The sequence below is a fragment of the Carcharodon carcharias genome, chromosome 18, assembly GCF_017639515.1.
Source record: "Carcharodon carcharias isolate sCarCar2 chromosome 18, sCarCar2.pri, whole genome shotgun sequence".
Classification (NCBI taxonomy): domain Eukaryota; kingdom Metazoa; phylum Chordata; class Chondrichthyes; order Lamniformes; family Lamnidae; genus Carcharodon; species Carcharodon carcharias.
The window spans coordinates 31,106,893-31,178,981 of NC_054484.1; the positions used below are offsets into that span (position 1 = coordinate 31,106,893).

The 72,089-nt window shown below is 45.0% G+C and overlaps 1 long non-coding RNA gene across 1 annotated transcript; it reads right to left on the reverse strand.

Moving 5' to 3' along the window:
• Positions 1-23,449: 23,449 nt before the first annotated feature.
• Positions 23,450-27,527, reverse strand: LOC121290343. The gene is made up of 3 exons (XR_005945774.1): positions 27,472-27,527; positions 24,778-24,823; positions 23,450-23,749 (listed from the first exon to the last, which is right to left on the reverse strand). It is a non-coding gene; the product is annotated as an uncharacterized LOC121290343 (long non-coding RNA).
• Positions 27,528-72,089: the final 44,562 nt, after the last annotated feature.

The window sequence follows — 72,089 nt, forward strand, 5'->3', positions numbered from 1 at the left end:
TTTCACATGACACACTAAACGATCTCTGAGCATATCGTTCAGAGTTGTATTGAACTCACAATATTCTATTAGCTGCTTCAAATTTGCCATGTAGCATGCAATTGTCTCACCTGGGGATCTATTTCATGAATTAAACATGAACCTCTGCATCATGACTGAGATTGGGTTGAAAGTGACCCTTCATGAGGTCCACAAATTCATCAAAATTCTTTGAATCTGGGGCACCGGTGCTGTCAAACTTCGAATCAAACTGTAGGTTTTGCTCCCACAAGTACTCACGAGGATCGCTCGTCTCTTCTCTTCCCTTGTAATCACATTCACTTGAAAAAAGAACGTGAGGTGGTCTATGCATTGGGACCAATCGTCTGTGGCTGGCTCAAGAGGATTAATTCTCCCAAACTGGCATTTTGAGAGGGGATAACTTCTTGAATTCTAATGAAACTTGCTACTTACGATCACTGGGTGAGATACAGTGCCGATTTATTTTTAACTTGATTTCTTCTGTTCAATCCTGTTTTATCCTTGTCGCAGGGTGGCTGAGTTGTACTATTAGTAATAGAGTTGAACTGCAGACACTTCTTGGGTGGAAACATTAAGTTTATTTACAATATACTCAGTAGCAACTACATGTTCTTTCAACTCCAACTCTACGCACTCTGCTGAGGTAGCCCACGCTACTCTCCTATTGGTTACTACTGATCATATGATCTTTCCTAACAAGTATTATTCTTAAAGGTACATTACACACTAAATAAAACCATAATTACTAAAGCTGTGTATTATGCAAACTTGCAATGGGCCAAAGACCATCACTTTCAGTTCTGATAAGTGCCCACTGTCCCTCAAATTACCCTGGAGAGGTAAAGTATCCCAAAAATTTGAATAACATGTTAAGCTGCTTCAGGCTAATGTTATGCAGTGTCCACGTGAGTGGCAATTTCCACTAATATGATGCTGCCATCAGTCCAAAATGGCATTCTGCCTACCAGACAATTGAGCAACATTGTGTATGAATTTTGATGCCAGGTATGTAGGCTGTCGATTCCATCAGCCAATTATTGGAATGAAATGTTCCTTTGGCTGTTTGTAATAGGCAGATTACACACCGTACTCAACCAGTCCATGCTCATGAACTCAAAACAACCACCTACTGTTAGATGTGACCCCACAATTGGACAGCATTTGATGGAGACAGGATCAAATATGCACAAACGTGAGTTCAAAAATGCTTAAAACAGCAAATGAAAGACTTGAATTTATCTAGTGTTTTACCATCTTTTTCCTCAAATATCTCAAACCACTCAAACAAGAAATATTTTCTATGTTACTCTCAATTCCATTCCGCAATTACTACAGCTCTCTGGCAAAGGCTCAAGTTCAGGTAAAGTGCCTGATGTGCCATGGAGTGTGGACCTGTTGGAGACAGAGGGGAGAAAATATTGAACATAAGGTGTGTGTCTGTGTGAAAGGAGGAAGAAACAAACTATGTACACAATATTCCTGAAAGTCATTGTTATTAATGATGCTTATAAATGTGCTATGATTTCCCAGACATTATAATTGTGAAAACATGAGGATATGGTTTGAGAATGACAAACTTGCAAATGCACATTGCAACAATATCTTTTTTGTCTATGCCACTTCAAAGGGAACACAATTATTGAACATCATGTCATATCTCCAGCTGCCAACTTGCAATCTTTCCTTTTGACACTTTGTCATTCAGAAACTTAGAAAACGGAGGACATTCCAAAGTTTCTCGATGCTTTGCAACTGTTAACTTCATTTTATCTTTAAAGTATAATGAGCGCAGTTTTGCATCTTAGTTTTGCCAATGAATGCATTTAACTTTAATGATCAATAGCGTCCACATTTGCAGCTGCCTGCCACAACCACAGGATGTGCTTTCGGCAGATTGATATTATTAATCAGCTTTGTCAGATGCTGCATGCTGCTGCTGATAGTTTCTATGTCATAATTCACACCTTTTAAATAGATGTTTAATGGCTGTTCGTGCTTGGAAGGAAGGGCAAAAAGTCCAACTTCAATGCACATATTTCAAAGTAGTTTGATATATTGGAGATTACCATTTTTGGTAAGATGATATGACAGGTGCCAAAGTATTGATTTTCCTGATCGGAAAGTTTTTAACTGCTCTTGTACGTAAATTCTATTAATTGTGACTTCTTAGGTTTGTCTTTTTTTTAAAATTTGACCTAGCGCACAATAAGTATGAGATAAAGACAGAAAATGCTGGAGATACTCAGCTCTTGCAGCATCTGTGGAGAGAGAAACAGAGTTCACTTTTCTCGTCAATGACCTTCCAAAGGAACTGGAAGAAGTTAGAGATGTAACAGGTTTCAAGAAAGTACAGAGGCTGGAAGGGGGGACGGGAGGAAAGAACAAAAGGATAGGCTTGTGATAGGGTCGAGAGCCACAGAGATTAAATGACAAAAATGATGGTGTAATTAAGGTACAAGGGGGTAGTAATGGGACAAGTAAAGAAACAAAGAAACAAAAATAGGCTTTTTTATTGTATAATTCCTTGCATTGCCACTTTCAAATTTTAGGGCATGAAATTGACTGGCTGCTGTAATAGATGGTTCATGTGAAATTTTGTGGCACTTTGAAAAAAGTCTTCAGTTGCAAAACAAGACAGAGGCAACTAAAGGAGGAATCAATTTCAGCAAGGGGCAGTGAAGAAAAGCACTGGCAATTAACCTACAGACATGCCTGGATGAAATGTAGCAAAGGGGAATGAAAGAGACTGCTGGATGCTCATGGGAGGAAACCTCTAAAGAACGTGCAGGGCATGCGGAGGGAAACGGAAGCAGCACTAAGTGACGACTAAACTGAAGACCCATACTAGGAAGGGTTCAATAACCTGATGAGGATAGACAAGGTAAGAGACTAGCCATATGTCCTTTTCTTCGCTGGGCACCGTGGGCTCTAGAAAATTGTTTACCTGCTAAAGTCATTAGTTGCTCAAGTCGTTGTTCATACTGCACTATGGTTAAGAAGTTCACTAATTCTGTACTTTCCAATATGTATTTCCATCACGCCTGAATGGGATGACTTGTGTGCAGATGTTTTAATCTCCTTCCTGCACTTTAACAGGGTGATACCAACTCTTTTATGACATCACCTGGGAGACACCCCACAAATGCTATCTTCCAAGTAAAGCACTTACTTCTTTTAAGGCAGAAACATGTGCACAATATCTATGAAAGGTAGAAACCAGAGGAATAATTCCTGACATTAAAGAGCTTACCTCCCCCTATAAGGTGCAGGCCATAGAACTTGTGGGTAGGCACTCAAGCAGCAGGAATTGTTGAGATCAATGGGCTTATTAGCACTGGCTAGACAGTTGCCATGGCATTCCTGTAAATCAGTCTGGCGCCTGAGACCTAAAAATGAGTGAGGACCGGTCACTTAGTATTCAAGGATTCAAGATAAGGAAGGAGAAAAGGAAGGTGGAGTGGCAGCACCGATTAGGAAAGACATTATAGTGTTGGAAAGAGGGAGTATACTTAAGGGGGCAAGGAGAGAATCCATTTGGCTAGAGTTGAGAAGCAAAAAGGGTATGATGTTACTGGGGGTATTCTATAGACCTCCAAATTGCGAGAGTGAGGGATGGAGCAAGGAGAAAATCTGCAGGGAATCACAGATGTGCAAGAACTATAGAGTGGTGATATTGGGGAACTTTAATTATCTAGATATCAATTGGAATGGTGTTAATGTAATGGGTGGGAAGTGGAAAGGATTTCTGAAATGTGTTCAGGAGAACTTGATCAGTATGTTCTCAGCCAAAATAGAAAGGGGACATTGCTGGATCTAGTACTAGAGAATGAGGCGGGCCAAGAGGACACTCCAAATGGTAAAGATAGGTTGAGAAGAACAAGGAGGGCAAGTTTACCTTTGTCACAGTCACATAAAATGTCATTTGTGACTTTGATAAGAGCTGTTTCGGTTCTACGACAGGAGCAGAATTTGGATCCAAAAATGGAGTTTTGAGATAGATGGGTATGGATTTGGGAGGTGAGAGCATGTTCATTGACTTTGGATGGGAAAGGGAAGTTGGAGGTGGAGCAGTAAGTTGCAAGGAAAGAGTCAAGAGCTACTTTTTTGAGGAGAGGCAAAGATGGCAGAATTGATGGAGAGGGGGACAGCACCTGAGGAAAGAGAACTGTTAAAAATATCAGCTAACATGGGAGCCAGGAACAGAAGTTGGGTGGTCAACGTTTTCGTTGGGATAGGGTTTTGGGAGAAGAAGGTGAGTTTCATAGATAAGTGGAGGCATGGACAGAGATAGTATAGAAATGAATAAAAAAAGCATGTTCAGGGCTATGGAAGAAGGGATACTAGAGGAAGTTTAGCCTGGTGGGCTATTGAAGGCGAGGGATGCAACAGAGGCAGCTGATGAAATTATCTCAATCTTAGTGACAATGAAGTTCATGATCTCCTCACACTTGCTGTTGGAGAGGTGGAAGTGAAGATAGGGGAGAGGGGTTTAAAGAGATGGTTTGCAGTAGGGAAAAGAAACCAGGGATTATCTTTGCATTCCAGGATGATTGTGGAACCGTGAGCAGTTTTGGCAGACAAGAACAGGACCCGATAGTGCTTTGTGTGGTCTAGGCCGATTGGGCAGGTAAATACCAAAACAATTGTGCATCATAGCCGTGCAAGTCAGTATCCCTTGGAGATGAGGGCCATCCCAGGACATGATCAAAATGAGCTGGGTAATGGTTTTAATGGGGACTAATGATAGCTGCAGAAATATTCAGGTGAATCGAGGATTTTGAAAGCACAGTTGTTAATGAATTGGGAGGGACATTTTCCAGGCTAATGTTTCTGGTCGTGACAGGCAGGTGGATGCCAGAAACACACCACAAGTTATGCTTTAATTCACCATTCTAATGAAATACCCCTCCATTGATCCTACAAGTCCAACAGGGTAAGTCTATAGATTACCGTTGCGTTTGATTACAAACCACAGATAATAAACTCAGGTATTTTGGGACCTATTTATTTATTTTCCAGGAACCAAAAACCACTTTTCATTATCTCTAATATTCATCATATATGCTGTATTTTAAAATCCTGCCTGATTTTGTTAATTAATTTGATTAATGGTCTTTGCCTATTAAACTTTTAGCTTGTGTGATAATCAGAAGTGCATGTTAGAGTATGAAGCTACAATTAAACCAATAGCCATATCATGGTTGAAATAGCTGTCAATCCTAGGTCCATGCATTCTCCAGCAACAGCAAGTGAATAGTCCCAAATTGCTGTGACTGGAGTTAAAGTTGTCAGTCCCAAAAGCAACAGAGCATGAATTCTAATGTCCTTTTGACACCCACTTGGACACCTCTTAATTAAAGGTGAAAATCCATCTGGTTTAAATATTGCAATGAAATGTGAGATTAGCACTTAAATATTTCGAGAAAAACCATAGAACCATAGAAAAGGTACGGCGCAGAGAAGGGCCATTCAGCCCATTGTATTTGCACCAGACAAAACGAGAGAAAATAAACTAACCGCTCACTTTCCAGCTGTCTGTAGCCTTGCAGGTTATAGCATTTCAGGTGCAGATCCAGGTATCTTTTAAATGAGTTGAGTATTTCAGCCACCAATTTAGACAGTGAACTCTTCAGATGCCCACCATCCACTGGGTGAAAAAGTTTTTCCCCTAATCCTTGTACCAATCACCTTAAATCTATGCCCCATGGTAAGCGACCCCTCAGCTGGGGGAGACAGGACTTTCCTGTCAATCCTATCTAGGATCCTCAGTTTTGTACACCTCAATTAGGTCACCCCTCAACCTCCTCTGTTCTAAGGAAAACAACCCTAGCCTATCCAATCTTTCCTCGTAGCTGCAATTTTCCAGCCCCAGAAACATTCTTGGAAATCTCCTCTGTACTCTCTCCAGAGCAGAAAGTGGGACATTTTTAAGACTGCCTCCTAAAAAGAGGGGGAGAAAGATGCAACACTAGAAAAATACTGGAGGGATTGGAGAAAGCCTGTGGCTATCAGGTTATTTTATAAGAGGGCTGATTGCTTGAAGTATGCCAACACTCTTCTGCCTCATTTGGGGCCAGGCTAGATACACTTGGGAGACCCCGATTAAGCCCTTCAATTGAACAGGATGTCAATCTCGTCGGACATTCAGATTATTAAGCATTCAGGAGGCTTTAGTCGTGAATGTTGATGGTGAAGACACCATCCTATCATTTCCACCTTCTTTCTGACTCAATGCTCTTCTATAGTGAAGATTCAACTTCTGCTCATCCAAACTTCTTGAATCATCAGGGTAACGATCCTTCCAATTACAAGTCCCATGCCATCTTTTTGTTCCCCTCTCCTGCTTTCCTGATGCACATCAGACTCTGAGGAAATTCAGGCTCACTGTCTCCTTAACTTGGAAAACAATTAAGCAACAAAAAAGGGAAGGGAACCAGGGAAACTGAATAACTGGCACCTTACAGCCAGATGGCAACAGGTATGCAAGATAACTTTGAAAATAGTTCCAACGCTGAAACCGCAGTATGCAAAAAACTGCAGCCTTAACCTTCATATACAGTGTGATAGAAGGATTGCTAAAGAACCACAAGTTTTTAGAATAATGTTAGAATGCAAATGATTGTTATTTCCTGGAATAATGATTGAACAAAAAAATGACAACAGTTTAACTATCTCACCTATGTCGTTATCTAACTGATAATCATTACAATGGTGTTATGCTATTACTAGTCCACGATGCAAAATCTTTATGAATCCTCCTACACTAATGTACACTAATTTTTTTTATTCATTCATGGGATGTGGGCTTCGCTGGCTGGACCAGCATTTATTGCCCATCCCTAGTTGCCCTTGAAAAGGTGGTGGTGAGCTGCCTTCTTGAACCACTGAAGTCCATGTGATGCGGGTACACCCTCGGTGCTGTTAGGAAGGGAGTTCCAGGATTTTGACCCAGCGACAGTGAAGGAACAGCAATATATTTCCAAGTCAGGATGGTGAGTGACTTGGAGGGCAACTTCCAGGTGGTGGTGTTCTCATCTATCTGTCCTTCTAGATGGTACTGGTCGTGAGTTTGGAAGGTGCCATCGAAGGAGCCTTGGCGAATTCCTGCAGTGCATCTTGTAGATGATACACACTGCTGCTAATGTGCGTCAGTATGAAAGAAATTAATGTTTGTGGATGTGGTGCTAATCAAGTGGACAGTGTCAAGCTTCTTGAGTGTTGTGGGAGCTGCACTCATCCAGGCAAGTGGAGAGTATTTCATAACACTCCTGACTTGTGCCTTGTAGATAGTGGACAAGCTTTGGGGAGTTAGGAGGTGAGTTACTCGTTGCAGGATTCTTAGACTCTGACCTGCTCTTGTAGCCATTGTATTTATATGGCTACTCCAGTTCAGTTTCTGGTCAATGGTAACCCCTAGGATGTTGATAGTGGGGGATTCAGTGAACATCAAGGGGCAATGGTTGGATTCTCTGTTGTTGGAGATGGTCATTGCCTGGCACTTGTGTGGCACAAATTTTACTTGCCATATGTCAGCTCAAGCTTGTATGTTGTCCAGGTCTTGGACATGGACTACTTCAGTATCCGAGGAGTCGCGAATGGTACTGAACATGGTGCAGTAATCAGCGAACATCTGCACTTCTGACCTTATGATGGAAGGAAGGTCATTGATGAAGCAGCTGAAGATGTTTGGACTGAGGACACTATCCAGAGGAACTACTGCAGTGATGTCCTGGAGCTGAGATGACTGACCTCCAACAACCACAACCATCTTCCTTTGTGCTAGGTATGACTCCAGCCAGTGGAGAGTTCTTCTCCCTGATTCCCACTGACTCCAGTTTTGCTAGGGTTCCATGATGCCACACTGTGTCAAATGCTGCCTTGATGCCAAGGGCAGTCACTCTCACCTCACATTGGGAGTTTAGCTCTTTTGTCCATGTTTGAACAACACTGTCAGGAGCAGAGTGGTCCTGGTGGAACTCAAACTGGGTATCAGTGAGCAGTTTATTGCTAAGCAAATGCTGCTTGATAGCATGGTTGATGACCCCTTCCGTTACTTTACTGATGATCGAGAGTAGACCGATGGGGCGGTAATTGGCTGGTTTGGATTTGTCCTGCTTTTTGTGTAGAGGACGTACCAGGGCAATTTTCCACATAGCTGGGTAGATGCCAGTGTTATTGCTGTACTGGAACAGATTGGCTAGGGGCACGGCAAGTTCTGGAGCACAAGTCTTCAGTACTATTGCTGGAATATTGTCAGGGCCCATAGTCTTTGCAGTATCCAGAACCTTCAGCCGTTCTTGATATCACGTGGAGTGAATTGAATTGGCTGAAGACTGGCATCTGTGATGCTGGGGACCTCCGGAGAAGCTGGAGGAATGTTTGTAGTGGAGTTCCCCGGGAGTTGGTATTGGGGCCCTTGCTTTTCCTGATATATATTAATGATCTAGATCTTGGTGTGCAGGGGCCAATTTCAAAGTTTGCTGATGATGCGAACTTGGAAGTGTTGTGAACTGCGAGGAAGATGGTGTGGAACTTCAAAAGGGCATAGACAAGTTATGGAGTGGGCAGATTGGTGGCAGATGAAGTTCAATGTGGAGAAGTGTGAGGTCATGCATTTTGGTCAGAAAAATGTGGACAGACAATATAAAGAATGAAATTTTTAAGGGGTTGCAGGAGCAGAAAGACCTAGGTGTATATGTGCATCAATCATTGAATGTGGCAGGACAGGTGGAGAGAGCAGTTGATAAAACATATAGTATCCTGGGCTTTATTAATAGGGGCATGAAGTAAAAGAGCAAGGAGATTATGCTCAATTTGTATACGACACTCGTTAGACCTCAGCTGGAGTATTGTGTACAGTTCTGGGCACGACGTTATAGGAAGGAAGTGAACATATTAGAGAGAGTGCAGAAGAGGTTTACAAGAATGGTTCCAGGGATAAGAAACTTCAATTATGAAGATAGATTGGAGAGGTGGGACTGTTCTCTTTGGAGAGAAGAAGGTTAAGAGGAGATTTGATAGAGATGTTCAAAATCATGAGGGGGCTGGACAGAGTAAATAGGGAGAAGTTGTTCCCTCTCGTAAAAAGATCAAGGACGAGAGGGCACAGATTTAAAGTGATTTGCAAAAGAAGCAAGTGTGACGTGAGAAAAAACTTTTTCACAGAATGAGTGGTTTGGGTCTGGAATGCGCTGCCTGGAAGTGTGGTGAAGGCAGGTTCAATTGAGGCATTCAAGAGGGTATTGGATGATTATTTGAATAGAAAGAATGTGCAGGGGTACAGGGAAAAGATTGGGCAATGGCACTAGGCCATAATGTTCATTTGGAGAGCCGGTGCAGACATGATGGGCTGAATAGCCTCCTTCTGTGCCGTTAAAAAAATTCTGTGAGGCTGCGATGGATCATTCACTCGGCACTTCTGGCTGAAGATTGTTGCGAATGCTTCAGCCTTACCCTTTGCACTGCTGTGCTGGGCTCCTCCATCATTGAGGATGGGGATATTTGTGGATCCTCCTCCTCCAGTGAGTTGTTTAATTGTTCACCAACATTCATGACTGGATGTGGCAGGACTGCAGAACTTAGGCATTTCTGTCTGCGGGAGTATAACTCCAGTTGGTCCAGGCTGAAGGGTACTTTCTCTCTAGCCTAGGAAGCAAAAGTCTATGCACTTTTAGTTTGAACCTTACTATTTTGTTGTCCACAAAAGACAATAGGTGAGGGATGGAATGTCTCCACTTGTTTCCATTAGTCTTATATGTAGATCCAGTACAATCTGGCCAGAAATGGCCAAACCAGCACAGAAGATTATGGAATTTAAAATGCGGGTGAGTTATTTCAAAACCACTTATGCTTATGGTTCCTATCATCTTTTATGCTCAAGATATAATACACTAGAATCAGACCCCAGCTTCAACATTGACTGCGTCTCCAGATTAAAATTAGAAATTTCTGCTGATTGGCTTGGGTTTTTCATGTTGTGCTTATTTGCTTTAGCACATAGGCACTAGAAGTCACATTTTGGAGCTTTTCCACATCAAAAAATATTACATTTACTAGGAAACAGACACAAATGAAACTATTAAATATGTGTGCTAAACTAGAGACCTGCAGGCTTAGCACGCATTTGTTGATTAGACACAATTTTCATGGGACAGTATATGTGGGCTCCTCGCACCTACTTCCACTAAAGATTTGCAGTGCTCTGCCTGGGATACAGCGGTACATTTCAGGGTGGCTCAGTGACCAAGGGAGAGGATGCACAGGTTCTTGGAGGCAGCACTGGATGTCCTATATCCACACTGGGGCAGGACACCTCCCCACTCTCCTGTCTCTGTCCTGGTGTAGCTGGTGCTGCTCTGTCTGGCCTCATGTTCTCCTTTCATTCCTCATCTAGACCAAAGGTGAGCCTTATGGCAAGATGCTCATTATTGCTTTTTTTCCTGGTGATTCCTGTAAGGTGGAGTAGTACAACATTTACTCTTTTTAAGTGAAATCTTCAGCAAATATCTGGAATAAATTTTGTTAGGGTTTTGACAAAATGTTCCATAAAGCCTTATGGTGTGTTTCAGAGGGTCCACTTCACAGCTCCAGTAGCAATGAGCACAAAACGGTGAGAATCCTTTTAAGTAGAGTTTGAAATCAACATAAATGCTGTATTTACTCCCAAACAGTTAGCTGATGTTAGGAGAGGGCGTTGTTGAAGTCTAGTCACCAAAATTGCATGCAACCTCTTTAATGAGCGTTAATAGGCAATTTAAGTGCCAATCAACTGTATAGTGAGCTCTGGGCAGCTGTTCCTAGCACTGGATTTATGGCTGATTCAACATTGCAGCCGAGGATCCCAGCTTGGCCACCTCAGAGGTTCTTAAGCACTATAAGTATTCAACGGAAATCACCCCCGAGGGATCTGCTGTCCCAACACGTAGCATGCTAACAAAAAATAGGTGGACCAAAACTTGTGTCACAAAGCTTGTTCAGCCTCTAAGTTAGCCAATAAGAAAAGGAGGTTAAAATGAAGTATGAGAGTTCCAAGAAACTATCCAAAGCACACGTGAAACTTATAGTTTGTATGTTTAGGCGCCACCCAGTAACCCTAGATGCCCTACTTATCCAGCTGAGAAATAGTGCCAACGTACCAAAAGTGCCATACACATCACAGATCACAAATTATAATGAAGTTCGCATCTATTTTTGGTTGGCATTGCCTGCACTTGGGTTAAACCTGATCACAAATGCACATCATTTCCATTGTGTGTAGAGATCGAGCAGAACTGATTTCCACCTATACTCCCATTTCACTATGTCCTGATTTTGCTCATTCAGGGTTATGATGAAGCTGAGAATCACAATGTATAGATCCAATGCACCAACAGCACCCCACAAAGCAGAGCTAAAAGAAAACATTCGCCATAGACTTAGTGCTTTACTTTGGAAATATTTCTCTTTCTAATGATACATCATTTTATTTGCCTATATGTTAATCTCCAGCTAATGGCTAGGAGGTTTCAAACGTGATCTGCAGTCAGTCGCTCTACAATCTTCCTCCTTGGTGAAACTTCACTTCCCATTATAAGATCACTGAGTTAGCAATCTTGTGTGACTCAGTGCAAAAGCTTGCTAATAATCTAAATGCTACAATCTCAAAAAATTGATTAATTTTATGCAATGCCATCACCGTTAAGGTTGCTCCTCTTCAAGAACAGTTGCATCACTGAATTGATCACATCAGCTCTCCCTCACCCTATAACTATCAACCATCAGTACCACAAATAATGATTTGAAGCGCTTGCAAACAGCCAGAATATTTTCCATATGCTGCATGATGCATTTTCACATATTAAAATGTGACTAGTATACGGTCCATGTAAATGTCAGAGAAACAGTAGCAGAGCAAACCCACTCAACAGCTTTCAATTACACGTAACACACCTTACCGCATTTTTGCTTTTGAACAGGATAGTTTAAAATCTTCAATAATTTTTAGATGATAGGGTGATTTTTTTTTTGCTTATCAATTGAAAGAATTTGTGCTCTTCTGCAATGGAGTGCAAACTTCAACCGATGCTTTGATGTAAGAGTGCAGCTTTGTTAGTAATGTGTTTGTCACATTAGCACTTAGATATGAATGTGAAGAAGTCAATAAACTTAAAATTTATTTAAATGAGCACAGAACTTTCACTCCAATGTTTCATAAGCAGCAATCATCATTGGATTGCTGCTCCACTCGAGGATTGCCATGCCTAGACGCTACTTCACATTTCTTGCTGGGTATTCTTAGCCTAACTTCTCTGAGAATGCGGAGATCTCCATTGGATAGCTCCGTCGCAGCGCTGTACCATTGGTGGGAGGATGACAAGACACACCCCCTTTTTGCAACACTAATTTAAATGTTCAGCGTGAATGTTAGTGGATGGGCGAATGGATGAATGTTCGTGAGTAGGTCAGTGGATGAATGAGTGAATGGGTAAGGTGGTTCTGTTATCATGGATTTGTCTGGGGATTCGTTAGCTTCTAATTCTGAAAGAAATCTTGCTAGGGGCAATGGCCTTCATTCAAAAAACATTTATTTACATGCTAACTATTTACAAAGTCAAATAAGACTAACATATAGCTGAAGCTGTCCTCTGAGATGCTACCCAGACATCCTCTCTCAGTGAGTGGCATCACTGTGATATTGCTTCTATTCACATGCTCAGTATGCTCTTATTAGAGTTAACCCTTTACTCTACAGTGGCATAGGCAGGTGAGTGAAGTAAGTGGGTGGGTAGATGAGGTAAGTGGGTAGAGTGGCAGGTTGTTGAGGTAATAGGCAGGTAAGGTAAAAGGTGGGTAGGGTGGCAGGTGGGTGAGGTGTTATGTAGGTAGGATGTCAGGTGGGCAGGGTGGTAGGTAGCTAGAGTGGCAGGTGGGTGAGGTGGTAGGTGGATTGGGGGCATGTGGGTAGGGTGGCAGATAGATGAGCTGGTCGGTGAGTCAGGGGGTAGTCTGTTCAGGTCTGGAGGGCTAGTTAGATCAGGGACTAGTCAGGTTGGGTCGGTAGGGTAGTCAACTGGTGGGGGGATAGTCGGGTTGAGTCGGGTCAGGAGGTGGTCAGGAATGTAGTCAGGGGTCGGGGGTAGTGCGTGGGGGTCGAAAGGGCAGTCAGAGGGTCAGAAAGAATGATTGGGTGGTCAGTTATGTAATTATCCAAAAATTAGACCGGGACTTTTCTGCCTAATATTTGCTGGGTAACTATTCAGACAAGTCCCATGGAGCTGTCCGAAATCTCTGACTCTAACTCAGAGTCTGAGACATTCACAGAGGGTCCCGGGACGGAGGGAAATTGCCTGTTGGAAGTTCAAACTGCCCGGGAAATTCCCCTCAAGATCAGTGTGTTTGGAATTCTGTGGGGTCCTGCCATGCATCTTGTTCACACGTCCAGTCTCCGACAGTCCAAAGAATGGAATACCTGAACAATTGGCTCTCCGTTATGCCTTATCTCAAAGCACAGAACTTACTCAGCCAAATGGCACTTAGAATTATTGTTGCAAATATTTTAATTTTTTTTCTCTCACTTAGATCCTTTGGCTCATCATGCTTGATTTCACAACTGACAGTGCAAGTAGCTATTTTTCTCACTTGCTGATTAACATCAGCCAGCTCTGCTCTGCTGCTGGCTACTTAGTGGTGCAGCTTAGTAATGCTCCATCCTGCACTGTTGAGAAATGCTTCCTACGCTGCTCATGGAATCCTTCACACAGTCCAAATAGTTGTATGGGCAGCTGAAGCTGAAAACTTGTGTCCTATCCTTATGTTAGACAGAAAGAAAGACTTGAATTTAAACACCACCTTTCACAGTGTCAGGATATTCCAAAGCATATTGCAGCCAATTATTTTGAAGTGTGGTCACTGTTGTAATGTAGGAAATGTGGCAGGGAATTTGTACACAACAAGGTCCCACAAACAGTAATGACATAATAACTAGATAATCTGCTTAGTTGAGGGAAGAATATTGGCGAGCAAATCAGAAAAAACTGCACTCTCTTCTTTGAATACTGCCATGGAATATTTATGTTTACCTCAGAGGGCAGATGGACCTTGGTTTAATGTCTGAAAGATGGTACCTCTGACAGTGCAGCATCCCCCCAACCCCACCACCGTACAGCACTGAGAGTAAGGCTAGATGCTGTGCTCAAATTGCTGGAGTGGGATTTGGACCCTTCTGACTTAGAGGCAAACTACCACTGAACTGAGGCTGATATCCTGAGGGGACAGTGAGTTGATTTCTACTGCCATTGACATCAAGACAGCATTTGAATGTGATGTCAAGAAGCCCAAGCAAAAATGGGAATCAGGGGGAAAACTCTCTACCTAGGACAAAATAAGATGGTTATTGGAGGCTAAATACCTCAGTTCCAGTATATCACTCAGGAGTTGCTCAGGATTGTGTCCTAGGCCAAGCCATATTCAGCTGCTTCAGCAATAACCTTCCACCCCCAGAAATGGGTATGTTTGCTGATATTTGCACAATGTTCAGTACTATTTATGATTCCTCAGTTAGTGAAGCAGTTGGTGTCCATATGTAGCAGGATCTGGACAACATACAGTCTTAGGTTGATTAGTGGTAAGTAACATTCGTGCCACAAAAGTGCTAGGCAATGCCATCTCCAACAAAAGAGAACCTAACCATCCCAACTTGACATTCAATGACATTACCATCACTGAATCTCCCACCATCAACATTTATCAACATTGGGATTACCATTGACAGGGAACTAAATGCTGTGGCTACAAGAGCAGTCAGAGGCTGGGAATTCTGAGACAAATAACTCACTTGTTTACTCTCCAAAGCCTGTTCAAAGCTCCTACAAGGCACAAGTCAGGAGTGTGATGGAATGCTCTCCACTTGTTTGGATGAACAGTCATGGAGCTTGACGCAATCCAGGACAAAGCAGCCCACTTGATTGGCATGCCATCCACCAACTTAAGTATTCAATCCCTCCACCACTGACGCACAGTGGCAGCAATGTTTACCATCTACAAGATGCAACATCTGCAAATTCCTCTCCAAGCCAAACGCCATTCTGACTTGGAAATATATTGCTGTTCCTTCGCTGTTGCTGGGTCAAAATCCTGGAACTCCCTCCCTAACAGCTCTGTGGGGTGTACCTACACCACATGAGCTGCAGTGGTTCAAGAAGACAGCCCACCACCAATTTTCAAGGACAATTGACATGGGCAATAAATGCTGGCCTAGCCAGCGACACCCACATCCCATGAACGAAGAAGAAACTTCTCCTTGAGATTGTTTTTTAAAAAGGATATATTTGCCAATTCTGTGAATATTTAACTGTTTACATGCTGTGATCATAAAATACATGATCAGACATGTTTTCTTGAGTTTTAAGAAGAAAAGAGGATAGTCTTTTATCTTACTTAATCCAGTCTAAGTAAAAATAATAAAAATGACTCCAATTCTTGCACATACACACACACAAACACACACTCACACAAACTTCACACACACAAATAGATTAGAGTGGAGAGGATAGATTAAGTAATTTAGAATACAGTAAAATTAAAGGGGAATACAGCTTTTGAATGTTGACCTTGGCTGGTTTCAGGCTGAATTTGGTGAATTCAAGCTGATTGCACTCGGTGGCCTTGCTGTGTCATCAAGGAGGTTTAAAGATGTGGACGGAAAATTTATCTGTTCTTCTGGAGTGCTGGGCTGAGTTTTGTAAAATCTCTGTCTGCAGAGTTCAAAACTTGCCAGTTGGATTGGGGTTGAAAGAGAGAGAGAGGGGGAGAGAGAGAAAGAGAGAGGGGGGTGAAGAACCCACTCGGGGTCTTGTTCCTTCAGCACCTCAGTTGCTTATCCTGCTCTGCAGAGAAGCAGGTGCTTAAACGGCACAAAGGGTTCGCTTGTCACATGACCTCTCTCCAACTGCTCAGTGACCCAAATATAGTCATGCCTAGTGTATTCCAGTTACCTTAATTTGATCAAAGTTGGAAATTCCTCACCCAGCTAGGGCACCAATGTCCAACTGATTATGTCTAATGGGTTGTCTCCACCCAGCCTAGCACCCAGATGCTTGGCTGGGTGCTTTGCTTATAGGGTAGGAAATGACTCCTGTTTATCTCTTTCAAGGTCATTGTTCCTGGTGCAGCTTTGCAGAGAGGTTGTTTCCATTTCAATAGTTTTGGAATATGGAAGGTACAGTGATGCAAATGTGAAGCCATCTTTTACTATGATCCCAAGTCAATGGAATGTGGTTTTCATCTTTAAAAAAAAAATCAGGGGTTTCCAGCCAGTAAATTCAAAAATTAAGTTTGATATAAAGCACGGTTTCACAACACAATGTTAGTCCATCATTCCAAATATGGAATACAAATTAGCTTCTGTCTACTAATAGAAATCTCTTACATACAACAATGATTAAACATTTTCATTTTTGTACTTGATTTGACACTTTTGCTGATATAATTCAACAGGAGTCATGCCACAATGGGGAGGTGGTGGGATAGTGGTATTGTCACTGGACTAGTAATTCAGCAAACCAGGGTAATTCTCCAGGAACCTGGGTTTGAATCCCAGCATGGTATGTGGTGAAATTTGAATTCAATAAAAAATCTGGCATTAAAAATCTATTGATGACCACAAAGCTATTGCTGATTGTCATAAAAACCCATCTTGTTCCTAGTGCCTTTTAGGGGAGGAAATCTGCCATCCGTACCTGGTCTGGCCTATATGTGACTCCAGATCCACAGCAATGTGGTTGACTCTTAAATGCCCTCTGAATGAGGGAAATTAGGGACGGGAAATAAATGCTGCCTAGCCAGTGACATCTCATCCCGTGAATTATGAAGAACTTATGTTACTGTTTTAAATTCAAATATGAATGTACAAAAATGATGGTCACTCATGGTTGGACACTTCCTACATCCTCCCTGCAGCAATGTAATCAGCTGGAAAAGGTAAAAAGAGAAGAAAAAACCCTAGGCTAAAATGGGGAAAATAACTCTGGAATATTCCTCTCTGATCCCCAGGTGAATGAAATCACTTCAGGAGATCGTACTGACCATGTGTGTACTAACTGTTAATCTTTTATATGATGCGAACACTGCTGTAGAAGCTATATCATTAAAGTTACAGAAGCACAAAATATGATCAGGGTGATAGTGGTTGAACTACCATGACAGTTTTATGTAATTTAATCTTGTCATGGAATCTGTGATATTTGGCTCCACAGCTCATATGCGATAAGACCATAATACTACTGGATCTCCAGTGTGGTAGTGCAGTGGTAGTGTCCCTATCTTTGGGCTGGATAGTCTGGGTTCAAGTCCCACTTGATGGCTATGGAAGGCGTATTCACAATGTGGCTAAACAGGATGATTATCAGCCTGTAATTCCTCCTGATATGCTTGATGGTGAGCAGGAGAGTTTCCTGGGCAGCCATACTGCAGAAGGCAATGGCGAACCACTGCATCAGTTTGCCAAGCATAATGATGGACCAATCTGATGGAAGTCCATGGTCACCAATGCCCTTTTAGAGATTGGTACCTGAAGGAGGAAGAGGATCTCCAGTGCCATTGCTCACAGATATTCTGGGATCAGGAACATAGTTGTGACGTTTAGCTGCTAACCTGATCTGTCACGTTTAGCTCAAGTACTCTCTGTGGCAATCCAATCAATAGCAAATACTTGTCCATTGCTCAGTTTAACTAGCAATCAGAAGATTGTTTGTAAATTTCAGGTTGCAGGATGCAATGTTTAGTTTTCCCCAATTTTGCTAAGATAATTTTACATTCGTAACTACGTCACTCATTGAGTGTAACATCTGGTGTGTGATGAACAAGTGCTGAATGCAAAACTTTTATATATACAGTTATAGAGATATACTTTATCAAGTCTTTCATAATTGCTTCAAAGCCTTTCACATACTCCTTGTTATGCTTGAAATTTTAATCATAAATATGTACACCTAGCTATTATATAATATCCCTCTCCTTGATCACTGCCTGTGTCTGTACCAAACAGTTTACTTACAGCTTTGCTGTCCTATTTGATACTCAGCTGTGCTTCTGGCCCCGTATCCTCGCCATCACTAAGACTGCCTCCTTCTACCTCTGTAACGTCGCCTGTCTCTGCCACTGCCTCAGTTCATCTGAAACTGAAACCCTCTTTTATGCCTTTGTTGTCTCTAGTATCAACTATTCCAATGCATTCCTGGGCCAAACTCTGAACTTGTACCCTCCATAAATTTGAGCTCATCCACTGCCCATTCTACTGCCCATATCCTGAGTCCTTCTCACCCTTCACACCTATGCTTGCTGGCCTACCTTAGTTTCTGATTTGACAAGTCTCCTTGTTTTGAAATCTCTCCAATATTTCACCCCTCCATAATTCTGTAACCCTCTGAGATCTAAGCTTTAATTCTAGCCACTTGAGCAATCCCAATTTTAATTTCTCCACCCATTGGCAACTGTGCCTTCAGTTGCTGAAACCCGAAGCTCTGGAATTCCTTCTCCCCCTATATACCTCTCTCGAAGGTGGTTGTTAAGCCTATCTCTCTTTAATCACCTGTCCAAAAATCTCATTTTGTGGCTCAGTATCAAACTTTGTTTGGTATCGCTCCTGTGAAGAGCCTCGGGATGTCTTACTGAGGGTGGAATTTTCCCAGAATTGCACTCAGTGCGGTAGCGGGTGGGTAAAATGGAGTCCTACTCGCTGATGAAAATGGGGGGTTTTTACGCTGTATCGTCCCAAGCCCACTTCATTATTTATTCACTCCTGCGAAGCACGCCATTTCCTTGGCGAGTGGGCTCTCATTCACTTGCCCGCCATCACCCCGCTGTTGCACCACGCCAGCCACCATCTTTAAAAGGCAGCCGCCAGCAATGCACTCATCGCCACTAGCTCATCACCGCAGCCCAGGAAACATGGCCAGCAAAGGAAAAAAGACTGCAGCTCCCTGCTTCAACGACGGATTCCTTGAGAGACTGCTGGATGATGTGGAGGTCCATCGGATGCTGTACCCCAGCTCTGGCCGCAGGATGGGCAGCGAAGTCACCAACCTGGCTTGGGAGGTGGTGGCAGCAGTGGTCAGCCACCCACTGCTGCAAAAGGATGAAGAATCTCCTCCGTTCCGCCAGGGTAGGTTACTCTTTTCATCACTCGCAACTCACACACTGACAAACCCATTACACATCCACAAGGCCTTCACTCACTGCCAGTTCAAGGGATACCACCATTCACTCTTTCACATATACCGCCATTGTCCTCATCCTGTTTGTGGGGCCACTCACCACCCACACAGATCAGATATACTTATCATCTGGCCTGGCAGGCGTCCTGATACACTCTCCCCACCCCTATCCATGCAGGACAAACTAGCACACAACAGGATGGAAAGGTCGCAGGCAGGTGATCAAAGTTCTGACAGAATTTGGAAACAGAATCATCCAGCTGGCCGGCGATGACTGGAACTGGTCCTGTGCTGATGGTGAGGTTGGCGCTGCTCTGCCAAGTGAGGATTCAGCAGTACTACATCCATCAGACAACCATGCTGTGAGTGATGTGTCCTATTTCACAGGCCACTGGCGTGTACTAATTATCTCTCCTTGCTTTCACAGTAACATCTGCCAAACAGCTGACAGAGTTCATGACTCAGGGCATCCAATCAAGCTCTGAAGAACCCTCCAAACAGGAATCTGAAGGCATCTTCCCTGAAGTCCCATCAAAGCGCTCACCCACACCCTCCACCAGCGCAGAAACACACACCTCGGTGGGACCTAGCTTTACAGTAGCTTCAAGATCACAATCTGGTGAGCACGTCGCACTGCCTGATCCACAGCAGACGGAGGCAGGGACTTCGCCAGGTGCCACATCCCTGGCGCTCGGAGGACTGCTGGAGGCCAGAACGTTGCTGAGTCTGAGTCAGATGATGAGCCTCTCGACCCAGTCATGTCACAGTTGCTGGAGCTGCAAAGGCAAGCTCGGGAACATCAGAAAGGGATGTCCGCTGCACTCCTCAGATTGCAAGGCACGATGGAGGAGTCTATCTGTCTTCAAGCTGTGGTGATAGCGCCGGCATTGCAACACACTGGGGTCAACACTGGCAGGATGGCGGCCACCATGGAGACCTTGGTCCCGCATGTCACTCCTGCACTGCTGCACGGGCTTAACTCCATCACTGATGCTGTAGTTGGCCTCCAATGGTGTGCACCCGAGAGGGCTGCTGGGCAGCTCAATCTCACTCTAGCTATGTCTTCCACTCATGGAGTCAGCCGGAGACCCTCGGGCACCCATAGGGAGGAGGATCAGCAGGTGCATACTCCGTGGCCATCCACCCAGGCAACTCTGGGAGTAACTGGCCCATCCGAATCCCATCGTCCTGTAACCTCCGCAGCTCCAGCTTCAGAGGCCGAGGAGGGTGTCACTGCCACATAGCAGGACCCCAAAAGCAGGCCGGGGCCCTCCAAGCCTCGGCCCTCCAGAGGACGCCTGCCAAGATCATCACAGACAGGGCGTCACAGTCAGCAGGCTGATTCCACCTCTGCTGTGGATGTCCGGGGAGCACCAAGACATAGCGGCAGGATTAGGAAAGTTAGGTAACAGTAGTTGCACAGCCTGGTCATGGGTGTTGATCACTTGTACATACTGTTCACTATTGTTAATAAACTCCTAAGAATTTCTCCCTGCCTGTGGCTCCTTGTTCTTGTCACTCACATGTGAAACATTTCTGCAGAAGATAAAGGCAGGTGTCTCAGTCCAGGGCCTCTTCCCTGTGTCCTGTGCAGCCTTCAGACCACAGTAATAGTCCACCCTCACACTCCCTGGAAACATTATTGATGCCTGCACTTCGGCAGCATTGGTCATAGCTGTCAGAATGTAGTGGGCAGGCGTCACAGAGTTCTTTCATTCTCTCTGTTTGCTCTCAGCACGTTTAAGGTGGGGCTGGCCCCCATCACACCAGCATCTGCGACCAGTGATGCTGTGCACCAGCTCCTGAAGGGCTGAGGTGCTGAAGGTGGACACAGCATCAGATGCATTTAAAGTTTTGTGGTTGCGTCTCCGAGATGGCCCTGATCATAGAGCACAAGCATCCCTTCAGCCAGACAGGAGTCAGACATCCTCAGAGGCTGTGTGAAGATCTATGGGATGTCCTCAATGCTTGCCATCATCATCCTCCTGCAATCGAGTGACTATTAGGGCTTCCACTGCATCTCCATGACAGGAGCATTCTCACAGAGGGTATTGGTGGTGTGATAAGCCAGACTGGAGTCAAACATTCACAACTGCAATGTGAGGATCTAAGGGGACACCTCACTGCAAGTCATCATCCTCCATAAATCTGGTGGCTATGAGGGCCTCCCGAGTGAGCCTGCCTCGCCTAGCCAGTGCGAGAGCCTCATCCCCGTCGTCATCACCAACAAGGACCCCCTCACCCTCATCCCCATCAGCATCCGCCTCATGGAAGGAGAAATGCTGCTCCTCCATCTCCTCCTCATCCAGCTCCTCACCCCGTTGCAGTGCCAGGCTATAAAGGGCACAGCAGATGATGGCAACACAAGACACCCTCTCTGGACTGTATTTCAGGGCTCCACCAGACAGGTTCAGGCATCGGAACCACATCTGCAGCATCCCAATGGTCTGATCCACCAAGTTGTGAGCTGCAGCATGAGCCTCATTATAGCGTCGCTCTGCTGCAGTCTGAAGCCACCACAAGGGTGTCATCAACCACGGCCTCTGCGGGTAGCCCTTGTCCCCAAGGAGCCAACCCTGCAGCCTCTGTGGAACCTGGAAGACTGCAGTAATCTGTGAGCGATTCAGGATGTAGATGTCATGCACACTCCCTGGAAACCGTGCGCACACCTGCAGGGTGTGTTTCTGGTAGTCGCACACCAGCTGCATGTTCAGTGAGTTGCGGTTGATGTAGTCCACCCAGTATAGTGATGGAGACCTGAGTGCCACATGAGTGCAGCCAATCGCACCCTGCACCTGTGGGGATCCTGAGATCAGGGCGAATCCAAAGGCCCTTACATCCTGGCTGTCCTGGTCCCAGGCGAAATGCACAAAGTTGTGTGCCATAGAGAAGCTGGCATCCATGACCTCATGGATGCATTTGTGGCTGGCGGATTGTGAAATCCCACAGAGGTCACCCGTGGAGCCCTGAAAGGAGCCACTGGCATAGACATTGAGCGCCACGGTCACTTTCACAGCCATTGGCAGTGGATGCCCTCCATGTCCCCTTGTTGCCAAGTCCTGCAGTAAGTGGCAGATATGAGCCACCAGGTCCATAGATATGTGCAGTTGTCAGCGACACTGGTTCTCAGTCACCTGCAGGAATGGCAGACGGTGTCTATAGACCCTGGGTGTCACTAGGCGCCGACCAGCCACGGCTCACTGTCACTCCTGGGCAGCGTGTGCGGAAGCCCCTGCTGCCCATTTTTCATGAGGTTGCTGCTCCTGCCTTTGCACGGCCAGGTGTCTCAGTCGCTCTTTCCTCCGCCTTCTACAGTCTCTATAGGCCATCAGGCGTTCAGCCAGGTCACCAGGATCCATGATCTGTGGGGAACGCTGCTGCTCGTTCACCTCAGTTCTCCCAAAGTGAAGGTCCCCAAGTGCACATCGCCAAGTGCTGTTGTGAAACATGTCGGCGTGCTTTCCCACCGATGTGGAAGGATGATACTGCGGAGTTCCAAGAGCCTGGCGGGATGGCCTTTTAATTATATGCAGCTGTATTACAATTAGCTCCCCGCCGACCGATGGCAGGAAACGCTTCCTGCCGTCGACAGGCTGAGCGGACAATCGTGACCTGCCTTCATGCCGTCCTGAAGCAGGTCGTGCCATATTTTCCGCGCACACCACCTATAGTGGCCGCCGCCAGCGGGCTTGGAGATTTCTGTCCTATGTTAAAAGCGCTATGTCAATGTAAGTTATTATTTAGGGCTTAGTTTGCTCATATCAAATGCCTTCGCCCATTCTTAATGTTCATTTAAAATATTTTGTTTAATGACCCCATTAAAATAACAGGCAGGAGAATTTGATCGAAGCACATTAAGCATTTGTGCAATAATACAATACAGTGTAATGCCTAAACTATAAATATCTGGGAGTAGAATTTACTGATGTTGAAATAATTATACAAGCACTTAGCACCCATTTTCCTCTCAGCTATTTTAACAGAGATCTTACGTAACTTATTTTATTTAAAAAGAGTTAACATATTCATTATAGTAGAGAAAAGAATTTGGCATGAGTGCATTCAATGTTCACACATTACCAACAGCAACCTCTCATCTTTAATCTATTAAGAGTGAGTTATTTTATTGCTTTTTATTTCATTTTATCATTGCATCGAGAACCATTGAAATTACAGAGAGAAAAACTAATTCCAAATTATTTGATTGATATAAGTGTTCATCGGCAATGTTGGTGAAATTTAAAGACAATTGAATCATTGATGGTTTAAATAAATGCAATGTAACCAGCCTGAAGCAGTTTCAATATAATCTAATTGAGACATTCTTTCTTTCGGCTGTGTCAATTGGGTTAGGTGATTTTGGAATTCCTTAGCCCCCGTTTTCATTATGGTGAAGTCCAGTCATTCGCAACTTCCTCCTTCGTGAATTTGTTTACCTATGCAGAAGTCCTTGTACACATTATCACACATTGAGGGCTCAAATCTTTACCTATCCGTGATTTAAATATCAAAAGTTTGTACTTGAACATATACTGGTCCTGAAATAAAGAAAAAACAGCATTTAGAAGATAGAAAAACCAAATTTGCTGTAATCTATTTCCCCCAGTAGGAAGCATGCGCTGTGCATGGATCATCTGTAACTACACTTAGGTTGCTGTGGTTTACAGGATCCAGTATCAGCATCTTACAGTACAGGTACAGTGCAGCACTAAAAATGAGTTCTTGTTCTTTCTTTCTTGTTTATGTTTCCTTGTTTTGTTGAACATGCTACAACTGGTCCCCAGGCGTGGTTCCCCAAATTTGTTATGACGAGACACCCCAAATTGTTAAGTTCCCAAATGAGACCCCAATTTTGTTATGCTCCCGGGTGAGGAGAAATGGGATGGCTCCCCTTCTTTATTCAACCCCCTTGGCTGGTTGCTACAAGGTTTAATTTAAAAGGGATCCCTTCCTTCGTGGATAACTTTTCCCAGTCCAAATGTATTTATGTTTTAGAAGAAACCAATTTAACTAGGCTTTTTTGACCCAAAGAAAGAGTAACTTTATTAATTACTAAAAACCTGAGAAAAAATAACACACACGCACACACACCAGAAATGAGAAGTTGAGTCCAAAAATAAAAGTTAAGTAAGGTATATGACTCAGTTTTTGGCTTGTCTGTGTGGAGTAGATGCTGAAACGTCGCAGCTGTTAAGTTGGGTGATTCCGGTGGAGCTGACTTTAGCGGTTGAGCAGTTGGTTTGGAGACACTTGGGGTTCTGCAGGTTAGCTGAAGGAGCTGTCTTGTTTCCATTTTGATTGCGGCTTTGCCTACTTGCCTCCAGCCAGAAAGATGGTGAGAGATAGACTTTACCAGCAAGTTCAGGGATGTCTGGTTGATGTTCTTCTGTTGTGACCTGCAGAGCACAAGCTAGCACACCAGAACTAGAACACACATATCAGATTTGCAGTTGGCTTTTTAATCCCTTTCTTTTGAATTCCTGGAACAGAAAAACAAACATGTCTTTCGCCTAGAATCTGCTTTCTTTCACCTCAGACCTTTTCCACATTCTGAGATATAACTCACCAGGAGATAGTTTCTGCTGAGATGCGGTAATCAGTCTCCATTGTCTCTGCAATCACAGGAGATTAAAGTTCAGTCTTCTGCATTGCACCCTTTCCTTCCAAAGTTCTCTGTCTGAAGTAGGCCTTGACGCCTTTTTTAGGTATGGCATTCCATATTCTTTCAGGACTAGTTGGCCAAGTATAATCCACATAGGAGTTTTCCAGAAAGTGGTTACTTTACATTCTCAGCCATATTTACTTGTAAGTGTTTTCTTAAAAAAAATTCTCCCTTAAAAAGTTCAATATGTTTGTAATTAATTTGGGGCTCTGATCCGCCACCATGACAAACAATTTCTCCAGTGAAATTGTCTTGAATTTACTTAAAAACATAGTTTTGTTTGCCTCAGTGCCTTTCAAAAGTCAAACGTTGGGATGGCTGGAACCTATCTAATTTACTCCTATTATAAAGTATGTTCGCGATTTTACTGTTTATGAGAATTGATGACAACACAACCCCTGCGAACAGTGGGACTTTACTGTCCTTATTTTTTTGTGAGAAATTTACTTCAGTTCAAGTAAAGGGTGTCATACGGATGTTTAGCAAAGCTTTTTGTTTAGGAAGAGGAGTAAAAATGAATATTAGTTTCATCATGCTGGCAATAAGTAATGCAATGACACATTTAATTGTGATCAATTGTACTAGCAAACCAGAAGCCTGGTCTAACAATCTAGAAAACATGAGTTTCGATTTGGCAACATTTGAATTTGGTGTAAAATGTCTGGAACTAAAAAACTGGTGAAAGAGACAGTGAAGCTGTTGAATTGTAAAAACCAGCTCGAGTCACCAATTTCTTTCAGAGAAGGAAAACTGCTGACTTTTGTCAGTCAGGCCTGTATGCAGCTGTGGTTGACTCTTAACTTCCCTGCACAATGGCTGAGTAAGCTACTCAGTTATATCAGGAAACGTAGTGAGGAGGCAATAAATGTCAGCCTTGCCAGCAACAGCTTACTATACATTTGCAAATAAACTAAGGGAAGCCTGCAAAGGAATGAAAACTTGCATTTATGTGGCACCTTATCACATGTCTCAAAATATTTCACAATCATTTACTTTTGAAGTTGTCATTGTCATTAGTTTGTCAAAATAAGGATGACGTCTGCCAGGCTTCATAATTTGTACGCCCCCAGATGACATAGCAGGCCAATCCTGGAGTCACAGGTCTTTGGTCTGAGAGGATAAGAGTTGTCCTGATGCAAGAGGGTGCTTGAGCCAGGATTTTGTTTCAAGTACGGTACAATCTGGTTGTACCATACCCAACCAGATTCTGCTGGTTGGGTATGATATAACCCGTGCCCGACCAGCCTGTGCTTGCAAACATCAAAACAGAGTGTCCAACATTAGAGTGATTCCACGATTGAACAGCATTTGCTAAATAATCCTCAGTGTGCTGAGAATTACACTGACAACCAATTTAAGATTGTCAGTCAGCTCGGGTGTGGCACATTTGTGTGTACTGGAAGCTACGTTTATTAATACACAGGGCCCTGTTCTTTGCAGACAGAAAGAACATGTTTCTGCTAAACAAAATAATGACAGCCATTCACTGGCTCATTTCTCAGGGCAATGTCTTGACCAATCAGGGTCAAGCTACCTGGTTTAAATTTTAAACAATGCTTGGTAGTTAACTGTCAGTCACCATCACTATTGCATTCTCCATGGCAACACCTCTACCAATCAGCCCATTTGCCAACCAATCAACATTCTCTTCTCATACAGTATTAATTGTTGGTTTCCCTTATATTGGTATTCTTGTGAAATGTCCTGATGAGTGCAAGATGAAAAGCTTTGATATGTCTCTTTTTTCAGCAATACTTCAAAACACAGTTAGAGACCATGGCATCTGGCATCTAAGAACATTGAAGATGATGATATAATCTTGTTTATGCTCCTTCCCAACTGCTAGCAGTCTGTCATCCTGCTGTCATGCATAATGAGCAAACTGCTAATGGAGTGACCATGGATATTTTGCTTCCCACCCTACCATACTTCCCTTACCCCAACCTTCCCTTTCTGATTTTCTGCTTTCAGAGACCCAAGAGCTGTCACCGGCCAGTCAAAGTGAGGAAGCGAGAGAGCGCAACAACACAGCACTGATGAAGAGACCCTGTCACTCACAGTCACCAGCACAGATACTGGCACTGCATGTATTGTAGACGCAATTGTACCACTGGGCATGAGTAGTCTGACCAGGAAACAGGATGGTTTGTGTGCCAGCTCATCAGAGGGTGAGGTCGCAGATGGGTTCTCCTGCAGAGGACTGTGGTGAGGATCTTTTTGGGGCAGCATACAGGAGAATGCTGATGAGCATGCACATCGAGATGCTGGGTGCATTGTCTGGCACACCAAGCAGCTTTCTGTCACTGTCAAGGAGCAGGGAAGAGTTTGGCTCCAATTTGGCTGAGGTCATGCAGAGAGCTTGCCCTCTCTGAAATGTCGGCTCCATCTGCCTGCCGTGCTGCAGATCCAGAGGCATTGCAATGGCAGCCCCCATATCTGTTGCAGCCTTTATGTGGACAGATCACCTGTTCCTCTGCCCTCCCTGTGAGGATGCAGCAACGCTCCCTGCCTAATTCAGGAAACCAACACAAAAGTCTTGCAGGAGCACTGCAACATATTTCCAGACAGTTTACAATGGAGTGAGTTGTCAAAACTCACCTTTCTTGCAATTCGGGTGCCTGGCCCTGTAAGGAATGCTAGTGCACAGGCCATCTTGCAGCCTCAAGCTCATTCTTTGGAGAGATATATGCAAAATCATTGCCAAGAAATCATTGATCAACTGGTTAGGCTGCGTGACATCAGGATAATGCTACATCTCATGCTTCCGGTGTGCTGGGGATGTCTGCGCAAGTGCTGTTTTGAACAGGCAAATGGTCCTGCAAGCAGCTGGCCCAGAAAGCAGTCCTGTGCCTCCATAGTGCCTCCTCCTCCACTGCTACACAACTGAATTTCACACTCTTTATTTGCTGCATTCACACATGATATCTACATGCATACATATATATGTACGAATTAGAAGCAGGAGTAGGCCATTCGGTCTCTCAAGCCTGCTCTGCCTTTCAATAAGATCATGGTTGCTCTGATTGTGGCCTCAACTTCACTTTCCTGCTGACCCCTATATCATTTGACTCTCTTGTTAGTCAAGAATCTACCTCTGCCTTAGAAATATTCAATGATCCTGCCTCTACTCTCTGGGCAAAAAAGTTCCACAGACTCACAACCCTCTGAGAGAAGAAATTCTCCTCATCTCCATTTTTAATGGGAGGTCCCTTATTTTTAAACTGTGTCCCCTAGTTCTGGTCTCTCCCACAAGTGGAGACATCCTCTCAGCATTCACTTTATCATGTGCCCTCAGGATCTTACATGCTTCATAAGATCACCTCTCATTCTTCTAAATTCCAATGGATTCAGGCCTGATTTGGGCCAACCTGTCCAATCTTTCTTCATAAGATAACAGCCCCCCTCACCCCCCATCCCAGGAATCAGTTTAGTCAACCTTCTCTGAACTGTTTCTAATGTAATTATGTCCTTTCTTAAATGAGGAGACCAAAACTGTACAGTCTCACCAATGCCCTGTAAAACTGTAGCAAAACATCCTTATTTTTATAGTCAATTCCCCTTTCAATAAAAAACAACATTCCTAATCACTTGCTGTACCTGTATACTAACTTTTAGTGATTCAGGTACCAATACACCCAGATCCTTCTGTACCTCAGAGTTCTGATTTGGATAATATGCTGTTTTTCTATTCTTCCTGCCAAAGTAGACAAGTTCCCATTTTCCTACATCATACTCCATTTAACTGAGGTTTTGCTAGATCTTGTTTCATGGTCTCTGTTAGAATACTAACATTTGCTCTCTGGTTATGTAAAGGTATATATATATATTTTGTTTTTCATGCAATCTTTGGGTCCCTGTGTGCTAAATTAGTAGTCTGTAGAGGTTGTAACATGTAAGGTACGGGATGTTTCAATGCTCGTTACATTGGTTCCTGCCTAGTAACTAGGGTGGGACCCTCTGGGTGTGTTTTGATAGGTCTTCAGAGCAGTTCAAGTGTCCGTAAACAGTAGTTGGCTGTCAGTCGGTTTTGGGAGAGTCAGGAGCTGAGGAAAGAAATTCCATGGAGCCAAAGTGCTACTGTTGTCTCTGAGGAGCTGAGAAGAGGACTCAGGAGAAACTCTGGCAATTGAAGAGGGCTCAGGATATGCCCTGGTAATTGAAGAGGGCTCAGGGGAAGCCCTGGTAATTGAAGAGGGCTCAGGGTATGCCCTGGTAATTGAAGAGGGCTCAGGGTATGCCCTGCTAATTGAAGAGGGCTCGGGGACGCTCTGGAAGTCATATACAGCTGGATACATCTGGGCGGCAAGAGCTCAGAGAAACTCAGGGGCAGTGCCAACTCTGGGAAGCTAGTTGTCTAGCAAAGAGCTGAAATTACGCTGGTAAGTAGAAGCTGAAATGCAGACTCGGGAATCCAGGGAGAAGGAATTTTGGAAGGCAAGATTGAAACCTGGTGAGGTGGGCCATTGTTAAAGCTTTCCGAGTGGGAGTCACTTTTGGAGAGAATTCCAAGGAGAGTTCTTTGAAGATAAAGCTGGGAATCCCTTGTGAGACAGAGTTTCAATGAGATTTTTGACTTGGAGTTTACTGACGCTTGGGTGGGTTCTTGAGAAATCCATAGGGTCTGTCTTGGTTGCATCTGTCATTTACTCTATGGTATGGTGTGTTCCACCACAGTTCATCTGTTGATTCATGTGTACCTCATACTTACCCCACTGTTAGAGTATAAGATATATATTGTAAATTGTTCTAAGATTCTGAATATGTATAGTAAAGTTTGTTTTTGTTTGTTCAAAACCCGTCGAATCTTGTGGCTTCATTCCAAAAGCAGGTTCTTTAATCTCAACCTTTATCTACTATAAACAAAATGTTATTGATCCCTAACTGGATCTCTCCCCCCTCCCCCACCCCATGCCCAGGGGTCTGGCCAAGGATCATAACATAAATTGCGGGCTCTTGCAGGATCTTGGGTCCACAGATAAATTTGAGTACTGATACTTGCTGAGGTTAAGGTTAGTAAGATTTCCACTGTGAATTTTATTATTCTGATGGAAAAGCAGAATAGCTTTGGCAATTGCTATGATTTGCCTGGAAAGGGAAGATTTATCCCTGTTTTGTAACAATTAACCAAGGCTAGGTTAATTGCATTAGCAGAAAAGTTAGGGTTTGAATTAAAAGCAAAAGCTAAGAAAGCAGAAATAATTGAGATAATAGAACAGCATCTGGGTTTGGAAGAAGCAGAAGTGAATCCAGATAACAACTCAGTTAAATTAGCTAGAATTGATTTGCAGATGAAGTAGCTTGAACTTGAAAAGGAAAAAGAAATGAAGCAACTTGAGATGGAAAAAAATTGGAAATGAAAATGCTTGAGTTGGCAAAAGGTGAGGAAGAGAAAGAAAGAAAGATCAAAAGTATTGAAAACGCGAAAGATTGAGCCTGAGTTTCAAAGAGGGAAATAAATCAGACAGAATGAACTGGCTAGAGAAAAGCTTTGGGTAATGAAAGAGACTCTAGTAGTTCGGAAGAGGAATCAAGTCCCATTCTAAGCTTTGATATAACAAAGAATCTGCCTATTGGCTAATTTCACTAAAGATGGGGTGAGAAATATTTTGTCTCATTTGAAATGGCAACTAACCAACTGAAATGGCCAAAGGACACAATGGACTCTCATTTTGCAAAGTGTGTTGGTTGAGAAGGCTATGGATGTGTATTCTAGTCTTTCAGAAAAACAATCTTCAGGTTAAGAGATAGTTAAAGCTGCAGTACTTAATGCTTTTGAGCTTTCCCTGAAGCACATCAGTGGTAATTTTGGACTTAAAAAAGAGGCCAAATGAAACATTTGTAGAATTTGCTAGGGGAAAAGAGATGCTGTGGGACCATTGGTTTCAATCACTGAAATTAGAACAAACTTTTGAGAATGTGAGGGAGCTAGTGATCCTGGATGAATTTCATATTAGCATCCCAATAGCTATTAGGTCACACCTGGAAGACTGTAAAGTTTCTAAGTGATGAGAAGCAGCAGTTCTGGCAAATGGCTATGGTATATCACATTGGCCGCTAGGGAGCTGTACTTGTCCATCTGGAAACCAACAGCCAAACTGGAGGAACAGAAAAGAGTCTAGCTTTAAGGAGAATGCAGAAGAGGCTACAATCAATAAAAATGATAATGTAAAGAATAAAAGGGGTAAAAATAAATCAGTATGCTTTTATTGCCATAAGGCAGGGCATTTAAAAGCCCATTGTTAGAAGCTGAAAGGTAAACTGGTGGCAGTAGTAGGAACGCTTAAAGAATCCTTAGAAAAGGCTGTACCAGTAAAAAAAATGGGTGGAAAAACCATTGCAGTGTACAGGTGAAACATGTTTCCTTGGAACACATTAGAAAGGGAGATATGGCTCAGGATAGTCAAGAGACTTCCCCCTTGACAGCTGCTAAAGTGAGTCAGGCCACTGGAGTTTCTAAATGTTTTATTTCAAAGGGAGAAGTGTTTCCTTACTCCTCCGACAAAACAAGTAAACAAATTAATATTTTGAGAGATACAGGGGCAGATCAGTCATTGAAGGTGGCTGATGATACAATTTGTGTTTCAGATAGTTTGATGAAGGAAAAGGTATCAACAGGAAGTATTCATGGAACTTAAAACCTGTTCCCTTGTGTAAGGTCAATTTACAAAATGATTTAGTGATTGGAATTGTTATCGTGGGAATTGTTCCTATGTTACCTATGGAAGGAGTAGATTTTTTATTCGGTAATGATTTGGTTAGCAGAGACAATAACTTGGCAATGACTGGATTACAGCAGCCACTTGATCATGCTGATCTTATCAAACTCCTAAAAGTTACTGTGGCCAAACATGAGAAGCTTATTGCTGATAATGAACAACTAAAGTTAAAACTGATTAACATAGAGAACCAACTTTCAGACACAAAAGATGAGTTTACTAATGAAAAACAGAACTGGAGAGGACACTTGAGTGTTAGTCACAGGAAAAGAAATTGCTGATGAATCAGAACAGTTGCTTTAATGCAGAATTAAAAACCAAGACTGATAAACTGTTAGATCTTTGTTAGAAAAAGAGCAATGAGCTTAGAGATAAGAATTACGTCTACAGCTAATGATAAGGATAACAACTGAGCCGTGGACTTAAGCGAAACATCCTTAGCCAAGTTAAAGACTGAGGATAAGAGGAAGAGGAAACACAAGTGTTGAGTTAAGATATTTCTGTGATGTTTAAATCCTGCTAATCCTGCTTGTTACATGCATTGACTTTTGTACTGGTTAACCCTTTGCAACTTTATAATATATGTGTGGTCATGAAACAAATGAAAATTTTATCTGCATACTTTATCATAAACTATTTGTTAAAAGTTATGATGTTAAGTATTTCTTGTAGGGAAACTGTAAAGCCATAGTAAAGAAACACTCACTGTAATGAAGCTTTCTTTCTTCCAAGGGAAAGGTGTCATGAAGTCCATTGATTTTTGGATCTCTGTATGCTAACTTAGTAGTCTGTGGAGATTGTAACTTTTAAGGTACAGCATGTTCCAATGCTTGTTATATTGGTTCCTGTCTAGTAACAAAGGGTGGGACCCTTGAGGAGTGTTCTTATAGGTCCTCAGATCATCCAAGAGTCAGTGAACAGCAGTTAGTAGTCTGTGAGTTTATGGAGAGTCAGGTGCAGGACAAAGAAGCTCCCTGCAGCCAAAGTGTTGCTGTGAGCTCTGAGGAGCCGAGAACAGGGCTCAGCCCTGGGAGTCATTTATAGCTGTATACAGCCAGGAGGCAGGAGTTTGGAGAAACTCAGGGGCTGTGCCAGCTCAATGAAGCTATCTAGCAAGGAGCTGAAATTGCACCAGTAAGTAGATGCTGAAATGCAGATTTGGGAATGCAGGGAATCTCAGAGGCGAGATTGAAACCCTGTGAGATAAGCCACTGTGAAAGCCATCCAAGTGGGAGCAACTTTTGGAGACAATTCCAAGGAGAGTTCTATGGAGGTGAAGCTGGGCATTCCTTGTGAGACAATGTTTCAATTATATTGTTTGACTTAGTGTTTACTCATGTCTAGATGGGTTCTTGAAAATCCATGGACTCTATCCTGGTTGCATCTGCCATTTACTCTATAGTAAGGTGCGTTCCATCAAACATTTGTTAATTCACATGTACCTCATACTTATCCCAACTATTAGAGTATAAGACACATATTGTAAATTGTTTTATCTTTCTGAACTTGCATAGTAAAGTTTGTTTTTGTTTGTTCAAAATCCAGGGAATCTTGTGGCTTCATTCCAAAAGCAGGTGTCTTGAATCTCAACCTTTATCTACTTTAAACAAAATGTTATTGGTCTTAATCAGATATCTTCCCATGTCTAGGGGTCTGATTGAGGATCGTAACAATATTGTAATAAAGCTCACATTGATTTCCACATTGAAATCCTGTGTCGGTGCTACGCAGATCTTTCAACATGCCAACACTCAGCATCACATGTACACAGGTGGTAAACCTATTTGAGCAATAGCTTTCAGGAGACTCTCTGCAACATGTCACAACCCTTACTTAAAACATCTGTTTTCCCATTTGAACATTTAGTTAATTCCACAAATCAGTGCTCCCTGTGTCCACTGCCCACTAGGTGGCTCTGTAAAATGTTCTTTCCGCCTTCCTTTAATTTGGAAGTGGCACAATATTTAACTCAGCTTGATATTCAAACTAACACTAAACTGAAAAAGGGAATTTGCCGAAGAAATGGTGCCAGCTGTTCATTACACTGTCACTTCCCCATAGACTTTCAATGGGCTTTTGCATTGGAACCTGTGATTGGAAATCCATTTCAGGATAGTCTTCAACAAGGTTTCTGAAGCCTGTGTGAACAGAGCAAGCAACATTGTATCCCATTAATCAGATTGAAAAATCCTTACTGATACAGGCAGGCCGCAAAATTTGTTTCCTTAGCACACGTTTTCAATGGCAAAGGTGCTGTTTTCTCTCCAAATTGGTGCCCAACATGTGCATGTATGCTTCTAGTGCCAGCCGTGCCCGACATTATTTTTATGAGGGTGTTAGCAAGTGGAATGGAGCAGTGTTTTTTTATTTCTTCAGGAGGTGTGAGCATCATAGGCAAGGCCAGTACTTATTGCCTAAGCCTAATTGCCCTTGAGAAGGTGGGGGTGAACTGCCTTCATGAACCGTTGCAGTCCATGTGGTGTAGGTACACCACATGGAGGTATACTATACGTTAGGGGGGGAGTTTCAGGTTTTTGACCCAGCGATGGTGAAGGAAAGACAATGTAGTTCCAAATCAGGATGATTTGTGACTTGGAGGGGAACTTGCATGTAGTTACGTTTCAATGTCACTTCTACCCTTGTCCTTTAAGTCATAGTTTGGAAGGTGCAGCTGAAGGAGACTTAGTGAGTTATGGCATTGCAATACCTTTTGACAAGGGAGATGAACTTCTCAGCCACCAATGGAAAGAATCGCAGGACAAAATTTCATGTTTTAAGACTTCTATTGTAATAAACAAACTAAAATCAACATAGACTAAACATTACTTAACAGGCAACTAATATACCAAACCAAAGGAAAGGTACTTTCCCATTAACAACCACAACCAAAATTTTGTCAAATGGTCTTTTTTCTTTATGCCACGCTTCCAGCAAATACATACCCTTCAAGATGAAGTTCCAATTCCTCCTGGCTTAACAGCAGGCTCCTTTCTTCTTGTCACACCAGGGCCAGTCTTCCAGTGTCCTTTGAAAGTTGTTCCACTCAGTCTTCTGAGTATCCCAAACTGACTTCTGGAACCAAGAATACAAGTCCTATCCCTTTGAATGGTATTATGGCACAGAGGATGGTAAATGCTGAGCTGCTCAAATCTCAGAGAGAAGCTTGAAACAGCTGCCACAACTGTTTTTTCAATTTATATTTTTATTTCAAGATGCATGCCTTTAATTCAGTAGTAATAAGTCCATCTAGTCTTAGAGGTTTTTTTTTACAAAACTAAATTAAATATTTATTAATAAAAGAAATGATTTTAAGCACAGATTACTACTATGATAACTCTTAGCTCACCTAATTAATCTAGCTCCCAGTTACAGTTCCGTTAAGGCAACAGTAAAACAATATAGATTTCAATAGACCCAGGAAAAGCACACAGTACCCTGGACAGTGATATTTAAAATGAATTCTCTCAGCTTCGCTTCTTGTAGACAACAGATTAGTACCTAGAGCCTGGAGGCTTTTCACACTTGTTGAATCTTAGAAAGCCTTCTTCTTACGCATAACCTCATCTCCTTTATGCATGTTTCTCTCTTTTTAATGTAAATCCCATAGGGCAGAATTTTCTGCCTGTCGTGGGGTCGGACGGGCGCGGACCCAATCGCCACCCGCGATCGGATCTGTGCCGCCATTTTACATGGGCAGGCCAATTAAAGCCCACCCAGCATGAATAGTGGCTCCTGAGGACAGCGGGAGTGGGCGGGCAGCGGTGGGTCTGCAATGAGCGCCGGGTCCAATGGCGACCCGGCGGCCTGTTTTAAAAAGCTGCTGCAGCCTTTCAAAGGCTGTGAATTATTGCCAGTGGAGGGGCTCCCCAGAGCGCTGCTGGTGAGCAGACCAGGCAGGAGAGTAGGGCAGGGGGACACTGTGTCCCTTGTTTTTCTGACAGCTGCCTTGCTTCCCTCCTTGAGGAGATGGCAGCACGGTGGGAGGTCCTTGTAACCCAGGATGGGAGGAGGAGGACCCCCCCCCCCCACATGACCAAACATGCCTGGGAGGAGGTTGCGGAGGTCGTGATCTCCCACGAAGTGGTGCGACGCACCTGGATCCAGTGTGGCAAGCGCTTCAATGACCTGTTGCGCTCGGGAAGGGTGAATACCATGTTGGCATTTGTCACTTAACCCAGCAGGTAAGCTTTCCCGCCTGACATTCCCCCCCCCTCACCATGCCCCCACCCCCGCACCCCAAGTCTGAGTGTAGTGACTGCATTGAATCATTGACGGCATGTGTCCTTCGCTGGATGCACCAGCAGATATTACCCCTGCCAAGGTCACCCTAAGAGGGTGGTGAGGGCTGCACCCGCAAAATTATTGTTTTGGGGGCAACCTGGAGGAGCTGCACCTAGGCACAGTGCTGGAACTCCAGGACATGTCAAAGTCATGCTGGGAGGGAAGCTTCAAGGTGGAGTGGCACCAATTGATCTGCTGTCCTCTGTACTCCACGTGCTTGCGCCTCCTTGCTATGGAAGGTTAGGCCATGCTGTGCCTAATGTGATTTAGGCAGCATTTGGCCAAGGGGGAGTGGGGGGGAACAGGCCTAGCATCTTTGTGTGAGTGTTTGGCAGCAGTGGGGTGAGGAGACACTGGAGCCCTGCAATGTCCCACTCTGGTTGGGGTGGGCTGCCTGCGAAGAGAATCCAGGCACAAGTAGCACTGGTCAATGCTCTTCTCTTCTTCTCAGGAGAAGAATGCTCATAATGCAGCCGAGCGGGTGAGGACTGGCAGTGGCCAGGCGCAGTTGGCGATTCTCAGCCGCTTCAAGCAGGAGGCCCTAGATTTGGAGAGGCGCCACGCGCCCAGGTCCACTGGTGTAGGTGGGGCTGGGGTGCCATGGGCAGGTATGTTTGCCCAGCACTGAGGTCACCATTGTTCTCCCAACAGCAATGGCAGTGCTGAATGTTCATTGATTGAAGTTTGCAACATGGCTTGGCCATTGCTTATGGAAGAATGAGCTGATAATGATCCAGGGGATAGGGATGCACATTGACATTGTCTCTACGTTAACTGATCCAATGTCCTTGTTCTTCCTTTCAGCATCAGTGGAGCAGGGCGGGGGGGAGGAGCAGCAGAGGCCCCCTCTCACACCTGAGGGCCCTGAAGTCTCGGACTCACAGTGTCACACCATCTCTGCCAGGCAGGCACCAGCGCAGATACTAGCACCTCAGTGGGAATTAGAGCATTGGCTGTCCTGGGGCACAGCAGTGAGGGCACTTCACAGTCACTGGAGGAGCTGGCAGAGACAGAGAGTGCCCATGGCGCCAGCAGTCGGAGGACTGTAGGGGACCAGGCACATGCTCAGTAAGTGGCTGATGATGTGCCTCTGGAGTCGTCCACGATGCAGCAAATGCAGGAAATGCGGCTAGGTGTGTGGGACCATCTGGTGGAGATACATGAGGCCAAGATTGGCTTGGTGTCCATGGTGGACGAGTCTTGGCGGACTATCGCCAAAGCAATGAGCCTCATGTCCGAGCGCCAAGCATTCTCCATGGAGAGAGTGGCAATTCTCATGGAGAGGCTCCTCCAGGACGCCAGTCAAGGCTTTCTGGGGATGCGCTCCGAGCAGCAAACCCTCACATCAGCATTGACCTCAGCTGGTCAGTGCCAGTGTGGGAGATGGTCTGAGCACCAAGTTTCCCAGCTCGGTGCCCATCCATCCACAGTGATCAGGGAGGTCCAAACCGACCTCATGTTGGCACAGCAGCTGCCTGTCGTCTCTGTGGGCTCCTCGCAGGGCTCTCCGGATGAGGGCAGCAGCTCCTCCACCCCTCTGCCAGTGACCATTGCATCTGATGAGGCTGTGATGACTGGGGGAATGCCAGCTATGGAACTGGCCGCTCCCTCCCAGGCGGGACCAACACAGGCTCCAAGGGCCAGAGGACAGCCGCCAAGATCATCGAGGCCAACAGGACAGCAGAGTCAGCAGGCTGGCTCAGATGCCATTCCCAGTGAGGGGTCAGCACCAAGGTGTAGTACTCGAAAACATAAACATAAGGCACCGTAGACACCATGGGTTTATCACTAGCCTTTTGTGTTGGCCTGCAATGAGGTCTTTATGAGTTGGTGTGATATTTAACACCTTTGTCATTTTGTTTCCTTAAGTTCCTTTTGTTGTAATATTAAATTCAGACATGTGACCATGGCTGAGGGTGCCTCTTTTCTTCTGCAGGTGGATGTTTACCAATAACGTTATGAGTGATTTGTGTGACGTTCAGCTTTATTAACAAGGCCCTTAGTTACTGTTCCTATCCAGGCAGATTTTGCATTTAGGTATTGAGTATGGAGCCTGCAGCCCAGGCTTGTCCTGTAAGTTCATATGTGGTGTGCTAGCTGAAGGTTCATTCAATTAAAGCCTCCCGGGTATCCCTGCCTCCCTGGAGTATGCCCAGTGTCTAGCCCCTAAGCATTTCCCAGTGTGTGCTCATCCCCCTCACTGCTGGACTCGTCATGTGCAGCCGCAGCTACTGCGTCTACATCTTCTTCCTCCACTGCGTCCCCACTTTCCAGCGCAAGATTGTGGAGAGCGCAGCATGCAACCATTATCAGTGACACATGATCTGGGGGGTACTGAAGTGGGCCCCAAGTGGTCCAGGCATCGGAAGTGCATTTTGAGAAGACCAGTGGCTTTCTCCACCACAGCCCTTGTGAAGCCGTGGCTCCTATTGTACCAATGCTCAGCTTCTGTTCTTGAACGGCCGAGAGGCGTCACGAGCCACTGAGGGGAGAGCCCTTGTCACCCAGCAGCCATCCATCCAGTCAGGCTGGAGCACTGAAGAGCCCCAGCACCTGGGAGTGTCTGAGAATGTAGGCGTCGTGGGAGCTGCCTAGGTACCTTGCACAGACTTGTAGAATCAGCATCCTGTGATCACACACTATCTGCTCGTTCATGGAGTGGAAGCCCTTCCTGTTGATGAAGGCACCGGGCTCACCTGCTGGCGCCTTGATGGCCACATGTGTACAGTCTATTGCACCCTGGACATGGAGGAAGCCAGCAATCACTGCAAAGCCTCTGGCTCACTGTGTCTGGCTGGCATCGTCCCAGCGGTAGTGGAAGAAGGTCAATTCATGCCTGAACAGAACGTTTGTAACCTGCTTGACACAAGTGTGGACAGTTGATTGGGAGACACCGCAAAGATCACCCACTTACCCCTGGAAGGAGCCAGAGGCCTAGATGTTGGGGGCAGCTGTGACCTTTAGAGCCACCGGCATGGGGTGTCCACCCACATAGTTCGCGAAGATCTCAGGCCCAATCATCTGACAGATATAGTTGACCGTCTCCCTTGAGAGATGGAGCTTCTTTCGGCACTGCACCTCAGACATATTGAGGCAGCTGCTTCGCAGCCTGTATACCCTGGCAGCAGGATAGTGGCATCTTCTGCAACCCCTTCCGCCTTGGACTCCTCTTGGCCCTGCGCCCCTTGCGCCTGCGCCTGTCCTCCCAAAGGTGGCTCCCCTGGAGGCTGAATGTGCACTCCTGGCCTCCTCCCCCTTTTAGCCCTCCCTTCCTCCTCAGAGGAGTTGCCTCCATTGGACAGTTCAGCTCCCATTCCCAGGCTAAGAGAAGGCTTCCTGAAACCTGTAGGCCCAAAGAAGATTCTTAACTGCAGAGTGCTGACCTGAAGGCTGTGAGTCCAGACCAAGCAGCTGGTATGTGTTTTGAAGTATTGCAGATCACACAGATAAGTATCAGTAACTTTGAAACATCAATATTTGACAGAGCACACTCACGACCCCACTGAGCCCTCTTATCCAGCCTGTGGATGAGGTTCATACAAATGTGTCCTACTCACCTGCCTGTTGTGACCGTGCGCCGACCCGAAGATTGCATGGGTGCTGAAAAATCACCGTCAATTTGCGCCTCAAGGGCCATAAGTGGCCCGTTAATTAATGGCGGGCATGCATTGGATATCATCGTGCGCCCACCCAATGAAATATTGTGATGGCGCGCGGTGACGTTGGGATGCTCGCCCGATGTCACCACGTGCCAATTTACGTGCCGGCGTGTGGGTCCCACCCCCGCACGCCAACGGGAAAATTCCGTCCGTAGTACCATTATGTCTTTGCAACTTTATTTTTTTCATAATATAAATCTTTTATAGTACTCATATTATCAATAATCTTTGGAAAAAATAAACATGCTGTTTGGCTTAGCCTCTGTTGGCCAGGTGTAACTTTGAAATTCACTACTCTGGTTTATCTAAAAATGCAAATATTCTTCTCAACTCACTCTCCAAATCTTCAGCCATGTTTACGTATTTAGCATTTCAAACCTAGTTTCCCTTCTGATACATCAAAGCCCCCGGGTCATAATTCAGTTAAAACCCAAACACACACCTACACACAGAGAAACTAATCCAAACTCCACTATTAACATATCTTTATAATAAATTACAATAATATTATGAAAATTATCATATTTTCATGACAACAGAGAACCAGCTCTCACCAACATCCTTGTTGTTTAAAAAAACAATCTTTTCTTTTGCTTTTCATAGCAGCAGCTGTGTCGGTTTCCTTCTCTGTGTTTCCTGTGTCCAGAAAACCAGCTGTCCCTCTTTTTTCCCAATGTATGGTTTTCAATAGACCACAGCTTGGGCCTCTTTACCCATGAAAACCAGATCACATGGGCCTGTCTCTTGGCAGAGTTTGATATGATCTCACCATCTGCCCTATCCAGGGCATTTCATTTGACCTGAAGTTAAAGAGACATTTTAAAACATAACTGTCTTATAAAGTCATGCATTTGTAACATGTTACATATTGTTGTCATTGTGCATCAGGTTGCAGGAAGTGAATGTTTAAGATAGTGGTTGAGGCACTAATCAAGCAGGCTGCTTTGTCCAGGATGGTGTTAAGCTTCTTTAGTGTTATTGGAGCAGCAAGTGGAGAGTATTCCATCACACTCCAGACTTGTGCCTTGTAGACGGGGCTTTGGGGGGTCAACAGGTGAGTTATGCACTGCTGCCCTGATCTTGCAGCCAGGGTATTTATATGGCTGGTCTAATTAAGTTTCTGGTCAATGAGAATGCCTAGGATGTAGCTTCTGTCAGAAGTATTCAAAGTAGTGCAACCCTGATTTGATGCCAGTGTTGTCATCTTGGAGCTCAATGGTCTAGTTGAGACCCTCTCTTAAACTTGCTCCGGTGAATGTACATTCAGCTGCAGGAAGGGCACCCCCCCCACCCCACCCCAGCACACCACCACACCACCAGTAGCACCAGCCCTATTTAAAGAGATTATCAACTACTTTCAGGTTGGTTAGTGATTGATTTCCGCTGGTTCTTACTGCAGTTTTAGAAATGTTTTGTGGTTTCTACAGTTGTTTAAAGTTGCTGCAGTGGACTGGAAGTGGTGTGACATGTGCTGAAAATCTTTGTCCTGTCTTAAAGCATTTCACACAAACCACTTCTGCCTAGATACGGGTGCAGCAGTATGTATTCCCCTTGGGTTACCACATGATAGAGAGAATCATCAAAACACATTGAGCAGGACAAACTGCTGGGAGAGGAGGAGGAGGAAGGTTCCCTATCGGAGACCATATACCCAGGGTGTTCAGGGAGCAGTTCTCCTACACAAACCTCAGGGAAGAACAACGAGAAGGAGGAAGAAGAACAGGAAGGGAGGAGGCAATCAACCCACCCCTTTCTAGATGGGTTGTCCATAATTGAATCATCCGACTGTGATACCAGTGAAAGAAACCTCAATTTCCCATTCAGCACTTATCTTCCCTCTGTTGTTGACCAGCACAGTGTCCTCTTGACCACAATGCTGAAATAAAGGCTGCCACAAACCAGAATTCCAAACCAAATTTACAAATCAAGCCATGCAAAATTGCATACAAAAGTCAACTATTGACCTTTGTGCATTTATTTATTGCTTGTCTTCCATGTGCTTTTGTCTGACCTAGTGCTCCTATGTAGCATTACCCAAGTGGCTGCAACATTGCTGCTGAAAGGCTGCTGACTGTCAGTGGGGAAAACTTACAGGATGACCTCAAGCAGCTCTGGCCTGAGAAGGCCCAGATTCACATTGCACCATCTTGACATTGGTGGCAGGAGTCAGGGCTGGCTGGCTGGCAAACAGCAGTAAGAGAGGCAATGATGGGAAGGCGAATATTGTCATCCTGAGTGAGAACAACAGGTACATGCTTCTTGGAGACACTCATACTTGCCTGGGGCACGCTTCAGTTATCCCAGCAGTATGTTGGAGGACAGCTTGCTAAAATGCTATGACGCCCTGTGAACCTCTTTGAACATTGACATCTGCAGCAGTGATGGCAGCAGTCAGAGCCTAAATGGTAGCAAGCTGAGCTTGTATAGCCTCAGTTGGAGCTTTCACTATAGCATTCAAAAGCTGGGTGGTTTCTGCTTATGCAGTAACAGAATTGGCGAAAGAAGCGATGACTACATGAGGAAAAATATTTCCATGCAGCACCTGGAATCAACTGCTTGAGAGTTTGGGGAAGGCATGTTCAATCCAAGCATTCAAGAGGGAATTGGATTATTATCTGAAAAGGAAAAATGTGCAGGGTTATTGGGAGAAGGCAGGGGAGTGGCACTAGGTGAATTTCTCCTTCAGAAAGCCAGCGCAGACATGATAGGCCAAATGCCTTCTTCTGTGCTGTAACCATTCTGTAGTTCTATGATTCTGTGGAAGCTGAGGCAGTGGCTATCATTGGCTCATGGTTAGATCCACATGTTATCTTTGGGTTGGTCGCCACTTCTACACTGGGAAAGATGGGCTCTAAGCTGTACACAAAGTCCCCTCAGAGGAATGTAGGACTTAGGACCAGGAGGAGGCCCTTTGGCCCTTTGAGACTGCTCCTCCATCTGGTGAGATTATCGCTGATCTGGTTGTGGTCTCAACTCCACTTTCCTGTCTGTTCCCCATAAGCCTTGACTTCCTTGTCTATCAAAAATCTTCCTTGAAAGAATTCAATGACCCAGCCTCCACTGCTTTCTGGGGAAGAGAATTTCACATACTATTGAACATTTGAGTGAAAAAAATTCTCCTCACCTCAGTCTTAAAAGGGATACCTCTTATTCTTAAACAGTATACCCCAGTTCTAGTCTCTCTCACAAGAGGAAACGCCTTCCCTGTTTCCATCCTAACAAGTCCCCTCAGGATCTTATGTTTCAATAAGGTCACTTATCGTTCTTCTAAATTCCAATGGGTACAGGCCTAACCCTGTTCAACTTTTCTTCACAAGAGCAGCCTTCATCCCAGGAATGAGTTGAGTGAACCTTCTCTAGACTGCCTCTAATACAATTAGATATTTTTTCAAATAAGGAGGCCAAAACTGTACACAGCACAGAGTTCTGTTGAAGGGTCATGAGGACTCGAAACATCAATTCTTTTCTTCTCCGCCGATGCTGCCAGACCTGCTGGGTTTTTCAAGGTAATTCTGCTTTTGTTTTGGATTTCCAGCATCCGCAGTTTTTTGTTTTTATTCCTACTTTTATACCCCATTTCCCTTGCAATAAACACCAGCATTCCATTTGTCTTCCTAATCACTTACTGTACCTGCATGCTAATTTCTTGTGATTCATGTACAAAGTCATCCAGATCCCTCTGTACCACCGAGTTCTGCAACATCTCCCCATTTGTATAGTATACTGTTTTTCTATTCTTCATGCCAAAGTGGACAAGTTTACATTTTCCCACATTGTACTCCATCTGCCACATTTTTGCCCACTCATTTAACCTGCCAAATCCCTTTGCAAACTCTCTAGCTCCTCTTGATAACTTACTTTCCTGCCTATCTTGATGTTATTGGCAAATTTAGCTGCCATACATTCAGTCCCTTCATCAAAATCATTGATGTAGATTGTAAATTGTTGAGGACCCAGCACTAATCCTGTTGTGGTCTACTAATTACAGCTTGCCAACCTGAAAAAGATCAATTTATCCCTATTTTTTGTGTTCTGTTAGCTAACGAATCCCTTATCCATGCTAACTTATCACCCCCTTCAACATCTTCTCTTAACTTCTGTAGAAAATTTTGATGTGGCACCTTATCAAATGCTTTTTTGAAATCCAAGTACATGACATCTACAGGCTCCCCTTTATCCACCTTGCTTGCTCCTTCCTTAAAAAACTCTAATAAATGAGTTAAGCGCAATTTCCCTTTCACAAAGCCTTGTTGACTCTGCCTGATCCCATTACAATTTTCCAAGTATCCTGCTATAGCCTCCTTAATAAGGATTCTAGCAATTTCTCCATGACAGATGTTAGGGTAACTGGCCTCTAGTTCCTTGCTTTCTGTCTTCCTCCTATCTTTGATAAAAGTATTACATTAGCTATTTTCCAATCCACTGGGACACTTAGAGAATTTAAAGAATTTTGGAAGATTATAACTAATGTATCTATTATCTCTGCAGCCACTTCCTTTAAGACCCGAGGATACTGGTCATCTGGTCCTGGGGACTTGTCAGCCTTTAGGTCTAATAGTTTTCCCAGCAACTTTTCCCTGGTGATGGTGATTGTTTTATGTTCCTCCCTCCTTTTAATTTTCAAGTATCTTTGGGAAGTTTTCAAAGTCTTCTACAGTGAAGATAGAAACAAAATACCTGTTCAATGCCTCCGCCATTTCCTCAGACTCACTCTTTAGAGGATCAACACTAGCTTTAGTTACTCTTTTCTTATTTAAACACTTGTAGAAACTCTTTCTTTCTGTTTAATATTATGAGCTATCTATTTCCCTCTTTATTTTTTTTAAGTCACTCTTTGCTGCTTTTTAAAATCTGATGAATTAATTATGCATCAGTAGGAAACATGTTGGATTGTGGGCAGGCAGCCTCTGATTCAGCCACCCCGCTGTGACTTCAGCAGTTCTTTGGCACCATATTTTAGTTGTACCTGCGCTGAACCTTCTCAATATCTGCAGCCCAGGACTGCCCTACGGAAAACATGGCTCCCAAAGGGAAGAAGCATGCTGCTCCGTGGAGGTCTGCCATGATGTCCTCTACCCCCGTCATATGGAGGATGTCCACCAATGCCACCAAACCGGCCTGGCAGGTGGTGGCAGAGGTGATCAGCTCTTTTGCCGCATAGAAGACATCAGAAATCCAGTGCAGAAAGATGACGAATGATCTCAACTGTTCCACCAGGGTAAGTCAACCACCTCGTCACTCTTAACTCACACTCCACAGGGATCTCACACACTGCCAGCTCAAGTAACATCGCCACTCACTGTCTCACACACACCTTCACATCTCCATCTGGGCCCACATCCTGTGTGGCTCATGTCCTCTTCCCATGCAAGGCTCCATTTACCACTCATACACGGCAGGCATCCTTAACCACTGCCTTGGCATGCGTCCTGCTCACACTATCTCCATTTGTCTTTATGCAGGACAAGCTCACATACAATAGGAGGGAGAGGTCCAAGACCAGGGGGTGGAGTGGCTAAAATCAAGGCCCTCATTCCATATGAGGAGCATGCCATCTTGCTGGTGGGAGAGGACCGGAACCGCACCTGTGGCAATGGTGAGATCGGTGGCGCACACCCAAGTGAGGACCCTGCACCAGCTCATCCCTCAGGCAACGATACTGTGAGTGCACTGTGGTGTCTTTGAGTTGCCTGCCTTGCACTAATTATTGATACTTCCTTTCATAGGCACCCCTGGAAAGTGACCAAGGGCATCAACAAGCCAAGAACTCATCTCCAGCTCCGAGGACACCTTGAATGAGGAACCAGAGATTAACACCATCACAGCTCTCACCCACACCCTCCACCAGTGCAGAGACACACATTTTGGTGGGACGTAGTTCTAGACTAACCTCAAAGTCACAATCTGGTGAGCACAGCACACAATCTGTTCTTCAGCTGGTGGAGGCAGGGAGACACAAGGTAGTCAGCATTCAGAGGACTGCTGGAGGCAAGAATTCTGCTGAGTCCGAGGCTGATGACAAGCCTCTGGAGTCGGTCCTAACTCAGTTGGTGGAGCCACACTGAAAGTCAGGGGAATATCAGGAAGGGACAGCAGGAGACCCAAAGCAGGCCAGCGCCCTCCAAGTCTCATCCCTCCAGAGGACGCAAGCCAAAGTCATCACGGACAACAGGGTGTAGCAGTCAACAGGCTGTCTCAACCTCTGCTGAGGATGTCGGGGATGCACCAAGTAGCGGCAGGGTTAGGAAAATGATGAAATATTAGGAGCACAATGGTGGCACGGGTGTGTGAAATTTTCACCAATGTAAATATAATCGCACCCATTTCACATCTCTTGTGTATGCCTCCTCTTTCTAATGAGTTGTGTTGTTAATCAGTTATGACACCATGGACCCTCCTCCACACTTATTGCTGAAGTCACTATTATGTTCCTCTGTTCGATGTTGTCTGCTTCCGTATCACACAGTGTGTGCCTGTTCTCAGATCATTCCCAACATCAATGGTGCCTCACCCTCAATGTAAAGTGTTCTTGTGGAAGGAACCTTGTTCACATGCTTTGTTGGGTCATGTCATGTTCATTCTTGGCTGTTTAAGATTAAAGATAAGGTGTTTGCCCAACTCGTCTCCATTATTGAAAGGTGAATGTCTTGTGTCCATAGAGAGACGTTTGAATGCACGGAGAAGGGTCATGTATCCTGGCACTCCATGTACTCACTGTTATCTGGCAGGATTTGCAGTCTATGAGTCCTTACTCAGAGCTTGTGTGTAATCCTGTCTACTTTGAGCATTGCTGACTCTCTGAGTGCACAAAAGCTAAACTCACCAATAAGTGTGAGCGCCTTCCCAACTCGATGTGCCAGAGCTCTGCCCCTCACAGCTACATTATTGTTCTGGTGCTCAACGCTACAACCTTGAGCCTTTCTCACCTTGTAGTTTCCTGTATTGCCCCGCAAGGCCCTCATCATAATGTAGTAATGCAGCGCTGTGCCATATATTCTACGTAGCATCCCCTCACCTAAACTCTCATCGAGGTCAGTGATGATAAATCCTAATGGTGATGTGTTGTGCTCAATGGAGCCTTTAAACATGCACTGGTAATGCATATGGTAACTTTAGACAATGTTGAGGGCAGCAATAGGACAGGAGCGAGGTAGTGAAGCTGAAGTGTGCTCTTTATCATCTACAAAGTGTGGCCTTGAGGAATTCATGGTCGCTTAGTATTTTGGAGCTCACAAAGGTCAGGGCTGACCATGAGGGAAGACTGTGTTAAAGAGGATGCATTTTAATGTGTTGTAGGCAAGCATGTGAACATGATGATCCTCAGGTGGTCCACATCCATGGATAGGTCATGAATGCAGGCCTGCATCCCTAACTGAGAATGCAAGAAGTCAATGTGATGGAGAAGAAAGTGTCACAGGTGACTGTGTGATGTAAAATTTTATTAAGACCTGCAGAACATCCTTGGCTGCCTTGGCCCAAGTGTCACCCATCAGTGACTGTAGAGCAGGTCCTGCATCTACTAGGCTGCTGCAACAACTTGATACTGAACAGACACTGGAAGAAGCAGTAGCTTCTGACATCTGATGCTGGGACACTTTCCTCCTGGTAGCACCTCACCTCAGCAAGGACACATTCTCCCGAGGCTTCATCATCCTTCAGAGGCTCAATGGTTAGCCAAATATGTAAGTACTCACTCCCAGATTGAAGTGTGTGGTTGAAATGAGAGGGAGAGCAATGCCTATGATGGAGGCCGCTGTCCTAGAGGAGACTCACTACAACTCATCCTCCTCCTCATGGAATCTGGTGGCTATGAGTAACTCATGCGCACGCCTGCCTTGACTGTCCCATTCTATGGCCTCTTCCCCTGCAGCCTCAGCTTCCTCAACCTCAGCACCTTCATTCCCTTCAATGTCCTCCTTATCGGAGGGCGTCCTAACATCAGACGTCAGAGGTTACTGTCTCTTCCATTGTCTCTCCAGCATCCCAGTTGTTAAGACAGCTCCTCCATGCTGGCATCTGGCAAGTTCTTCCCACTTTTTCAGCACCAGGTTGTGCAGGCACGATGAACTGTGAGACCCTCTGGGGAGTGTACTGGTGTGCTCCACCAGATCTGTCAATACATCGGAATCTCATCTTCAAGATGCCTTTGGTGGGCTTCATCACTGGTTGGGTAGCAGTATGAGCTTCGTCGCACCTTCTCTCACCAGGATTTTGTGTCTGTCACATGGGCGTCATCAGCCACGTCCTTTGTAGGTATCCTTTGTCACCGAGGAGCCAAACCTCGATGATGTCCAGGACCTGCGATCTACTCAAGATGTATGAGTCATGGCAGCTTCCTGTGTATCTTAACAGCACTGTGGGTGTATCTACACCACAAGGACTGCAGCAGTTCAAGAAGGCAGCTCACCATCACCTTCTCAAGAGCAGTTAGGGATGGACAATAAATCCTGGCCCAGCTGGGGAAGCCCACATCCCGTGGATGAATAAAAAAAAACATCCTGCCCAAACCTGCATGATTTGTTTCTTTTGGGGACAGACCAGTTGCACACTGAGTGAATGGAAGTCTTTCCTGTTGATATATTGGCGTGCCTGTTGCCAGGGAGCTTTTATAGCCACAAGTGCAGTCAATAGCACCCTGCACCTATGGGAATACAGAAATTGCTGCAAAGGCCAGTGCTCTGGCAACCTGGCTAACATGATCTCTAGTGAAGTCAATGTAAAAATGGTATCTGTTACCTCCTGTATGCACTTCTGCTTGGAAGCTTGCAAGATTCCGCAAAGGACCCCAGTGGAGCTCTGGAAAGAGCCACTTGCATTGAAGTTAAGAGCGACGGTGACTTTCACAATCACTGGCAATGGATGTCCTCTCAGAACCCATGACGTCAACTCCTGCAGATCCTGGCAATGTGAGCCACCGGATTCCTGGACATGTGGAGGTGCCGGTGACACTTGTCTCTTGCTGAAAAGACATGCGTGGACTGTGCACCCTTGGTCTTGGGAGCTGCCTACACAGATGTTTCTTGTGAGCCTCATCCTTTATGCCAAGACGGGGCCCTGCTGCCCCTTACTCATGAGGATGAAGCTCCTCCCTTTGGTGAGCCTGGCGTCGCTGTAGCACTCTTCTCCACCTTTTCTCCTGCCTGCATGTGATTATGCAGGCAGCAATAAACCCAGCCTCCGTCTACCTGAAGGTCTCCTCTCTGATGAGAAAATGACATGAGTCAGCATGAGCCTCCAAAGGTCCTGGGTTTTGTCAATGACGAGTGAGTGACTGTGGGTTCAAGAGCCTGGTTCCAGTGTCGTCAACTATACAGCACTGAGATCTTGCCAGTGCAAGGAAGGTTGCAAGGTGTTCGTCACCCCCCCCACCACCCCCCCACCCCCCCCCCCCCCCCCCCCCCCCCCCCCCCCCCCCCCCCCCCCCCCCCCCCCCCCACCCCCCCCCCCCCCACCACCCCTTGACATGACTGCTATGAAATTACTTTAGCCTGGCATTTGGATGTGCTGCTTTCAGGTCAGGCTCTGGGATCCTCATTCGCTGTCCTCTAAGATTATACTCTTTTTGATATACTTAAAGGCTCATGGTTAGTGAGGAAGCAAGATTATTTGGGGGATTGGAGGGGTTGGTGGCTGAGGCTTCTCATCTGAGAACCTGCTGGCGCCAAAATTCTGAGCTTCTGTGTTTAACGCACATTTTAAGCTTGACCAGTTGCCCAATTGGTCCTGATCTCATTGTCACCCTGGGGAATTTCCACCCTTGGAACATGGGGTCAATGCAAGGAGGTCACTTAGTGCCATTATTCAGCATTAGTCTCGCATGAATGTGCTTCATTGTTTCACTCTCCTGATTCCCTGTATTGTTATTGAAAGGCTCCTAACATTTCTTAGCTGTGCATCTCTCCCCATTTGGGAATAAACAGTTCAGTTAGATGCCCCTTTAATGCCACCCCCCCTCCCCCAACCCCGTGTAGTGTACCACTCCTCCAAATGTCCTTCAGAGCCCTCAACAGCAGAGTTTTCCTCAGTTCAGTTTTGCGCTGCACCATCGCTTCAGGTTGCAAGAAGGTAGTGCTGAGATTTTACTACCAGACCAACTTAGACTCCCCTGTCTGACTGTGGAAATCCTTCCCATCATCCTGAAGGAGCATAGTGTTCAGATTTCCCTCCCTCCAATACCACTCAAGCCTCTGCCTTCCATCCTTGATCCTATAATGATTATGTGGATATCCCTGTGTTACCCCGAGTCGATTGAGATGGATGTGCCTATGCCCCATGTGGACCTTACCCCTTCTCATCCTGAGGCCTATTTCACAGTGAAATGTAGAGACCCTCCCCCACCCCTGTGAATGCCCCTACAGTACCTTTTCCCCATCTATAGGCTGCAGAGGCCTCTCCTGAATGTGAGTGTGCCATCTGCAGCCTAGTATTAGGGCAGAAACTGCCCGGACCAACGTGCCTGATGTTAAGATCATGCCCTGTGCACAACATGCTGGGCACGACTGACACTGGACTGACATGCCCTCCCTGCCCCTGGACTGGGGCAGGGACAGTATTTGCAACATCAGCAATGCAAACTGAAGCGCTTCTTCACTCCGCCATTTTCCCATTCTGGCCCCAACTTGGTTATGTCCATCTGTAAAACACCTTTCCCCGTTCTGGCCCAGAGGATGCTCCCCACAACCCCCCTAGCCATGTGTCTGAGTGCAAACTTCGCCGCTCTTCCCGCTCCCCCGGTCAAACCCTTGCCTTGTAGCCCCTTCCCTTGCCTTTGTCCACTCTCCCCCCTCCCTACATCAAGCCCTCGCCCTGCAGCACATTACAAGCTGTCCCTGCCATACCGCTGGTCTGGTCGGTAGACCCTAGCCTGTGACACCCCCCTGAAAACCATGTGGTGTTGCCTGTGAAATCTGGTGCTGAGTCTGAGGTACCGCGAGCGCTGTGCCATGCAAAGTTGGCGAACGAACCTTGAAGTCAGGAGTGAACTGCAGGGCGCCCAGTGCAGGTTGCTTATATATGGTTGTGAAACACATTGGCCTAATTAGGCGCTGACTTGGCCTATTCATCCAGTGTGGTGGGGGTGGGGGTGGTGATGATTCTGGCGAGCAGCCATTCTAATGAGTATTCACCACAGTCAAGTGTATTAAAATGAGGTTCCTGATGTGGCGCAGCGGGAACAGCACGCCGCCATTGAAGCCAGGAGTGGATGAACACAACCGGTTTTCTCACTGACATGAAACTGTTTTTTTTTTGTTCTGGCAATATTTTCCACTCCCGCCCGCCATGAGGCAGCCAGGGGTGGAGAATCCTTGTCAGCGTCTTTCTTTCTTACTGGGGATAAATCTTTGCTGAGATTTATTAAATATCTCAACAAAAGCCTGCCATGGCAACTCTACTGTCCTACCTTTTAACCTAGTTTCCCAGTTTACTGGCTAGCTCTGCTTTCATACCATTATAAAACCTTTATTCAGCTTTAAAACACTAGTCTAAGATCCACACTTTTCTACTTCAAACTGAACATCGCGCTATGATTGCTTCTTTACCATGAGGTTATTGATCAATCCTGCCTCATTGCTCATTATCAGGTCTAGAATAGCCTGCTCCCTGGTTGGCTCTAGAACGTACTGCTCTAAAAAATTATCCTGCATACACTAAATGAACTAATTTTCCAGGCTACCTTTGCCAATCTGATTCATCCAATCTACACGTAGATTAAAGTCACCCATGGTTATTGTGGTACCTTTCCTTCAAGCCCTTTTTATTTCTTCCAGTGTTCTCTGTCCTACAGTGTAACTATTGTTAGGAGATCTATATACTACACCACAAGCGACCTCTTACATTTCCTATTTCTTACTTCTACCCAAACCTATTCTACATCTTGCTCTTTCAAGCTAAGGTCAGCTCTCACTACCGTACTAATGATATCCTTAATTATCAGAGTTACCCCACCACCTTTTCCTAGCTTTCTATCTTTTAGAAATGTCAAATGCTATTCAATATTCAGGTCCCAGTGAGAAAGAAAATATTGTTGGATAAGAAATAAGGAAATAAGCTAAGAAAATAGCCAGATTGTCTCACAGCCTGCCTCTACCCAACAGCAGACAAAAATGGAACAAGTCATAAATATTAACATCCTGAAAGTGTATAACTTGTACCATATGTACGAACATGTAAAGATTGAATTGAACAATGATGTGTTTCACTCTGTCACTAAGTAATAAATTGTAAGATTTGTGTGAAAAGCAAGAAAGTATTCTTGGTTCATAGCCAAAATCAAAAGAACTTTGTGCATGATTAGTTGTATAAGTATGGTGCCCAGTTTGTTTTTTTTAATTGCCGTTCTGTTTTTTGGAACTTCCCGAATCTACGTCTTGTAGACTGTTGATTGTGGTCTAATTGGAAGTAACATGTCTTTGTAAAACTGTCTGTCTTGTACTTGATGTAATTGCTTAAACACGTCAAGTACTTAACCCATTGTGAAATGTGGTTACCTTCAACATTATGTAACTGACCGATTGTCACATGATTGTTGCTACACTGACGTCGTCTTGTACACTTGGTTGTTTCACTGTATAAAGGAAGCTTCTAACTGCAGATCAGGGAGCAGATCTTTCTAGACTTGCTCCCAATGATCATTGTAAATATAAAGCACTAAATTTAAGTGTGGCCTTTTCCTCTAGTAACCTGCTGTGCTGTGGATTGATTACGTTTTTCTCTAACGCCAGCCTTGGTCTGCAACCATGTCTCTGTGATGGCTATCAGTTTATACATATTTATTTCTATCTGTGCTAAGAATTCATTCATTTTGTTACAAAGCTGTGCACATTCATATACAGAGCCATTAACTCGATCTTTTTACCATGTTTGCAAGTTCTGGCCTTATCTACTGGTGCACTGTTAAGTTTGTGCACTCTGTTCTTTCCTGCCACACTCTGGTTATCTTTACACAAATCGCTATGCTGCTCTAGTACCTTGTTGTTAACCTTTAATTTACTACATCTCCTCTTACATGATTCCTTCCTCTCACTATTTAGTTCAAAGCTGTCTGTAATGCCCCAGTTATGCAACTCACTAGAACACTGGCCTCAGCAAGGTTCAGGTGAAGCCCGTCCCAACAGTACAGCTCCCACTTTCCCCAGTACTGGTGCCAGTGCCCTAAGAATTGAGACTCATTTCTCCCATGCTATTTGTTGAGCCACATCTCTTATTTCTCCTGTGCCAATTTGCTCATGGCTCAGGTATGAATCCAGAGATTATTACCTTTGAGGTTTTGCTTTTTAATTTAGCCCCAGCTCTTCAAAATCCTGAAGCAGAACCTTTTACCTAGTCCTATCCATGTCATTGGTACCACATTCTGCAGTTGCAACACATCACCTGTCCTGCCATCTTTATTATGTTTTAATGTATTATTTTCTTAATTAAATTTATAATTAATAAATCCTACTCCACCCTTTTACTATTGCTAATAAACCTTATTAATACTAATAAATCCTCACAATTACTCCTAAATTACCTGAATTTTGAAAGATAAATGATCAAAATACCCGTCAATCACTTACCTGCTTCCCTCTTTCCTCACTTCACTGAATTCCCTCCCTCACCAAATTCTCAATTTCAAGTTGACAAAGCCCCATCAAGTTGGTGTAGGACTCCTCTATGATCCTTGACATTGACCTCAGGTTTTCTAGCAGACCTGCTAATGCATCAATGCTAATGCAGTCTGCATACCCAGGATCCTTTCTCTCTCCACCATGCCATCGAAGTCTTCAACTGGATCTTACGCAGCAGAAATCATGTTTATCCTTGCCCTCTGGCGAGTTGAAACCTCTGCTATCCTTGTCACCTGCTGTGCTGCAACCTACCAGTGCCTGGCGTCTCACCATGTGCAGATCCCATCTCTAAGCTAACCTCTACTGTATGCACAAAGTCAGTATCTGAGCTCGTGGTTGCGAGCGTGAGAATAAGAGATTGTGCTTTTCTTCATCACTGCTGCCCTTCTCTTTCACTTCCTTCTCTTCCACTGCTACCTTGCCAGGTGACAGTGCTCTGCCACCAGAAAGGAGAGAGGCAAAGAAGGGAAAGGTTGTGGTGAGTGCAGGCCAGCAGGTGGTGGGGGGGAGGAGGGGGGGGAAGGTGGGGGGTGCTGGTTGGTGGGGGCGTGGTGATGTGTGGAGAGTGGAAGCAAAAGGTGCACGTTTAGACCATCAACAGCTTGTAAATCAGAGGTGATTGTGGGATGAGGGAGAAGTGAAATTCAAGAAGAAAGATTAAGTATGAGCATACTGTCATCTTTAATGCTTTCAGCCCTGCTGCTGGCCATGGCCTCAATCATAGCTGCTCCATTGATGGCGAGCATCATTCCTCCTATTTGAGTGAGGGCATACAGCCATGTTTGTCACCTCCAGTTAGATGATGCTGACTGCAAATATCAGCCACGTTATCCTGCAAGAGTGATGGAAGTGTGTCAGTGAATCTGTGCAATGTGTTTGGGTGATGTGGCTGCAATGATTGAATAGATGGTAATGTATGCAAACTTTGACATGTGCATGTGAGACTTGTAGCACTACTGCTGAACCTTTTCAACAGAAGGGAAGCCACAAAAAATTTGCTTGAGTTGTGAGTGATGAGCATGTGGTGCATTAAGCAGTGTGTGAGGCTGGTGGTATATTAAGTGGGATTTAGTATTTGAAGGTGAATTCACCAAACTTGCCTAATCATCTGGGATCATTGAACTTCTTGCCGCATTGCATGCAAGTTCTTGGGGCAAGAATCCTGCCATTGACTGGCACAGCTATCTGCTCCCAGTGCATTTGCAGAGTTGCCTGGAAGACATGCTGACGCTGAATAGGTAAAGGACCTTTCACTCCTCCAGTGCATAGTTAGAGAATCGTGTAGCATGCACGCTGCCTCATTGTGCCATAACTCAGTGTTCTTCTTGCTCACACTCTCTTCTGCACCCAATTTCATTCAGCACTTACTCCAGCCAGAGTTCGCCTCTGTGGTGCTAGTGTCTTACAAACTTGGCCCCCTGCTGAGGTATGCGAATTAATTCACCCAGCAGTGCATTCGGTGTTGACTGTATTATGCAAATATTGCTTGCTGCCTGCAATGGAAGCCATGGGTGTGAGTTAATTGTGACAACCATGCCCATTTTCAGTCCCTGTCCAATTTCACAGCCATAGAATCTGCACCAGGAAGTGTGAGTTAGAAGAGTTAATTCAATGCCTATTCATGTACAGAAATTGAAATAAAGAGAGGGAAAGAAACATGGGATTAAAAGCAAGATTTAAGAGTGACAAAACAAAAAATTAAAATAAAATAATTTTAAAAAATGTTTTAAAATCTCCAGCAATAATGAAAATCTGAATGAATGAGACTCCACACTTGTTAAATTTAATTGCCAGGGAGATTATTTGGCAGTAATTAAAGTTTATGGTGTCATTAAAAATCCAATTATATTTGAATGAGCAAGCCTTAACTTTTTCTGGTGAGTTTAGTGGGTGACTATCACCTAAGTACCCTAACATCATGCCTTTTCATGTATGTGAATGCTAAGTTTCTTGGTGAAATACTGTGAGAGTGAAGCTTTTGGAGAAACATGGTAAGTTGGACAGCAACTTCCTGTTTCCGTGTTTAACCAAGTATTTGTGGTCAATGGATGTTACTGTCTGATTTACCCTTTAATAATGATTAGCACTGATGGTCACACTATTTCTATAACCACAAAATCTGGGCCATAGAATTGAAGAATTACAGGATGTTACAACATGGTATAAGGCCATTTGGAAGGTCACATCAGTGTCATCGTTTTTCTCCATATGAACCACGTGAACTACTTTCATTCCCCTTGTGTCTTGTGTCTTTAACCTTCAGTATTCCCTTTAGCAAGAAAATATCTAATTCCCCTATAAAAACATTTATGTACTTTGATTTTGGTAGAGGGTTCTGCATTTCAATCACCTTTGCTGGTTAACCACCTTATCCAAACACCCATTTTTTGTGATTGTCTTATGTCTCGATTATTAGCATATAATTTTATAAATGTTCAAGTAAGTTATAAATTCAGTCAGGTGGTTCTCAGATTCTGGTTGGAAGACACAGTTCTGGTTCAGTCTTACTGACCTCAGGTTCAATTCTTTCTCTTGGCACTTTAGTTTCTTCGTTTGGTTCTTCTTACATTAAAGCCACCATTTTAGACATTTAGTCAAGATCACTTCTGTTCCTTCTTACCTGCTAATCACCCACACTTATACAATCTTGCCTCACTATTTTTATGCAGAATAATTGCTGGCAGGTGGAATCATCCCAGATTTGCACGAAGTACAGCAGCAGGCAGGATAAAGGAGGTTTTACCTGTCGGCCGCAGTGGTGGGTTGTAGTGCTTTGTCGTCCCATTCCTAGCATGTCCTGCCTCATTAATAATGCATTCACAGGAAACACTCTGGATCACTGCTGGGCCGGCCTCTGGTCCACTCGCCCTGCCATCACCTCAGGCCATCTGTAATCCAGTCTCCATATTAAAAGGGCGACCCTGCACAGAGCTAGCACTCTCTAAAGGATCGGAAGCTGCTGCAAAGACATGGCTGCAAAAGGGAGGAAACATGCTGTCCCCAGATTTAGCGACACCTCCTTCAGGGGCCTGCTGGATGATATGGACGTTCGCTGTGAAGTCCTCTATTCCCGCTCTGGGCGAAGACCAGCAAGCGACATCAATCCAGCATGGGAGGTGTGGCAGTGGTGGTGAGCGCCAATGCCCTGCAAAAGAGGACAGCCATCCAGCGCCAAAAGAGGATGAATGATCTCCGTTCCACCAGGGTAAGTCACTCTTCTCATCACTCTCAACTCACACACTTACAAACCCATCACACATCCACAGGGATCTCACTCACTGCCAGTTCAAGGGACATCACCATTCACTCTCTCAGACACACCTTCATCTGCCCTGCGGTTATTGTGTCCTTATTCAGTCCACCACTCACCACCCACAAATTAGGCACACTTATCATCTGGCCTGGCAGGCATCTTGCTTAAACTCTCTCCATCTGTACTCATGCAAGACAAGCTGGCACACAACAAAAGGAAGAGGTCGCAGACTGGTGCAGGAATGCCGGTCATCAATGTCCTCACAGACCTTGAAACTAGAGTAATCCAGCTGGCCAGCGACAATCTGGACCGATCCTGTGCTGATGGTAAGGTCAGCAATGTTCAACCAACTGAGGATCCAGCAGAGCAACATCCATCAGACAACTGCTGTGAGCGAGTTCCTCTTTCCACAGTCATCTGCCATGCACTAATTATCTCTCCTTGCTTCTGCAGGCACATCTGGCAAGCAGCTGAGGGGGTCCACGAGCCAGGTCCTTGACTCAAGCCCCAAAGGCACCTCGGAAGGAGAATCTGATAACACCCTAATTGAAGCCTTGTCACAGCACTCACAAACACCCTCCACAGGTGCAGAGAGACGCACCTCAGTGGGACCTAGTTCTTGAGTGGCCTCGAGGTCACAATCTGTTAAGCACATCGCACTGTCTGATCCATATCAGGCAGTGGCAGGGACGTCCCAGGTTTCCGACGTTCGGAGGATTGCTGGAGGCCACAAATCTGCTGAGTCAGCTTCATGATCCTAATGTTCTCCTGCAGGATCAAAGAGAGATACACGTGGGTTGCCAGGGATGTACTAAGAACCTCTCTTGGTTAAGTCTGAAGGCTCCTTTACGCATGCTCGAAAGTGATGGCCACCATTTGGATGGTCAATGTGTAGTGCACTCATTGGCTGTCCGAAACCCCACCCATCTCCTTGTCACTCCACTTGACCGATTGGCACAGCTTCAGTCACTGGACTGCATGCTGTGCTCTCAGCTCAGGCACAGGCATTCCCCTAATCTGCACTGCAAGGCTGCTCTGTTAGCTTGAACAATAATGGATACTGGTCCAAACCTTAATAAAGACATTGCAAGGGGCTATGAGCGCCTCCACCAGTGAATGCGCCATGGCCACCAAGAACTTTACAACTTGCCCTGTTGACCAATTGATCTGCTGCCCCCTAAAACGCACATTGGAGTGTATTCAGGACAGTTTCCTGGAACAATATGTTGTGGATCCACTCAGGGGTCAGGCTATTTTGGATCTGGTAATGTATAATGAGGCAGGTTTAATAAATGATCTCAGAGTAAAAGATAACCCTAGGAAACAATGACAATAACACAGTACAATTTAGCAATCAGTTTGAGAGTGAGAAACTTGGGTCGGAAACAGTTGTGTAAACTTAAATCAGGGTAATTACAAAGGAATGAGGCAGAGTTGGCTGGGGTGGATTGGGAAAGGAGTTTCGCAGAAAAGACAGTTGATGAACAATGGCAGACATTTAAGAAAATAGATCATGACTCACAACAAAGATATAATCCAGTGGGGAAGAAGGATTCTAGGAAGGGGATAAACCAACCATGGTTAACCAAAGAAGTGAAGGATAGTATCAACTTGAAAGAAAAAATATACAATCTGGCAAAGATTAGTGGTAAGCCAGAGGATTGGGAAAGTTTTAAAAACCAACAAAAGATGACACAAAATAATGAGGGAGAAAATAAACTTTGAGGGTTAACTAGCAAGTAATATAAAAATAGACAGTAAGAGCTTCTTTAAATGTATAAAAAGGAAGAGAGAGGCCAAAGTGAACATAGGCCCCTAAGAGAATGAGGCTGGGGAAATAATTATGGGGAACTAGGAAATGGCAGAGGAATTGAATAAATACTTTGGCATCAGTCTTCATGGTAGAAGACACTAATAGCATTCCAAAAATGCTAAAAAATCAAGGGGAAAAATGTGGGGAGGAAATAAACATAATAACTATCACTAGAAAAAAGTACTAGGGAAACTAATGAGGCTAAAGGCCAATAAGTCCCCTGGACTTGATGGGTTGCATCCTAGGATATAAAAATAAGTAGCTACAGAGATAGTGGATGTACTGGTAGCAATCATCCAAGAATCCTTAGATTCTGGAAAAGTCCCAGAGGATTGGCAAATTGCCAGTGTAACACCCTTATTGAAAATGGGATGGAGACAAAAAACAAGTAAGTACAGGCCAGTTAGCTTAACATCTGTCATTGGGAAAATTATTATAAAGGATGTCATAGCAGAGCATTTAGAAATGCATAATCTAATCAAGCAGAGTCAGCATGGCTTCATGAAGGGGAAATCATGCCTGACAAATTTATCAGAATGCTTTGAGGAGGTAACAAGCAGGATAGATAAAGGGGAACTAGTAAATGTAATATATTTAGACTTCTAAAAGGCATTCCATAAGGTACTGCACATGAGACTACTTAATAAGATAAGAGCTTGGGGTGTTGGGGTGGGGGGGATAGTATATTAGCATGGATAGAGGACTGGCTAACTAATAGAAGGCAGAATGTTGGGATAAGGGGGGCATTTTCAGGATGGCAACCTGTAACTAGTGGAGTGCCACAGGAATCAGTGCTGGAGCCACAATTATTTGCAATATATATTAATGACTTGGAGGGAATGAATGTACTATCACCAAGTTTGCAGATGACACAAAAATAGGTGGGAAGGCAAGCGGTGAGGATGACACAAAGAGTCTACGGGCTGAATTTTCTGTTTGTCGGGTGGGTGGGCCTGACCCAATCAACGGCAGGTGCGGAGCTGATCGCCGCTGGTGAAACTGGCCGCACCACCATTTTTCGAGGGCGGGCCAATTAAGGCCCACCCAGCACGTTTCAGATTCCTGTGTACAGCGGGAAATTCAAATGTGCGGTGGGCGTGTACAGAACGCCAGTTCCAATGGGGAACAGGCAGTCTGTATAAAGAAAGGCCTTTAGGCTGTTCAGCATGTCCAGTGACCGGGCTCCAGAGGAGGTGAGGGTAGAGGAGGAGGAGGGGGGCAGACTGCAGGATAGGCCAGCAGGGGGCCAATGTGCCCTTCAGTTCTCTGATGCCTGCCTTGCTGCCCTCTGGGAAGAGGTGTCAAATCGTCAGGAGGTGTTGTTTCCGGAGGATGGGAGGTGGAGGGCCCCCCATGTGACCAGGCAGGCGTGGCAGGATGTGGCAGAGGCAGTAAGCTCTCAAGATGCTGTGTGGCGCACCATGGCGCAGTGCTGCAAGCAATTCAATGATTTGCTGCACTCTGGAAGGGTGAGTATCATGTCAGCCTTGACCATTTTACCCAGCAGGTAGCCGTAGCCTTTGAGGCCCCCCCCTCCCACGTCTTCTGTCATTATTGCATTGGGCATTTGGCACATGCTGGGTGGGCAAACAGATAGTGATCATGCTTACATCAGCCTTAGTGGTTGAGGAGAAGATGGGCTCTCCCCACAGCATATGTTGGTGTTTTTCGCATTTGAGTAGTCTGGGGGCAGCCTGCAGGGGAGGCAGCTAGACACATACTCAGAACTCCAACACATGTCATATTGATGGTGGAAGGGGAGCCTCAAGGTGTCGTGGCCAAGAGCCATCTGCTGGCCTCGGCGCTGCACCTAGCTGCGCCTCCTTGCCATGGGTGCTAAGACCCGTGTGTTATTCAAAGTGATGGACGCCGAATGTGTCCAAGGTGGGTGTTGGGGGAGGGGTTTGGGACCAGCCGTACTATCTTCTGGGGACTGATCACCAGTAGTGTGGACAGGAGCCACTGGAGGCCTCAGATGGGCCACTGTGGTTGGGGTGTGGCTTGCGCGTGCAGAGTACATGAGCAATCAGCCCCAATAAATCCTCTTCTCTGTTCTGCAGGCAAAAACAGAGAACAATAGCCGGGAGCGTTTGTGGTCTGGTGGTGGGCACACCGTGCTGCAGCACCTCACCACATATGAGGAGCAGGCCATGGAGCTGGGGAGGAGGCAGACGGCCAGATCGGCAGGTGTCGGCAAGGCTGGGGTGCAGCAGCCAGGTATTTGAGGCCCACAGTCCCATCCACTCTGTCTCCCCACCATCCAAAGCACTGATGATTGCTACAATCATTAGTGCAGCAACACTGCTCATTCACAGACTGATACAGACAGACGTGTGGGTCATATACAAAGGTCCCTCGGCCCCTTGAGGATGCGCATCTCCAGCACCTTCCAAAGTCGCCTTATCCCATTTGTGACCACTATGCCCATGGCCTAACATGCCATGGCATCGCTGCTGCACATCCAAAGACTTATTGCATCTTAGGAGGGTTTGTACCTCCACCACCCTTTCAGCCAATGCGTCCCACATTACTCTGTCCAAAAGGTCCTCTGCACCTCACCTGTCAACCTCATGGCACTCAACTTAAATAAATGCCACCACGTTAGTCATCCCTGTGCCAAGGGGAAATGTTGCCTTCTGTCCACCCATTCTATGCCCTCATAACGTATGAAGGTCAATATTGTGACCTGTCAATCTCCTGTGCTCCACGGCAAATGTTGCAAGTGTTTGCAATGTTTCCTCATAACTCCAACTCTCCAGGCCAGCATGCATCCAGGTCAGGAACCTCTGCACTCTCCCCACTCCAATGCCATCCCTCCCATGAAGTGCAGGTCACAACTGAACACAGAGGTGTAGATGTGGCCTCGACAACGTTTTCTGCACTTGCAACATGACCTCCCTTTTCCTACATTCTATTCCTCGGCTATTAAAGGCAAGTCTAGCTTTGATCTTGTTAAACACCTTATGTTCCTGTTCTGCTACCTTAACGGGACTGCCCAGCAAGGTCCCTGTAATCGTCATGACTTTCCACGGTCCTACCATTATTCATGTATTCCCGTACCTTGTTTGTCTTGCCCAAGTGCTTAACCGCGCACTTATCCACATAACATTCGATGTGGCATTCCTTAGGCCATCTGACCAGCCTGTCTGTATGCACATGAAATGTTTGGGCCTCCTCTTGACTATTTACCACCCCACCAATGTTCGTCTCCTTAGGTTCTTGAAGGTTGAGCGCATTATGAGGCTGGGGGGGAAAGGGATGAATGTTGTTACTGACTGAACGCTAACTGATGCACTGTCCTTGTTGTTAATTTCAGCATCACCACCGCACGGCTGCCAGGAGCAAGTCCAGAGCCCCCCGTCCACACCTGAGGGGCATCACTTGCAACTTGCGTTACATCATTTCAGCGAGCCAGGCACCAGCGCAGCGTGCTGTCCCTCATCATTGCCCTGTGCTTCCTCATCCTCTGAGCCACTGCTGGATTCATCGTGTGCAGCCTTATCCACTGCATCAAGGTCTTCATCGTCAACTGCATCCCCCCTTTCCAGTGCAAGATTGTGCAGAGCACAACATGCTACCACTATCACAGAGACACGATCTGGGGGGTACTGGACTGCGCCCCCTGAGCGGTCCAGGTAACGGAAGTGCATCTTGAGAAGACCGATGGCTCTCTCCACCACAGCCCTTGTGGTGCCCTGGCTCCTATTGTACCGCTGCTCAGCTTCTGTTCTTGGATGGCGGAGAAATGTCATGAGCCACCTTCTGAGGGGATAGCCCTTGTCACCCAGCAACCATCCATCCAGCTGAGCCGGAGCACTGAAGAGCCCCAGCACCTGGGAGTATCTGAGGATGTAGGTGTTTTGGGAGCTGCCTGGGTACCTGGCACGGACTTGTAGAATCAGCATCCTGTGATCACACACCATCTGCACCTTCATGGAGTGGAAGCATTTCCTGTTGATGAAGGCACCGGGCTCACCTGCTGGCGCCTTGATGGCCACATGTGTACAGTCCATTGCACCCTGGACACGGGGGAAGCCAGCAATGGCCGTGAAGCCTCTGGCTCGCTGGGCCTGACTTGCCTGGTCACAGAGGAAGTGGATGAAGGTCATTGCATGTCTGAACAGGGCGTCTGTAACCTGCTTGACACAAGTGTGAACAGCTGATTGGGAGACACTGCAAAGATCATCCACCGAGCCCTGGAAGGAACCAGAGGCATACAAGTGGAGGGCAACTGTGAGCTTCAGAGCCACTGGCATGGGATGTCCACTCACACAGTTAGGGGAGATCTCAGGGCCAATCATCTAACAGATATAGTTCACTGTCCTCCTTGACAGTTGGAGCCTCCTTCGGTACTGCATCTCAGTCATATTGAGGTAGCTGCTTCGCTGCATGTATACCCTGGCAGCAGGATAGTGGCATCTTCTGTGGCCCCATCCACCTTGGGCAACCTCTTGGCCCTGCGCCCCTTGTGCCTGCGCCTGGCCTCGCAAAGGTGGCTCCCCTGGTGGCTGATTGTCCACTCCTGGCCTCTTCCTTATTTTATCCCTCCCTTCCTCCTCAGAGGAGCTGCCTCCAGTGGAGATGTCAGAAATCGTACCCCCAGGCTAAATGGAGGCCTCCGGAAAGCTGCAGGCCCGATAAAGATTACTGTCTGCAGACAGGTGAGATGAAGCTTCAAAGTACAGAGAAAGCTGTTGGAAATCGATCTGAACTGCTAACAATCATACAGGCAAGTTTAAAACACTTTCTGCAATAAACGCTTCAGATAAAACACTAACAACCCCTCTCAGCCCACATATCTTGCCCGTGGATGAGGTTGTTAAAAAATCAGTTACCCGCCTGCCCATTGGGCCCTTGTGATAAGGTGAAGATCGCACGGGCTCCTCAAAATCCGCATCGACTGCCGAGCTAAGGGCCTTAACAAAGCCTTTAATTAATGGCGGGTGCATCATAGCGCCCGCCCAGGTAAACATCGCGATGCTGCGCGCTGACATTGGGACACTTGCGCGACATTTTAATCGCTGACGTGCGGGTTCCGCTACCCGCACATCAGCCAGAAAATTCTTCCCTACAGAGGGATATAGACGAGTTTACTGGGTGGACAAAAACTTGGCAGATGGAATACAATGTGGGAAAATGTGATGTTATGCACTTTGGCAGGAGGAGTAGAGAAGCTGAATTCTATTTAAATGGAGAAAGACTGCAGAAAGCTGCAGCAAAGAGGGATTTGTGGGCCCTTTTGCATGAGTCACAAAAAGCTATCATTCAAGTTCAGCAGGTAATAGGGAAAGCAAATGGAACTTTGGCCTTTATTTCAAAGGGAATGGAGTATAAGAATAGGGAGATTTTGCTAAAACCATACAAGGCACTAGTTAGGCCACACCTAGAATACTGTGAACAGTTTTTGTCCCCTTATCTAAGGAAAGATGTACTGACATTGGAGGCAGCCAGAGAGGACTGACTAGGTTGATCCCAGGTATGGAGGGATTGTCATATGAGGAGAGGTTGAGTAGGTTGGACCTATACCCATTGGAGTTTAGAAGAATGAGAGGCGACCTTACTGAAACATATAAGATTCTTAGGGGGCTTGGCAGGGTAGATGCGGAGAGGTTTTTCCCCTTGTGGGAGAGTATAGGACCAGAAGGCATAATCTCAGAGTAAGAGGTCACCCATTCAAGACAGAGACAAGGATGAATTTCTTCTATTAGAGGGTAGCGAATCTTTACCACAGAGAGCTGTAGAGGCTGGGTTGTTAAGTATACTCAAGGCTGGGATAGACAGAATTTTAATCAGTAAGGGAATCAAGGGTTATAGGGAAAAGGCAGGAAAGTGGAGTTGAGGATTATCAGATCAGCCATGATCTCATTGAATGGCAGAGCAGACACGACAGGCTGAATGGCCTACTTCTGTTCTTACATCTTATGGTCTTATAGAATCATCGAATGGTTACAGCACAAAAGGAGGCCATTTGGCCTGCTGTGTCTGTGCCAGCTCTCGGAAGGAGCATTTCACCCAGTGCACTCCCCTGCCTTCTCCTCACAGCCCTGCACATACCTCTTTTTCAGATAATAATCCAATTCCCTCTTGAGTGCCTGATCAAACCTGCCTCCACCACACTGTGGTATTTCTGACAGTGTATAGCGTTACTGGTGCAAAGTGAACAGCAACAGAAATTATATATATATATATATATATCAGGTGGAGTGGTTTGCTGATTTCTGGCCTTAAATTGAAATCAGAATGTGACTTATTTATATTTGTCAGTTGGATTGTTAATCCTATGCATTGTGAACGTGCTCTTTAGTGATCACAATGTGCCCATTATTGCAATTCCAGTAGCAAATCAGAAAAAAAGACAAAGATTACTGCTTGAGCAATTTAAGTCTAAAAACCTTCCTGTGTTGCTTGTACAACCTCAATGAGAAGGGCCACAGGGAGTTGGGCCTCACTGTTCTATATAATGAACTCACCAGGCAGATAGATAAAGTCCTTAAGGAGAATCAGCAGTCTATAATTTGAATTACTACTTGTTTCTGCCCATCAATTCAATCTTTAAACGCCTATTTAAACCCTGCCAATAGCATAACATAGCATAGGTTTTACGTTGGTCATTGGCTGCTTTGCTACCAATCAGCTATGCTCGCTGTGATGTATTCAAATTATTTTTCTTGAAAATTGTGGTGTAAATTCACCATTAGTGGATCGGGGAGCCTAGCAGTCTAATTTATAACATTTGTTGCTCATATCTGCATTGTAATTAATTTTAAGAGCATAAGAAATAGAAGTAGGAGTAGGCCATATAGCCTGTCGAATCTGTTCCACCATTAAATAAGTTCATGGCTGATCTTTGGCTTCAACTCCACTTTCCTGCCTGTTCCCCATATCCCTTGATTCACTTGCGAGACCAAAAATCGGTCTATCCCAGCCTTAAGTATATTCACTGAGTGCTGTTAGTAAAGAATTCAGATGGCCACATAGTGTGATTTCCCATCTTTATGGACAGGAGTGAGCTGTTTGAAATGCATGAACATTCTGAATCTGTTTAAGGGAAGTGCCTGCAATCAGGTTGACCTTCAATAGATGCCTTTGGCCACATTTTAAAAAGAAAGATTCTTATGTATTTAAAACGCTGTATAATCTTCCATTTTTTTATGTACTTATTTTTTGGGAAGAGTAGTAAATGAACTAAATATTTTTGGTGAATTTTAAATGCTACAATTTTTATTTCTAGTGATTGGTAACTATTTTTTGTCAAATGTGAAGAAATAGTCCATTACTTTCTGCAAAATCAGTGGAAAGTAAACTGTGAATGAGGTCTTTGCAATAGGAATTGATGAAAAAAAAGTCACTTGGAAATGTTCTTTTCTAATGCTAACATTCATGGAAACTTAAACGCCCAGAAAGCTACTAAGTGCAAGATGCAATATCTTACGGCCATTTAGAAGTCAAGAACAATTTAGTGATGATTTCAATGTATTTCAAATTCTGTATTTCATGGTTCCAGTGGGACAGGTTAAAAGGAAACAGGGCAGCTCTACCACACAGGCCTCACCTACCACAATACCATCAATCATACCTACAACTACAACACTGTTATCTACCTGACAATGGGGAAAATTGTCCAGGTTTATCCTCTCCACAAAAAGCAAATCCAATTAACACCCATCAGTCTCTTTTCAATCATTAGTAAAGAGATGGTAAGTGTCATCGGCAGTGCTCTCAGGTGGCACTTGTTCGCTAATAACAGGCTCACCAATGCTCAGTTTGGTTGCTGCAGGGGCCATTCGGCTCCTGATCTCATTACAGCCTTGGTCCAAACATGGAGAAAAAAGCTGAATTCCAGAGGTGAAGTGACAGTGACTGTCCTTGACATCAAAGCAGCATTTGACTGTGTGTGGCATCAAGGAGCCCTAGAGAAATTGAATTCAATAGGAATCAGGGGGAATACTCTCCATTCATTGAAGCCAAGCCTAACACAAAGGAAGATGATTTTGGTTGTTGGAGGCTAATTGTGTCAGCCTCAGGACATTGCTGCAGGAGTTTAACAGGCTAGTGTCCTAGTCCTAACCATCTTCACCTGCTGCATCGATTATCTTTCCTCCACCAAAAAGTCTGAACTGGAGATGTTCACTGATGACTGCATAAGGTTCAGCACCATTCATAACTTCTAAAATACTGAAACAATCCATGTCCAAATGCAGCAAGGTCTGGACAACTTGCAAGCTTGGGCTGACAAGTGGCAAGTTACATTCACGCCATACAGGTGTCAGGCAATGACCATCTCCAACAAGAGAGAATCTAACCATTTCCTTCTGGTGTTCAATTCTGAAACACACCAACAACATTCTACGGGTTACCATTGACCAGAAACAGCCATATAAATACTGTGGCTGCAAGAACAAGTCAGAGGCTAGGAATCCTGTGATGATTAATTCACCACCTAACTCCCTAAATCCTGTCCACAATCTACAAGGCACAAGCCAGGAGGGTATTGAAATTCACCCCATTTGCCCGGGTGAATGCAGCTCCAACAACACTTGAGAAACTTGACACCATCCAGGAGAAAGCAGGCCCCTTTATTGGCAACCCATCCACCACTTTAAACATTCACTCCCTCCACCAAGACGCGGAATGGCAGTGAGTACCATGCAAGATGCACTGCAGCAACTCTCCAAGACTCCTTTGACGGCAGTTTCTAAACCTATGACCTTTAACACCTGGAAGAACAAGGGCGGTCAACACCACCACCTCCAAGTTCTCCTCCAAGTCACTGAACATAATGACTTGGCACAATGGGCAGAATTTTATTGCCCCATCGTAGTGGGAGCAGGGCCATAAAATGTGGCGAGCCGTTCAAAAGTCAATTGACTTTGGTGGGACTGGAAGATCCCGCCAGCGGGAGGGGCCATAAAATTTCACCCTATATCGCCCTTCCTTCACTGTCACTGTGTCAAAGACCTTTCAAACAGCACCGTGGGTGCACTCTCAGCACATGGACAGCAATGGTTGAAGAAGGCATAACTTTCTCAAGGACAGTTAGGGACAAGCAATGCATGGTGGTCTTGCCAGCAACACTCTGATCCTAAGAATTCATTTAAAAAAAGGTTCATTTTTTGTTGGCGATTGATAATTAACTGCAGTCCTAGAACCTCTACAGGTTCCATACCCAGCAAGGAAACAGCTACAGTAATACACATTCTTGGGTTTTGATGAAGAGTCATACGGACTCAAAACATTAACTGTATTCCTCTCTGCTGATGCTGTCAGACCTGCTGAGTTTTTCCAGCTTTTTTTTTTGTTACAGAAATACTTCAAGGAAGCTGCAACATATGCAAACATTGGTGACAGCCAAAGGCATTACTGTCCTCAGCTAATGTTGGTTGCTCATGCACCAAGGAGGTGGTTAGCACTTTATTCCCAGTGAAGAACAGCAATGTTAACATACTCACCAATTACACCACACTGCCTCATTTGAGTAATTGCAGAGATTATACTGACAGCAGACATTGTAGCATAAAAGGTTAATAGATGTTATGCTAATAGCTAGAGTGCATCATCAGTGATGTCAGATGATGACAGATCACATGTAACCGGAACCTGAGGGAAGAAGGTACTAATGGAGTCCAGCTAAAGGCTATCTCTGTAAATAGTGTAAATAGTCAATAAATGTTCGCTAGTTTTCAACAGCATGGTTTCCAGCTCTCTTTTATTGAAGACACCCAGAACCTGGTTGTGACATTAATACATGGTGGCAGCGGTCTGTGATCCATTTTTTAAGGATCCCTGAGAAAGGCGGGAAAGCAGAAAAGCAGTCAGCTCAACTGGGCACAACAGCAGCAAATGAGAGCGATAAATTGTTACCGCAGTCCAGCGACAGCCGAAAGTAGGAGTGCAGAAGTATAGAGAAAGCTTCTTCTTGAGTCTCTGGACCATGTGGAGGACATCAACCAGGCTGCACACTGGATCAACTGGTATCACCATTTCCACTGTGACTGCACTGCTACCAGACTTGCAGAGAAACTGGATAAGGATCAAGTCCGTGTGCTACCACATGCAATTAGCAGCACAGCTGAAGACATTTTAATACGGCAGTATTAATTCGACGAGGAAACTGCTGGATACATAGAAGTTCTTAGTGCCTTCGACTCCTATTTTAGTTTGAAATGTGACACTGGTGCAGGCCGGGAAAAGTAAGACAGAGCCACCCAAAACTCTGTGGCAAGCACTGATTCCTTTCAGGACGATTGTTAATGGCTGCCAGTTCACAGGGGATATGGCAAGGCACCCAGAATGCTGGCCAACGCGCAGAGAAGGAAGAGACAGGGTGCAGTCACGGCCATTGTTAGATGTTACTATTGTGGCAGCAAACAATCATCCTGGCACACCTGTCCAGCCATTAACACCGAGTGCTACTCCTGTCACAGGAGGGGGCATTTTCAAACAGTCTGCCATGACAGAAAGTTTTATATTTAAAGGCACACTACTCCCAACAACAGCTTCTAAAGCACTAGAAAATCCTTGTGAGTATCAAACAATTTTTTTAGCTGAAGTCACAGAATCCAAAGGGAATTTTTGGACCGCTGAAATAATGGTTTATGGCCACAAGGCATACAGACAGATCCTAAGCCATTGGTAACCCTCCTCACTACCAAGGAGCTGGCAAAGATGCCACCCCACATCCAGAGGTTCCAATTATGCCTTATGCACTTTGACACTACCACAGAATATGTTCAGGGCAAACTCCAGACCATGGCTGATGCTTTATCCCTGTGGGGAAGCCTGCATGGAATGATATTCCTTTGTTGCAAATGTAGAGTACCATTCCTCTTTGTTGACCAAGTTTCTCCCAGTGACCCCTCAAAAATTGGAAGAAATTCATGAAGCTCAGAAAACCAATGCTGAATGCACGCAGGTTCAGGAGTATTGGGTCACTGGCTAGTCTGCATGAGTTCTCACTAATTGCATTTTGAAACAATACTTCGAACAATGCCATCATCTTAGCCTCATGGATGACCTGCTAGACTATAACAACTGCATTGTTATTCCCAGGGTCCTCAGGCTGGACACTTACACCAGCGATACCTGGGCATTACCAAGTGCCCGGCATGAACCTGCAATTCCATTTGGTGGCCCAGTATATCGAAGGCCATTGATGACATGGCATCTAATTGTCTAACGTGTACTATCCATAGGCAAGAACCCTAGGAACCCTTGATGGCCTTATCTTTCCCATCTTCCCCATGGGAGAGCCTTGGGATGGATCTGTTCATCTTCAAAGGTAAAACATTTCTCATTGTTGTTGACTACTATTCCTGGTGGATTGAGGTCAAGCGACTACACTGCCCCACCTCATCAGAAGTTATCGCTATACTTAAAAGAGATTTTCACCACACATAGCATCCCAGATAAGATCATTTTGGATAATAGCCTGCAGTTCACTAATGATTGCTTCAAACACTTCATTGAACTGTATGGTTTCTTACGTGTCACCAGCTCATCAGATACCCACAGGCCAATGGCGAGGCTGAACAGGAGGTCCACACTGTCAAGACGCTGTTAAAGAAAAAAGATGGCATGACCTCACAGAATCACAGAATTGTTATGGTGAAGAAGGAGGCCATTCGGCCCATCGTGTCTGCACTGGCTTTCTGAGCATTTTAACTTAGTGCCAATTTCCTGCCTTTTCCCCATAAGCCTGCACATTGTTTCTATTTAAATAATCACCCAATGTCCTCTTGAATGCCTCAACTGAATCTGCCTTTACTGCACTTCCAGGCGGTGCATTCCAAACCCCAACTACTCACTGTGTGAAAAAGTTGTTTCTCACCTCGCATTTGCTTCTTTTGCAAAACACTTTAAAACTGTGCCCTCTGGTTCTTGATCAGTTTCCGAACAGGAACAGTCCTTCCCAATCTACCCTGTCGAAACCCCTCATGATTTTGAAAACTTCTATCAAGTCTCCTCTGAGCCTTCTCTCCAAGGAAAACAGTCCCAGCTTCTCCATTCTTTCCTCATAACTGAAGTGGAACCATTCTCGTAAACCTCTCCAATTCGTTCACCTCCTTCCTATAGTGTGGCACCCAGAACTCTACACAATACTCCAGCTGAGGTCTAACCATTGCCTTATATACGTTAACCAAAACCTCCCTGCTCTTATACCCTATGCCCCTATTAATGAAGCCTAGACCTCTCTCTACTTGCCCTGCCACCATTAATGGTTTATGCACAAAAAACCCATGTTTCTGCTCCTGCACACCCTTTAGAATAGTATCCTTTATCTTATACTGTCTCTCCATGTTAAATGTACCAAAGTGTATCATTTCACATTTCTCCGCATTGAACTTCATCTGCTACCTATCTGCCCAATCCACCAATATGTCAATGGCCTTTTGAAGTTCTACACTGTCCTTACAGTTTACAATGCTTCCAACTTTTGTGTCATCCACAAACTTTGAAATTGTCCCCTGCACACCAAGATCTAGATCATTTATATATATCAGGAAAAGCAAGGGTCCCAATACTAACCCCTGGGGAACTTCACTACAAACCTTCCTCCAGCCCAAAAAATACCCATTAACCATTACCCTCTGTTTCCTATCTCTCAGCCAATTTTGTGTCCATGTTGTTACTGTCCCTTTTGTTCATTGACCTATAACTTTCCTCACCTGGCCTTGCTTCATTAGCGGTCCACATCTTTACATAATGGTCTGAATCCTTTGGAATTCCTAATGAGTAGGAGGTTATGTATTTAGCTCCCGAGTCTTCCTCATACTCTTCAACTAGATATCACAGAGATTGATTTGGAAAGGTTCCAGCAGAAGGAGGATCACTACTGTGCAAACCAGGCTGTTGCCTTCAACCACCACCATAAGTTGCAGGAACTGCCAGCACTCCATCCTGGGGACTCTGTCTTGATCTGGGACCAGAACCAACCTGGGTGAGTTTTGAGTCCCTTGATTCATCCTTGTTCTTACTTAGCCAACACTGATCATGGTGTCCTCAGACACAACAGATCAGTGTTGGTGTCTACCAGCAAGCATCCTTTGCAGGCCTCAACTGACTTACTAGACAAAAAGGAAGATGCCCCAGCCACCTCAGTGCACTGTTCACAACCTCCTCTGTAGGACGACTGGGTTCCTAACCCTCCTCTGAAAGAAATGAGGATGCAGTCAGGCAGATTAATTAAGTCTCTCTGACTCAGACAGTTTGACAGTGACTTTTGGGAGGGCTTTGTAGGAGTAGGATAAAAATGTAAATAGTTTATAGGTAGAATGAAAGACATGGTGGGAGGTGTAGTATAAAGGATTAATAGCTTTTATGCTAATAGCTGGAGTGCATCATCAGTGATGCCAGATCACCTGAAACTGGAACCTGAGGGAAAAAGGTTCTAATGGAGTCCTGCTAAAGTCCTTCTCTGTAAATAGTGAGCAAATGTCCACTAGTTTGCAACAGCATAGTTTCCCGTTCTCTTCTACTGAAGACACCCAGAGCCTAGTCATGATATTAATACAGCCATTAGGCCATTTGGTGCCACCTATTTGGTGACAGGCATTTGGGCCTGTGTACCATCTACAAGATGTACTGCAGGGATTCCAAGGCACCTGACACAGCACCTTCCAAACCCATGACCGCTATCATCTGAAGGACCAGGGTAGCAGATAGATGGGAACACAACTACCTGGAAGTTCCCATCCAAGTCACTCACCATCCTGACTTGGAAATATATCGCCATTCCTTCACTGTCGCTGGGTCAAAATCCTGGAACTCCCTTCCTAACAGCACTATGGGTGTACCTACACTGTATTAGGCTGCAGCGATTCAAGAAGGCAGTTCACCACCACCTTCTCAAGGGCAACTAGGGATGGGCAATAAATGCTGGCCCAGCCA